The sequence below is a fragment of the Pelmatolapia mariae genome, linkage group LG18, assembly GCF_036321145.2.
Source record: "Pelmatolapia mariae isolate MD_Pm_ZW linkage group LG18, Pm_UMD_F_2, whole genome shotgun sequence".
Lineage (NCBI taxonomy): Eukaryota > Metazoa > Chordata > Actinopteri > Cichliformes > Cichlidae > Pelmatolapia > Pelmatolapia mariae.
In genome coordinates, this window is record NC_086243.1 from 35471475 (window position 1) to 35543563 (window position 72089).

At 42.2% G+C, this 72089-nt stretch overlaps 3 protein-coding genes, 1 long non-coding RNA gene and 1 gene segment (V, D, J or C); 1 reads left to right on the plus strand and 4 right to left on the minus strand.

The window, feature by feature from the left end:
• Positions 1-15282: 15282 nt before the first annotated feature.
• Positions 15283-19302, minus strand: LOC134616408 (uncharacterized). Its single transcript, XM_063461278.1, has 2 exons — positions 18222-19302; positions 15283-15380 (listed from the first exon to the last, which is right to left on the minus strand). Exon 1 carries the CDS (start codon positions 19288-19290, stop codon positions 18412-18414), a length of 879 nt encoding a protein of 292 aa, XP_063317348.1. The 5' UTR covers positions 19291-19302; the 3' UTR covers positions 15283-15380; positions 18222-18411.
• Positions 19303-25420: 6118 nt separating this feature from the next.
• LOC134616462 (T cell receptor alpha variable 1-1-like) lies at positions 25421-25948 on the plus strand. The segment is given in 2 exon segments: positions 25421-25466; positions 25557-25948. Coding segments are annotated over 2 exon segments (438 nt in total).
• A 9427-nt stretch (positions 25949-35375) lies between these two features.
• On the minus strand, positions 35376-38910 carry LOC134616402 (zinc finger protein ZFP2-like). Its single transcript, XM_063461271.1, has 2 exons — positions 38324-38910; positions 35376-37013 (listed from the first exon to the last, which is right to left on the minus strand). The coding sequence occupies exons 1-2, from the start codon at positions 38493-38495 to the stop codon at positions 36229-36231; spliced, it is 957 nt and encodes a 318-aa protein (XP_063317341.1). The 5' UTR covers positions 38496-38910; the 3' UTR covers positions 35376-36228.
• A 19774-nt stretch (positions 38911-58684) lies between these two features.
• LOC134616469 (uncharacterized) lies at positions 58685-61102 on the minus strand. Its single transcript, XR_010091454.2, has 6 exons — positions 60616-61102; positions 60215-60303; positions 59952-60103; positions 59805-59837; positions 59317-59500; positions 58685-58859 (listed from the first exon to the last, which is right to left on the minus strand). It is a non-coding gene; the product is annotated as an uncharacterized LOC134616469 (long non-coding RNA).
• A 7539-nt stretch (positions 61103-68641) lies between these two features.
• LOC134616393 (zinc finger protein ZFP2-like) overlaps positions 68642-72089 on the minus strand; it is a 10021-nt gene continuing 6573 nt past the window's right edge. Inside the window, exon 3 of one of the 2 annotated variants that reach the window (XM_063461260.1) lies at positions 68642-69077. In XM_063461260.1, coding sequence (XP_063317330.1) covers positions 69058-69077 — 20 coding nt within the window. In that variant the 3' untranslated portion in view covers positions 68642-69057. Of the gene's footprint in view, positions 69078-71204 lie in introns of those variants that run through there. The other variant, XM_063461259.1, reaches the window with a different exon arrangement.

Consider the following 72089-nt stretch of genomic DNA (forward strand, 5'->3'; position numbering starts at 1 on the left):
AAAAAGAAATCCTAAGGTTCTCTTTGATACAGTGAATAGCATCGTCTCTCCTCCATCTCCATGTACACCAGTCTTTTCAGATATGGACTGCAATGACTTTTTAAGATTTTTACAAGATAAGATCAGTTCCTAAGAGGAAATCTGTCTCCCTTAGATCCCCCCTTCAACCATGATCTCCCACACCCCATAATTAGGAATCTTTTTACCCAGTTTCTTTAAAAGATCAGAAATGAAACCCTCAACGAGTTCAGCTGATCTGAAGTCAAGTCAGGGCACTTTATTGTCATTCCAACCATGTGCAGTGGTCCAGTACACAGAGAAACATCATTCCTCTGAGACCCTGAGGCGACACATGACAGACAATCAACACGAGACTACATAAAGTGCAAAAAACCCAAAACAAAGACAGAACAGACACAACAGTGCAACAGAAATATGCAAAAGACTGAGTATTGTGCAAAGAGTCACTTGATGTATGAAGATGTGTGTGTGTGTGTGTGTGTGTGTGTGTGTGTGTGTGTGTGTGTGTGTGTGTGTGTGTGTGTGTGTGTGTGTGTGTGTGTGTGTGTGTGTGTGTGTCCAGTCGCTTGAGGGGAAGAAATTGTTCCACAGTCTGGCACTGAGGGCCCGGATGCTCGGGTACCTCTTTCCAGAAGGCAGCAGGGTGAAGAGTGTGTGTGAGGGGTGTGTGGGGTCGTCCACAATGCTGGTGGTTTTGCAGATGCAGTGGGTCCTATAAGTGTCTGTGATGGAGGGAAGAGAAGCTCCAGTGATCTTCTCAGCTGCTCTCACTATCCGTTGTAGAGTATTGTGATCCAGTACAGTGCAGTTACCATACCAGACAGTGATGCAGCTGCTCGGGATGCTAAGGATAACCTGTACTGGGAAGCTAACAAAACAGACCTGAAACCTTAAACGTACGGAGGAAACAGGGAGAGACTCAGGGAGACAACACAGACAGACCAGCGACGAGAGGACACACATTATAAATACATAGAGGGAAACGAGGAAACTACACACAGGAGGGAGACACGGCTGAAGCTAATTAACGTGATGAAACAGGGAGGATGTGAAACTGAACACACTGACATCAGACACGGACCTTCAAAGTAAAACAGGAAATACACAGACTGGACTCAGAGACACGGTACAGACAGAGAACAGAGGGAACATACGGGCAGGACAAAACAGAGGAAGCACAGAACCAAAACCCTAAGAACTAAAAAGTCCAAACCCAAATACATAGAATACACTAGAACACAGGATTATAATAATAAACACAAAACACTGAGTAACATGACCCAGGACCATGACACTTTTGTTTTGTCACATCCAGAGACAGGTTGTTGACTCGACACCAGTCCGTCAGCTGTTGCAACTCTCTGTTTGCTGACTCGTCGTTCTTGCTGATGAGACCCATCACAGTCGTGTCGTCAGCAAACTTGATGATGTGGTTTGAACTGTGCATTGCTGCACAGTCATGAGTCAGCAGAGTGAACAGCAGTGGGCTGAGCACACAGCCCTGAGGGGCTCCAGCGCTCAGTGTGGTGGTGTTGGAGGTGCTGTTACCGACTGTCTGAGGTCTCCCCGTCAGAAGGTCCAGGATCCAGTTGCAGAGGGAGGTGTTCAGGCCCAGCAGGCTCAGTTTTCAATCAGGTGCTGAGGATGATTTTGTTGAATGCTGAACTGAAGTCTATGAACAGCATTCGTACATATGTGTCCTTATTGTCCAGGTGGGTGAGGGCGAGATGTAGGGTGGTGGTGATGGCGTCTTCTTTTGACCAGTTGGGGGCGAACTGCAGTGGGTCCAGTGTGGGTGGCAGCCGGGTCTTAATGTGCCTCATGATGAGCCTCTCGAAGCACTTCATCTTTTAAAAAAAACAGCTAAAAACTCCTCGTTTTAGAGCGACATTTGGGTGATGTTCTTGTGTAATATGTTGTTTATTTTCCCTGTAAAGCACTTTGTCTTAAAAAGTGTTATATAAATACTAGGGGTGCAACAATACTCGTATCGATATTGAACCGTTCGATACAGTGCTTTCGGTTCGGTACGCATATGTATCGAACAATACAAAATTTTTAATTTATTTTATCAACTTTTCTTCTGACGATGCTGTCTGTGTTGAGCGGTCAGCGGATCTGCGTTCGACTACTCCGCCTAGGCTGCACTGTTGAGCGCAGAGCCACTGAGCGCAGCGCAAGCTAGCGAGACAGAAGTTAAGCTCGTTGCAACATGGCAAATTGAACCTCCCCCACCCTCATTCAGATCTGGCGTTTGGAACTATTTTGGTTTTCATGTGAAGTATGACCCTGAAGGCAAGCACGTCATGGACAAAAGTAAAACAGTATGTCGGATGTGCCACGCAATGCTCAATTACATGGGTGGGAACTAGTGCGTTAGCGCAGTTTGCTCGTTAACGTGTTGACGCTGTCCAGCCCCACGCACGGGGCGATCCGCGGTAGCTCGTTAACGGAGATTTGCCGTGTTGTGGCGTTAACGTCATTTCAATGAGATTAACGCTGACAGCACTAGTGGGAACACAACGAATATGACTGCACATTTACTCCGACATCATCCTAGTGCAAAGACAAGTGGAAGCAGACAAAAACAACAAGCACGCATGCTACAAACTTTACCCGAGTCATTTAGACAGCCGTTAGCACATGATTCTCCTTATGGGGACCTGATATGTTTAATATGCTGCTGAGAGTATACCCCAGAAGAAGCGTATAGTATAGCTTTTATTTTGGAAAGAGCCATTTCTCTGTAATAAACTCTCTTTTCCAAAGATGAGGGATTTCTCCATCAGATATTTATTTTTTTATTACTTTGTCGTTTCAGCAACATTAAATTTAAAAACTGTACTTTTGAGTTAATATATATATTTAGAATTTTAATAAATGACAAATTAAAAAGGCATGAACATTTTTTTGTATCGAAAAAATATCGAACCGTGACACCAAAGTATCGAACCGAACCGAACCGTGAATTTTGTGTATCGTTGCACCCCTAATAAATACATTTTACTTCACATCAAACTAACCAAAGAGCCACAAAGTAAAACAAGTGTTGTGTCCAAAAGTGTCAATTGTAACTGGGACTGCTGCTGCACCACAACAATCCTGCATGTCGTGTCCACAGACATGACGTCTGATGGGTCTGTCTAGCACAGGGGTGGGCAATCTCAGTCCACGAGGGCCGGTGTCCCTGCAGGTTTTAGATCTCACCTTGGGTCATCACACCTGAATCACATGATTAGTTCGTTACCAGGCCTCTGGAGAACTTCAGGACATGTTGAGGAGCTAATTTAGCCATTTAAATCAGCTGTGTTGGTTCGAGGACACATCTAAAACCTTCAGGGACACCGGCCCTCGTGGACTGAGATTGCCCACCCCTGTACTAGCACAAACCCACCACTGGAACGAGATAATTCAGCTACACAGCAAAAAGCATTGAACACCAAGCAGTGCTCTTTATGTTTCACGTGTACAAGGAAGACCCAACTGGGCAAACGCCGTTCCTTCGCCTGACCTCAGTTGCTCTCGTCCGCTCCCTCGTAACACTGCTCTTTTATTGAGGTTACATGAATATACATAGGTTCATTAACATATGACGTATACATACAAACAAAGAGTACCTTGTCTGTGCGTTGTGTAAGTGTCTGTGTGTGTCAAGATGTGATCCTGCGAAGACTCCCCAAAGCTGGTGCCAGGAGTCTAGCAGGCCATCTAAACAAAAGGCTCTTATACTTAGCCAGATACAGAGTAGGTGTCCTCCTATACCATAAATCAGTAAGAGAAGACAAAACCCCTTAAGGTGTGTGTGTGCATGCCTGAACACTCTGGAAGGCACTGTTACCGGATTCGACAATGTGGCACAGGACAAACCAACGGAGGCCGAGTAGAGTGCAATCAGATGAAGAGTTTATTAACAACACACGTGGGAAGAAGCTCACAGCATCACATCTGCGGGGTTCTTCTCCAAAAATACACAGGCAGTCACTTTTATAATGTCAGGGTTAAACGCCCCTTCTCGTGTTCTAAGAACATCATTTTGGATTCTAAGAACATAATTTGCAGCTTGTACAGACAATAATCAATATTTTTAGAGCTAATTGCAGACACAGACGTTCCTCTTTCCAGCATCTTTTTCCAAATATGGTGATGATCTCAGACCTTGGATATCCCCGTAAACTTGTCCTCCTGTTGACCCATCACCTATCATCTGTTGTTAAGCAGACTTTAGTAAAGCAAAGTAAAGCAAATTACACCAGAAGCTGATTACATTCAGGCCTTCACTCCAGCCTGTTTCTAAATTATCTGTACTATATGTGTTTTATAAACCTATATGCAGTTTTAACCTTAATATTATATGTGTATACAATGATTATAGCTGCTCCTGTAATAAAAGGTTAATGTAAAATCAACAGATATTAATGGACATCGTAATACAGTATGAATGCTGGAGATTAAATTGTTAATACAGAGTTAATGCAGAGTTATTGTTACAGGTTATATTATAGCAGTAAAATAATTTCCTCAATCCCACAGCACACAGAGTCTTTACAGACTGCTAAGGAGCAAACCTCTATCATTATGCAATTGATTATAAAACTCTAAGCATATATGAGTAAATATTTGTAAGCATAAATGACAATCCAATAATATAAACCTGACAACATCTCTCAGGTTTGTGTTTTAAGATCAAATCAAATAAGATGATGCTTCATTTGAAAAAACAGTTGTGAACAAAAATCCTTCCCAACATACACAAACTATTCTGAGATGTTTCTTGAATTCAGGACTTCTTACACATTTTTCTCCAAATGTCTCAAGTTTCAGACTTTTTAACTGTGTGAGTATCACCGACTCTCTGACTCTGTCTACATCGTTAATGTGACTTCTGCTTGTGTGACGTGTCACACGGCTCCCTTAAATCATTTTGGTTATAAAGTGTGTTAACCACAGGAGGAGGAGTGACTGAGAGCAGAGAGGAGGAGGAGAGATTCAGGGAGGAGCTGAGCTGTTACTGAACTATAGAAGAGAGAAAAACCTCCACATTCAACAGAGTTCAACACAAAACAAACTTTATGTTCCTCAACATGCTGTCATTACATCACTGTGTGTTTCCTCTGATTCTTCTCACTCTCACAGGTATGCTCACCTACACAGGAAACTATGTTCAATTCAAATGATTCATTAATGTCAATTATTTATTGAAAAACGTTTCTCTCTTCCTTCAGGTGTCAGCTGTGATCAGCTCACTCCAGTCAAAGATGAAGAGTCCAGTTTAGAGGGCAGCACAGTTACTCTGACCTACACTTACAAAGTGTCACCTTCTGATTATTTCTTCTGGTATCGACAACATCCAGAAAAACCCCCAGAGTTCCTGATCTCACACTCACCTTCAGGAACAGTAGGAGAGGAAAAAATTCCTGGATTGAAGATTCAAGTGAAGGGAACAGAAATCAAGATGAACATCTCCTCTGCTGCAGTGACAGACTCTGCTGTGTACTACTGTGCTGTGAGGCCCACAGTGACAGGAAACACCAAAACTCTGTACAAAAACCTTTGGAGCAAAGACAACAGAATACTCCACAACATCCACTAGAGGGAGCCACACACTGTTAAACCTCTGATTCTTGTGTCATTGGACTGATGACAAAGACAACAGAGAAATGAAGCAGTAAAGATCAGAGACAGAGGCCGTTTATCAATGCCCAAGTACGCGAGTACGTACTCGCGTTCTCGGTGAGTACGTACCCGCCGAGAACGCACGGGAGTACGTACCCGCCGAGAACGCGAGCACGGACTCGTGGGCCGTTTCTCAATTCTCAAGTACGCGAGCACGGACTCGTGATTTGTACAGTCGGAACACCAGCGTACGTGATGATGTCACAGGTCCGGAGTTTTTACTGCCGTCCCCTCTTAATTTAACTGTAAGTAACATGTTATGAAGCTTAACTTTAATCACAGCCAAACCAGTTTACTCAGGAACAAATAAAACACTGAAATAAACCAAACATTAACATTTAGAAGTGATCTAAGTGACTTATATATCATTGTTAACCTCAGTAGTGAAACCTCTATTAATAAAAATAGTGTACATGTACATACGTGTACATACCTTAATAAAAACAAGCAGGTGAGATGTTAGAACGCTTTTATTTCTATTCTAGTGGACACTCAATACTATAGACAGCTGCTGGGGTTTCTTTAACCTGAGTAGTGAGACGTCCGCGAGCGGTTTGGGGGGGGGGGGTTGGAAACGATGTGCCGGGAGTCTGCTGTTGAGTTTTGGACGAAATGCATTCTGTGATATTTAGCTGTCCCAAGTCTACACCGATGCATGCTCGATAAAACGGGCGGATCGAGAACACATCCGGGACTTTTTCGCGTTCTCGGCGTGATGCGTACTTCGAATTGGAACAGTACTTGGTCTCCGACTGATGTCGTATCACGAGTACACGAGAACGCAAGTACGCACAAGTACGCATATTGATAAACGCCCAATGTTTTTAAATGACACGGTTAGCGCCCAGTTAGCTCCTAGCATTTCTCAACAGCTCTGCATCATTTTCGACTACCGGGACATTTAAACAGTGGATAATCCATTTACAAACAATTTCATGCTTTTCTCCTCAACAGAGAGCGTTCCCCGATTGAATAACAGAGCCGTAAAATAAGAAGAATGGCGCTTAATTACAGAGTTAATAATACAGACTTTGTAATATGTCACGTGAAGATTCATCAGCCAGTTGACGTGTTTACTGACAACTGACAGTGATAGTGGACATCATCATCACTATTCCAATCAATCCTCTCCACACAGACAAGCATAAACACACTGACTATCACTAAATCAAATTTAACACACGTTTGTAATGACGCTAAGTCAGTTTACAATAGGGTTCGTTCCCTCGGTCAGGAGGGGGCGGCATCCTCGTACACTGGGGAGTAAACTGCTACTAAACGAACAGAAGAAGAAGAAAACCCCTGCACATGCGCGGTACGGATCGGGTAGACCCGATTTGTACGGTCCGACTTTGCACATGCGCAGGAAGGATCGGGGAGTCCTGATCCGTAATTATCTTTTTACTTTTTTGTTTTTGTCTACATTATATTAAATGTTTCATAATCGGAAACATTTTAAGAGACACTTATTATTCTTAACATCTTAACAGATATTCTGACCTGTAACTATCGTAAAACGCTTCGACCGGAAGTAGACACCTTTCGCGCATGCGGGGTACCGATCGGGTTTCCGGTACGGATTGGGTAGTGACAATGCGTACTTTGAATTGGAACAGTACTTGGTCTCCGACTGATGACGTATCACGAGTACACGAGAACGCAAGTACGCACAAGTACGCATATTGATAAACGCCCACTGACAGAGCTGCTGTGGAAGCACAAAACTATTTGATTGGCTCAGCTATTAAACTGGCCCCGCCCACTGAACATGAGCTCATCCAATGACATTATTTGTTGGTCACTGTGCTGCAGTGGAAGAACATTGTTCATGTGCTGTCTGTCTGGCTTTAATAACTCCAAAGACATGTTGCTGCACCTCTTTTTGCTTCTATCTCACATTATAGGTGAGTTTAAGAACAGGGATTAAAGTTTAGTTGAAGCTGCTGCATTAAGCAGATATACAGACTGCATTTCACTACTTTTCTTCTTTCTTTTTCCAGGACTAACAGCTGGAGACTCAATCACTCCTCAACAAACTGAAGTCACTAAAACAGAAGGAGAATCTGTCACACTCACATGTAGCTATCAGACAAGTTATACACATCCTCTACTTCACTGGTACAGACATCATTCCTATGGTGGCCCTGAAGTGCAAACCACAAAAACAAATCACAAAACGCACAACAAATTGAAAAGCGCAAAAACAAATTGAAAAGCGCAAAAACAAATTGAAAAGCGCAAAAACAAATTGAAAAGCGCAAAAACAAATCTCTTAACGCAAAAACAAATTGAAAAGCGCAACAGCAAATCACTTAACGCAAAAACAAATTCACTTAACGCAAAAACAAACTGAAAAGCGCAAAAACAAATCACAAAACGCAAAAACAAATTGAAAAGCGCAAAGACAAATTGAAAAGTGCAAAAACAAATTGAAAAGCGCAAAAACAAAAACCAAACCGGAAGAGGTAGGTACCAATCCTGCAACAACAGGCATCACTGATTGGATGATGGATCAGGTAGCCTTTTGAACTGGAAGTTGTTCTATTTGGAAGTTTGGTGACTGCTCTACCAACTTTTTTCCACAACTTGGACAAAACATGTTGGCTGTATCCCAATTCAGGGTCTGCAGCCTTAAAGGCTGCATTTTAAGGCCGATTACGTCACAGCGGCGCGCCGAAGGCTGTCCCAATTCAAAGGCTGCTCGAAATGCGGCCTTCATTTCCCTGAATTTTAAGGCTGTGGCGGTGTAGACTTCGTGGCCCAACATATCCCACAATTTATAGCGCGGCAGTCACTGTGGATAATTTTGCCGCAGACGGCAGAAGCATAGCGGGCGAAGAGTAAACTGTTAAACGTAAGTACTGAATATGATGTCACTTTTTTATGTGCAAATGTTTAATAATGAGGAACATTAAAATATTACTGTTGGCCACATGTCGGCAAAGTTATTTGCCATTAGCGATGTTTGTACTTTCAGCGTTTACTTTGTTTTAAAGCATTTAAAATATAATAATACAATAGTCAACCTTAATCTTACAGAGAATGTGATGATTTCATGGATAATTAAAGTCAGTCATATATCCACAAACACAACAAGCTGAAAGTCAGTGATGCTGCTCGGTTTGCAGTCCTGAATATCACGGCACAAGCAGGATTCACTGCACTGTTAATGTTAGCTATGTTATATTGCTGCCTCTGTTCGGTGGTGTCGAGCCAAACGGACTTTAACGTGTGTTTGAACGAGCTGACGGTTCACTCGTTAAGCTGAAAGAAAGATGCTTTAATCACAGGAGTCACACATGTGTCCACTGTACCATCTGGGAACTCTTCTTGTTTAGCACTCGTAATAACACAAACACTAAATCCTCCTTCTTCCGGCGCCCCCCGTGTGCGGCAGCCTGTTACAGCAGCTCTGCTCATTCTGAGTTTATTTCTTTCTTATCTTTTCTCTCGTAATTTTCTATAACTAACGTATTAGTAATTAGACTCTGCAACCATGTTCTACCGTTTTGTGCTAGTTCTGGTCGTTTTTCTTAGTTTTTTTCTACTTTTTTCACCCGTGTGTGGGGACCCAGAGCAGGGATCCTTTGTTTACAGTAAGGATCAGCTGTTAGCGCTGCGTCCCGCAGCGGTACTGCCGGTGGACAGACCTGACATTCCCAGCGAGCTGAGGAGGAAAAGACGGGGGTGTCGTGCTGGGAAGGAGCGCCGTCGCCCGAGAAGGAGACGTTATCGACCATCTCTTCCTTCTGTAATTATTGGAAATGTACGTTCTTTGCACAATAAACTGGATGAGCTCACGTCGCTAACCTGGTCACAGAGGGAGTACCGGCAATGTAGCATCATGATGCTAACGGAGTCGTGGCTAACACCGCTAACTCCGGACACGAGCGTGACACTACCGGGATTCCAGCTGCTGCGAGCGGACAGGACGAGAGAGAGCGGTAAGAGGAAAGGAGGGGGACTGGCAGTGTTTGTGAATGACAGATGGTGTAACCCTGGGCACATCACTGTGAAAGAACAACTCTGCAGCAGAGACATTGAGCTGTTAGCCGTTAGCATGCGTCCGTACTACCTGCCCCGGGAATTCTCGCATGTTATCGCGATAACAGCGTATGTCCCCCCCTCGGCCAACGCGGATGCAGCCTGTGACACTCTCCACTCAGTGGTCAGCAGACTGCAAACACAATCTCCGAGAGCCCTCCTCATAATATCAGGGGACTTCAATCATGCCTCACTGGACTCCACACTGCCCACCTTCACCCAGTATGTGACCTGCCCAACCAGAGACAATAAAACACTGGACTTACTGTATGCCAATGCTGAAGAGGCATACAGTTCATCACCTCTCCCTCCCCTGGGCAGATCTGATCACAACCTGGTGCACCTTGTCCCTGTGTATGAGCCCTTAGTGCGCAGGGAGCCACCAGCCACCCGCACAGTGCAGAGATGGTTGGAGGAGAGCGAGGAGGCTCTTAAGGACTGTTTTGAGTCGACTGTGTGGGAGGTGATCTGTGACGACCACGGAGAGGACATCGACAGCCTTACTACATGCATTACGGACTATATTAATTTCTGTGTGGATAACACCGTACCTACCAGGACTGTACGGTGTTTCTCCAACAACAAACCTTGGATTACCCCAGAAATTAAAGCCGTCCTCAAGCAGAAGAGGAGGGCCTTCAAATCCAAAGACAAAGAGGAGTTGAAAAGGGTGCAGAGAGAGCTGAGGGGACTGATAAGGAATGGGAAGGACAGCTACAGGCAGAAGATGGAGAACCAGCTTCAGCAAAATAACGTTGGTGAAGTCTGGAGAGGCCTCAGAACCATCTCAGGCCACAAACATCAGAACTCTCTGCCTGGGAGGGATGTGAGGTGGGCAAATGAACTGAATCATTTCTTCAACAGATTTGATTCAGCCATGAGGCAGTCTTCAACATCGGCTGCAGACTCACCCACCCCCACTGCTGCTGTTCCACCTCTGACACCTCAGACACTTCACACCTCCTCTATTCACCCTGCTCACTCCTCCCCACCCCCAACAACAGCATCCAATACACACTCAACACAAGGCTCCAGACTGTCTCTCTCAACCACCCAGGTTAGGAGGGAACTGAGGAGGATTAAAGCCAAGAAGGCAGCGGTTCCAGATGGCATCAGCTCGAGGGTCGTCAGGTCCTGCGCGGACCAACTGTGTGGTGTGATGGAGCACCTCTTCAACCTGAGCCTGAGGCTGGGAAGAGTCCCACAGCTCTGGAAAACCTCCTGCGTTGTACCAGTGCCAAAGACTTCACGCCCCAAGGACCTCAAGAGCTACAGGCCGGTGGCTCTGACATCCCACCTGATGAAGACCCTGGAGCGGCTGGTCCTGGCTCAGCTTCGGCGCCTTGTGAGCTCATCACTGGATCCACTTCAGTTTGCCTACCAGCCTGGCATTGGAGCGGATGATGCCGTCATTCACCTCCTACATCGTTCCCTCGCTCACCTGGAGACCACTGGAAGCACTGTGAGAATCATGTTCTTTGATTTCTCCAGTGCCTTCAACACTATTCTTCCCTCGGTTCTGAAGGACAAGCTGGAGAACTCTGGAGTGGACCATCACCTCACTACCTGGATTTTGGACTACCTCACCGACCGACCACAGTATGTGAGGACTCAGGGCTGTGTGTCGGACAGGGTCGTCTGCAGTACGGGGGCCCCACAAGGAACGGTTCTGGCTCCGTTCCTCTTCACCATCTACACTGCAGACTTCTCCCACAACTCCACCCAGTGCTTCCTGCAGAAGTTCTCTGATGACTCTGCTATAGTCGGCCTCATCACTGATGGGGACGACAAGGAGTACAGAGGACTGACTCAGGACTTTGTGGACTGGTGCCAGCTGAACTACCTCCAGATCAATGCCAGTAAAACAAAGGAGCTGGTGGTAGACTTCCGCAGGCACAAACATCCTCCACTGCAACCACTGAACATCCAAGGTATGGACATTGAGACTGTGGACAGCTACAGGTACCTTGGTGTTCATCTGAACAGCAAACTGGACTGGACTCATAACTCAGACGCCGTCTACAGGAAAGGGCAGAGCAGGCTGTACCTGCTGCGGAGACTCAGGTCGTTTGGAGTGGAGGGCCCACTCCTGAAGACCTTCTATGACTCTGTGGTGGCCTCAGCCATCTTTTATGGTGTGGTCTGCTGGGGCGGCAGCATCTCTTCTGGGGACAGGAAGAGACTGAACAGGCTGATCCGCAGGGCCAGCTCTGTTCTAGGATGCCCTCTGGACCCAGTGGAGGTGGTGAGTGACAGGAGAATGGTGGCTAAGCTGTCATCCCTGTTGGACAACATCTCCCACCCCATGCATGAGACTGTGACAGCACTGAGCAGCTCCTTCAGTGGGAGACTGCGGCACCCACGGTGTGGGACGGAGAGATTTCGCAGGTCTTTCCTCCCCACTGCTGTCAGACTGCACAACAAAGACTCCAACTGATCAACACACACATTCACACATGTGCAATAACACTAATGTGCAATAATCTTTTCTGGCATCGTTGTATTTTTACTGAGTTGTATATAGCATTTGTATTCTATTTTTATCTTATTGCATATTTTATTCTATTTTATTCTACTGTATATAGTATTTTATTTTATTCTATTCTGTACAGTTGTGTACTGTATTTATTCTTATTTTATTTTATTCTAATTTTTGCTTCATAACTTTTGCACTGTCCACTTCCTGCTGTGACAAAACAAATTTCCCACGTGTGGGACTAATAAAGGTTATCTTATCTTATCTTATCTCTTGTGCTGTTTTGTAGCAGTGTATACACCTGAGACTGTCACCTGTCTGTCTGTCCTGCACTCTCTCTCTGTTTCTTTCTCTCTGATTGTGGAATAAAAGTATGAACATGTATTTATAAGTTACACTTGTGTTTGAATCCTGCAGCTTATCACACATTTGATTTCCATGTGTGACAACTGCAAGTGTCCAGAGTGAGGACAGACTGAGGGACCCACTGCTGCACATCATCTGTGAGGCTTTGCACCCCTGATGATCCACCAGGACAAACTCAGCAGTGTGTGAGGAAGAGGAGGAGGAAGAGCCAGCAGCAGCTGACAGATGGAGAGAATAGACAGACTGTTCCCTGTTTGTGAAGGACTGCTAGGAAAGTTTAAAAGAACTAATTGTCTGTCCTGAATCAGTCTTATTAGGTAATGTTCAAATAATGTTATCATTCCAGTGTTTTCAGTGTGGGAGAAAGTACTCAGGGCCTTCAAGTTACACACTATGAAAGGCAGCAACAAGTTTAATATTCAGAAACCTAAAGTATGTATCAGCAGCAGAATGGAGCTAAAAATAAATGTTTGTTTCAGTTCTATGAAGCTTTGAGTATTTTGGATTAGTAGCACTGCTGTGTTTGTTGCATCATATTGCTGTAATTGTTTATATGCTTTATATATTCTGAGCTAAGTTGATCTATAGTGTTACATCATATTCTATAAGGATGTTATGTGTTTGTATACTTTCTGCCCAGTTTGACCCATTTAGCAGAAGTCAGCCTGTTTAAGGCTCTGATATCTATTCTGTATGACTTAAAGCAGTTATGACATGGTCTGATTTTCTCACCCAATAAAGGGATATTTAATATATCAGTCTACTCTTCATTCTATCAGAAACAGTTATCACAGCTCGTACATTTTCTTTTTACACATATATGTAAGCATTGAGCCAAATTTAGTAATGCCAACATATTACACGGACAATATTTGTCTCTTATGTATAATAAATCTATAGATACACTGTCAAAGGTACTTGTCTTTGAGTGAAGATTTAAGGTGATAGGAAATATAAATAACTGCAACTTGAATCTTTACTGAAGCTCAGTATTAGACACAGAGTTCACTCACATGTGCTGTACCAGTGTACCTGCACATGTGATGTGACAATAGAAGTGATTTGATTTGAGAGTTCAAACTCACTGCTGTAATAACTTATAATGATTAATATAATAACTATAATATTGGTCATATCATATTTACACTGACTTTAGTCTCATGAACAACATTAGCTAATTGTTATTTACTAGCTAATCTTAAATGACTGTTCAGTACAGATATGAAGGCCAGCAATCATATTTTACAGTCCTGTGGTCTCAGCCTCAGATACTTATCAAATCATACAAAGCTCGTGTAGAAACACACACACGAACAAAATATGTTCTCCTTCATTTCCGTCAAAGCTGTATGAAACGTTTCCAGCGGTTGGTGTTATGGTTGCTAGGCAACCTGGGCAGCGCGACGGAGGCTAGACCGTCCCATTTCACAAGCCTCGCACTTCCGGCCTTAGCGGTCTTTGAGTACGCGGCCCTTGAGGATCGTTGAGGCTGCGTACTTTAAGGCTGCAGACCCTGAATTGGGATACAACCGTTGACTGCTCTTTCTCATAACCACGTTCGGATAGAACAACTTCCGGTTCAAAAGGCTACCGGATCCATCATCCAATCAGTGATGCCTGTTGTTGCAGCATTGGTACCTACCTCTTCCGGTTTGGTTTTTGTTGTTGCGCTTTTCAATTTGTTTTTGCGCTTTTCAATTTGTTGTGCGTTGTGTGATTTGTTTTTGCGTTTAGTGAATTTGTTTTTGCGCTTTTCAATTTGTTTTTGCGTTAAGTGAATTTGTTTTTGCGGTAAGTGAATTTGTTTTTGCGCTTTTCAATTTGTTTTTGCGTTAAGTGATTTGTTGTTGCGCTTTTCAATTTGTTTTTGCGTTAAGAGATTTGTTTTTGCGCTTTTCAATTTGTTTTTGCGCTTTTCAATTTGTTTTTGCGCTTTTCAATTTGTTGTGCGTTTTGTGATTTGTTTTTGTGGTTTGCACTTCAGGGCCACCGTATCATTCTGACCTTCAGGCTCCTCAGTTTATACTATGGAAAGGAGGGAAACGGGAAACAGCTCAATATATTCCTGATAATCGATATCAGTCCACAACATCAGATACATCAACTAATCTGACCATAACAGCCCTAACCCTGGCAGACACAGCTCTCTACTACTGTGCTCTAGAAACACAGTGATACAAAGTGTAGAAGAGGCTGTACAAAAACCTGAACACAGATATCTGACTACTCTTCAAAGAGGAGGGAAGTGGTATTCAAAGCACAGCTTCATATCAGATGGATTCTGCTAATTCCTGTTTTATCAGAGTCACTGTGGTTACAGCTGCTAATGAAACACTGTGGGAGGATTCACATGAGCAGCAAATCCACATCAACCACAAACCAACTGTAGGAACGTTCAGACATGAAGACATTTTATTCCTTATTTAGTGATGATATGTGTAAAAAAGCATCAGAAGTCAAATAAAGTAATGTGGAGGTAAGCATCAACGACACAGTGCTCTCAGTTCTCACTCCTTCTTTATTCGTCTCCAACATCAACTGCACATATCGCGCCACAAAACAGAGGAACACACTTCCTCAACACTGGGTGTGAGTGGAGCCCTCTAGTGGTCCACCACACATGCCCCCCCCGAACACCCAGCAGAACTAGTCCAGGACCCGGGGCTTAAGCAAACGGCCGGAACGGCTGAACCGGGGGGGTGGGGAACTGACAGAGGGCAACCCAGCCCGGAAGCGAGGCTGGCACTGGCGGTCAGAAAAAGCTGCAGGCGACTCGGACTCCGTTGATTGCGCGTCGCTCCTGGGGGAAAAAACAGAATCCATCAGCCCGGTGGCAGGTGGGCGGCCGCGGCGAGGGGCCTGGGCCGGGACCACCTGATCCTCTTGCATAACATGTGCAGGCTTAAGTCTGTCAACAGAGACAACCTCCTGCCGACCGCCAAAGTCCAAAATGAAATGTTTGCTGCCTGGTTTAAGAACCCTGTATGGCCCGTCATATGGTGGACGCAGCGGAGTCCTATGGGCATCGTGCCTGACGAAAACGAAACGAGCAGAGTCCAACGAACTCGGAACAAAAGTGTCAGGCAGGCAGTGGTGCACAGGACCGGGAACAGGAAATGAGTCTCTCGGGGGGCGAAAAGGCAACAAAGAGGCATCAAAACATGGGGGAGGGCTCTCAGGCAAGAATTCCCCGGGGACCCGGAGGGGCTGGCCGAGGACCAGTTCAGCCGGGGAAACCCCGAGGTCTTCTTTAACCGCGCTACGCAATCCCAGCAAAACCCACGGAAGACGGTCGACCCAGTCGCCACCTGTTAAGGAAGCCCGGAGCGCGGCCTTAAGAGACCGGTGAAACCGTTCGCACATCCCGTTAGCTTGCGGGTGGTATGCTGTGGTGCGGTGGACCTTGACCCCCAGGCCGTCAGCCATAGCAGACCAAAGCTCAGAAACAAACTGGGGGCCCCTGTCTGAGGTAATGTCAGCAGGGGGACCGAAACGGGAAACCCACGTCGACAAAAATGCTCTGGCCACCGTCGCCGCTGTCGTGGACGCCAGGGGTACCGCCTCCGGCCACCTGGTCGTGCGGTCCACCACAGTCAAAAGGTGCGTGAAACCCTGTGACTGCGGCAAGGGACCAACTAGGTCCACATGAACGTGATCGAAACGCCTACCGGGGATACGGAAAGGTTCGAGGGGTGCCTGCGTGTGCCGGTGGATTTTCGAGCGTTGGCATGGGATACAAACCGCCGCCCATTCTTTCACAGTCTTGCGAAGGCCCGGCCAAACGAACCTGGCGCTGACCAGCTTGACCGAGGCCCGGACGCCGGGATGAGAGAGGGCATGCACCGAGTCAAAAACACGACGACGCCACGAAAGGGGAACCACCGGGCGGGGGCGGCCGGTGGAAACGTCGCAAAGAAGGCGCGGACCGCCGTCCCACACCGGGGTGTCCTCCAGCACGAGGCCCGTTTTCGTTGACTGAAGGGCCAGGATGTCCGGGTCAGCACGTTGCTCGGCGGCCATAGCAGCGTAGTCGACACCGACATACACCGGAGAAACCAACACACGTGACAGACAGTCAGCGACGTGATTGGACTTACCAGCCACGTGCTGAATGTCTGTGGTAAACTCCGAAATGGCCGCCAACTGGCGCTGCTGGCGTGCGCTCCATGGGTCAGAGACCTTGGACATCGCAAACGTTAAAGGTTTGTGGTCAACGTATGCAGTAAAGTTGCGACCCTCGAGGAAAAAACGAAAATGTCGTGTCGCGAGGTGCAGGGCCAGCAACTCCCTGTCAAAAACACTGTACTTGCGTTCGGCATCCCGTAGCGTACGACTGAAAAAGGCGAGCGGTTGCCAGAGACCTGAAACCCGCTGTTCCAACACCCCACCCACTGCCACGTCGGACGCGTCGGTGGTCAACGCGATCTCCGCCGACGGAAGCGGGTGTGCCAGCAGGGCGGCGTCAGCCAGCGCAGACTTGGCTGCGGAAAACGCATGGAGGCGTTCTGGCAGCCAGTCAACCGGATCTTTGGCTGTCTTACCTTTTAAGGCAGCATAGAGTGGCTGTAACAGGTGGGCAGCTCTGGGGAGAAAGCGGTTGTAAAAATTTATCATCCCCAAGAACTCCTGCAACGCTTTAACCGACGTGGGGCGCGGAAAAGCTGAAACGGCCTGGACTCTGTCGGGCAACGGAACCACACCTTCAGCGGAAATGCGGTGCCCGAGGAAATCCAGAACAGGCAACCCAAACTGGCACTTGGAAGGGTTGATGATCAGGCCGTGCGCTGCCAAACGCTGGAAAACCTGGCGCAGATGGGACTCGTGCTGGCTCGCCGAGCAGCTGGCCACCAATATATCGTCCAGATAAACAAAAACGAACGGCAGCCCACGCAAAACTGAGTCCATCAGCCGCTGAAAGGTCTGGGCGGCACCTTTCAGGCCAAACGGCATGCGCAAAAACTCGAACAAGCCGAACGGGGTAATGACAGCGGTCTTAGGAACGTCTTCGGCGCGCACGGGAACTTGGTGATACCCCCGCACCAAGTCAATTTTAGAAAAAATCGACGTTCCGGCGAGATTGGCAGAAAAATCCTGAATGTGGGGGATGGGGTAACGGTCATTCTCCGTGGCATTATTTAAACGGCGGAAATCTCCGCACGGCCGCCACCGACCGTCCGATTTGGGCACCATGTGAAGCGGAGAGGCCCATGCACTGTTCGAACGCTGTACAATGCCAAGGCGCTCCATGGCAGCAAACTCTTCCCGAGCGACGGACAGTTTCGCAGGGTCGAGGCGACGCGCGCGCGCGAACACCGGGGGCCCGACCGTGGGAATATAATGCTCAACCCCGTGCTTCGTTACCGTGCCAGAGAAATCAGGGACAGACAGCGATGGAAACTCTGAAAGCAAACGCTGAAAAGCATCCCCGGAGGTCACTACATTAGCCCGAATTACGGGTTCGGCGGCCCGAGTAAAACACGGTAGGGAAGAAAACGAGAGAGCATCAATTAAACATCTGTTAGCAACATCGACAAGCAGTCCATGAGCGCACAGAAAATCAGCACCTAAAATAGGTACAGAGCTAGCGGCAACAACAAAGTTCCACTGGAAATCCCGGCCGTGAAAACAAACAGTCACCAACCTTTCCCCAAACGTTGTGATGGGAGAGCCATTAGCTGCCATGAGCTGCGGCCCACAGTTCGCTGCTAGTCCGTCGGCAGCGGTAGGGGGAAGGAGGCTCTTCTGGGAGCCGGAGTCCACGAGAAAACGTCTCCCGGAGCGCGAGTCCTCTATGAAGAGCAGCCTTTCTGTGTCGCCAGCGGTCGCGGCTGCTACGGCGCGCTGGCGGGTCCGTTTCCCTGGGCCGTGAAAGCGCAAGGCGGCAGGCAGCGACGCGCTCTGTCGCCAAAACGCTGATGGTAGAAACAGATGTTCTTTCCGCGGTGCCGGCGTGTAGCAATCCCTGCCGTCAGCAAGGGGGCGGATGCTCCGGGGGAGGCAGGTGGAGCAGTGGAAGGCGCCGCCGGCGAGTCCGTAGCCAGGGCGTGAACGTTGAAAGTGCGGCTAGCCAGGAGAATGCGATCCGCTTCTTCAGCCAGGGAGCGATAATCCTTCGCCGGCAGAAGTGGGGAGTTTGCGAGGACAGCTCTCACGGCGGCCGGTAGCTGGCGGAGGAAGAGGTGGGCGAAGAGGAATCCCCCGTCATCCGGCCCGAGCAACGATAGCATGTTCTCCATGAGCTCGAGCGCGGTACCGCCACCCAAGCCTGACAAGTTGAGGAGCTTTTCGGCTCGTTCAGCGTCGGAGAGGGCATAGCGCCGAAGAAGCAGCTCTTTAAGGGCGGCGTATTTCCCTTGGGCGGGTGGGTCCCGGAGGAGCGCCATCGCGCGACGGGTGGCCAGCGGGTCGAGCGAGGCCACCACATGGTGATACTTCGTGTCGTCAGCCGAGATGCCGCGAAGGGCGAACTGAGCCTCCACGTGTACGAACCACGACGGGGGGTCATGGAGCCAAAAGTCCGGCAGTTTCAGCGCCACAGCGAACGTAGCTGCAACAGGAGGCGGAGGTCCGGCGGCCGCTGATGCCTCCATAGCGGAGTCTGCGTCATCTGCGGCCCGTTGCATGCTCGAGTCAGGGGTCACCAATGTGGAGGTAAGCATCAACGACACAGTGCTCTCAGTTCTCACTCCTTCTTTATTCGTCTCCAACATCAACTGCACATATCGCGCCACAAAACAGAGGAACACACTTCCTCAACACTGGGTGTGAGTGGAGCCCTCTAGTGGTCCACCACAGTAACTAGTAATAAACTCCCAACATTGTTGGTGCATTAATGATGTTTTACAGCTGAAAGATTTACTTGTTGATGTTTCTTTCTTGTCTCTTTGTCGATGTAGGTTTGCCTTTGTGTTTCGCCCCTCTATGTCTCTCCAGTCTCTACTTATATGTGTGCGAGTGTGTGTTTTACAGGCCTTGTCCCCCGTATCTGTTTCCATGTTCTTCTCCCTTTGTTCCTTTCTGTTCCTCGAGTCTATCATGTAATTTATGCCTGTGTGTTCTTTGTCCTGTTGTCAAGTTTGGTTGTCATGCCTGTGTATCCATATGTCTGTGAAGGTTCTCAGTCATCCAGGTCATCGTAGTCAAAGGAGTTTGCAAAGACAAGCGTCTGGACTTCTTTAAGTTGCTTGAAGACGTTTCACCTCTCATCCGAGAAGCTTCTTCAGTTCTAAGGTCAAATGGTGGAGATTCCCAGATCTGGGACTCTCCACCATTAACTTAAAGAAGTCCAGACGCTTGTCTTTGCAAACTCCTTTGACTGTGTATCCATGTTTCCTGTTTTATTTTGAAAGGTCTAGTGTCGTCATGTTTAGCATGTTCAGTTATATTTCCCCCTGTAGTGTTCAGGTTCATTTGTGTCAGCTGTGTTTCCCCAGGTGTTTCTACTTCCCTCATTATAATCCCCTCAGGAAAAGAGACACCCCCCCCCCCCCCCCCTTTCAAAACGGTGAAAACTTGGCCTGAAGGTGCCTCCGAACATCTGCAGGACTGTTTTGAGCTAACAGACTGAAGCATTTTTGAATCTCTGGACCTGGAGGAATACACTACATCTGTACTCTCCTACATCAAGCACAAAAACTCTGGATGAGAAGAGAATTCAGGATCCTGCTGAAGGGAAGAAACACTGCCTATCGGTCTCAAGACCTGGAACATACAGTGCAGCTAGGGCAAATCTGAAAAGGGGCATCAGACGGGTTAAGTTGGACTACAAAAATAAAATTTAGGCCCACCTTCACAGTGACATTTCAAGGCAGGTGTGGAGGGCAGTCCATAACATCACCAACTACAAACCTAGATCCAACGCTGTGGATGTTGATGCTGCACTCGTAGAGAAGCTGAACTGCTTCTACGCCCGCTTCGAACAGAAAACACCAGAAGTGGCTGCATCACATCCACCAGCCAATATCAGCCACATCTTCACTGTTGAAGAGCATGATGTGAGGTATGTACTAAGGGCAGTAAAAACCCCAAGAAAGCAGCAGGACCGGACAGCATCTCTGGAAGTGTGCTAAAGGATGTGCAGATCAGTTAATAGGGGTCTTTATCAGGGGTTCTGATTAAATTTAAATGTACAATAATTGATTACACCGCAGTGGAGAGTAGACTTTATCACAGTAGATGTCTTTCTGAAAGCACTGTAACTAAGTTTAAGAATATAATCCACCCACTGTTATCATCTTCAATGCCCTGTACCAACATAGAGCAGAGCAGCTATCTGAACGCTACTCCAACAGAGGTCGATTATCTTGTTAAAAATTTTACCTCCTCACTACGTACGACTCTGGATACTGTAGCTCCTGTGAAAAATAAGCCCTCAAATCAGAAGTACCTGACTCCGTGGTATAATTCTCAAACACGTAGCCTAAAGCAGATAACTCGTAAGCTGGAGAGGAAATGGCGTGTCACAAATTTAGAGGATCATCATTTAGCCTGGAGAAATAGTTTGTTGCTTTATAAGAAAGCCCTCCGCAAAGCCAGAACATCTTACTATTCATCACTGATTGAAGAAAATAAGAACAACCCCAGGTTTCTCTTCAGCACTGTAGCCAGGCTGACAAACAGTCAGAGCTCTGTTGAGCCAACCATCCCTTTAACGTTAACTAGTAATGACTTCATGAACTTCTTCACGAATAAAATTTTAATCATTAGAGAAAAAATTACCAATAATCATCTCACAGATGTAATATTATCTACAGCTACTTTCAGTACCATTGATATTCATTTAGACTCTTTTTCTCCAATTGATCTTTCTGAGTTAACTTCAATAATTACTTCCTCCAAACCATCAACGTGTCTTTTAGACCCCATTCTGTTAGGATGCCTGGGTCGTTGACCCAGGGTTTTGAGTTTATTATATTATTTATCATTTCTGGTCGTTGGTTTCTTTCTTTGAGTTCTGTCTTATGGTTTATGTCTCTGTGTAATCCCTAGTTGCTGTCTCCCCTGTCTGCTATTTCCCCGTGTCCAGTCAGTGTCTGTGTCTGCCCTGGTCCCACGTCTCTGTTCCCTCTGTTGTGCCTGCCTGTGAGTCTGTGTCTGTAAGTTCAGTCTGTGTTATGTTTCCTGTTTTACTTTGAAAGTCCATGTCTTATGTTAATATATCTGGTTTTGCTTTCTTTGTCTCGTCAGGCCTGATTTGCCCCAGCTGTGTTTCCCTCCTGTTACTCATTCCCTGATTGCTCCCTTTGTGTATTTAAGCCCTGTGTTTCTCTGTGTCCGTGTTGCGATCTACCGTTTATTATGCTGTGTGTTCTGTCTGCTTGCCTGAGTTCATGTTTGAAGTCTCAGTTCTGGTACCTTTTTTGAGTTCAGCATTAAAGCTGTTTTTGAGTTTACTTTGTGCCTCTGAGCGTCTGCACTTCTGGGTCCACGATTCCTGTCTGCACACAGCCCACACATAACACATTCCTACAAAACTGCTCAAAGAAGTCCTGCCATTAATTAATTCTTCGATCTCAAATATGATCAACCTATCTCTAATAATCAGCTATGTACCACAGGCCTTCAAGCTGGCTGTAGTTAAACCTTTACTCAAAAAGCATCTCTAGACCCAGCAGTCTTAGCTAATTATAGGCCAATCTCCAACCTTCCTTTCATATCAAACATCCTTGAAAGAGTAGTTGTCAAAGAGCTAACAGATCATCTGCAGAGGAATGGCTTATTTGAAGAGTTTCAGTCAGGTTTCAGAGCTCATCACAGCACAGAAACAGCTTTAGTGAAGGTTACAAATGATCTTCTTATGGCCTCTGACAGTGGACTCATCTCTGTGCTTGTCCTGCTAGACCTCAGTGCAGCGTTCGATACTGTTGATCATAATATCCTATTAGAGCGATTAGAACATGCTGTAGGTATTACAGGTACTGCACTGCAGTGGTTTGTATCATATCTATCTAATATACTCCAATTTGTGCATGTAAATGGAGAGTCCTCTTCACACACTAAGGTCAATTATGGTGTTCCACAGGGTTCAGTGCTAGGACCAATTCTGTTTACATTATACATGCTTCCCCTAGGCCAGGGGTGTCAAACTCCAGGCCTCAAGGGCCGGTGTCCTGCAGGCTTTAGATCTCACCCCGGGTCAACACACCTGAATCACATGATTAGTTCATTACCAGGCCTATGGAGAACTTAAAACATGTTGAGGAGGTCTTTTAGCCATTTAAATCAGCTGTGTTGGATTAGGACACATCTAAAACCTGCAGGACACCGGCTCTCGAGGCCTGGAGTTCGACACCTGTGCCCTAGGCAGCATCATTAGAAGACATAGCATACATTTTCACTGCTATGCAGATGACACCCAGCTCTATCTGTCCATGAAGCCAGGTAACACACACCAATGAGTTAAACTGCAGGAATGTCTTAAAGACATAAAGACCTGGATGGCCGCTAACTTTCTGCTTCTTAATTCAGATCAAACTGAGGTTATTGTACTCGGCCCTGAAAATCTTAGAAATATGGTATCTAACCAGATTCTTACTCTGGATGGCATTACCTTGGCCTCCAGTAACACTGTGAGGAACCTTGGAGTCATTTTTGACCAGGACATGTCCTTCAATGCACATATTAAACAAATATGTAAGACTGCTTTCTTCCATTTGCGCAACATCTCTAAAGTTAGAAATATCCTGTCTCAGAGTGACGCTGAAAAACTAGTTCATGCATTTATTACTTCCAGGCTGGACTACTGTAATTCATTATTATCAGGAAGTCCTAAAAACTCCCTGAAAAGCCTTCAGTTAATCCAAAATGCTGCAGCAAGAGTCCTGACAGAGACTAGAAAGAGAGAGCAGATTTCTCCTGTTTTGGCTTCCCTTCATTGGCTTCCTGTTAAATCCAGAATTGAATTCAAAATCCTGCTCCTCACATCAGGGGTGATTCTAGGACCAGAAACCTGCTTCGACCCAACCAGTCGCAGCAGATGGCCCTGCCCCTCCCTGAGCCTCGTTCTGTTGGAGGTTTCTTCCTGTTAAAAGGGAGTTTTTCCTTCCCACTGTCGCCAAAGTGCTTGCTCATAGGGGGTCATATGATTGTTGGGTTTTTCTCTGTATTTATTATTGTACTATCTACCGTACAATATAAAGCGCCTTGAGGCGACTATTTTTGTGATTTGGCGCTGTATAAATAAAATTAAATTGAATTAAATTTACCAAAATATTCAACCTGTCTTTAACACAGGCCACCGTTCCACCCTGCCTGAAGTCCTCTACCATCATCCCCAGTCTAAAGAAAGCTACCACCCAGTGCCTAAACAATTTCCGGCCAGTGGCTCTTGCTCCACTCATTTCAAAGTGTCTTGAGAAATTGGTCAAAACTCACATCATTCGAAGACTCACAACCACATTCGATCCCCAACAGTTTGCATACAGGAAGAACATTTCAAAAGGCCATGCCCATAGCCCTCCCCAACTGTCCTCAGCACTCAGCCCCAACACCGACTCCCCTTAGGGATGTGTGCTGAGTTCCCTGCTGTACACTCTATACCAGGGGTCTCAAACTCCAGTCCTCGAGGGCCGCTGTCCTGAAACTTTCCATGTGTCCCTGCTGCAACACACCTGAATACAATTAGTAGGTCATTATCAAGACTCTATAGACTTGACTGCATGCTGCATCCACCCGTACAACACTATTGTGAAGTTTGCAGATGATAAAACTGTGGTCAGGCTCATCATGGGCAGAGATGAGTCTGCATACAGGGACGAAGTGGAAAAACCGTCACCATGGTGAAGCCAGAACAACCTGGTTCTCAACACCACAAAAACCAAAGAAATAACTGCTGACTTCAGAAAGAACAAATGTGACCCTCAGCCCATACGCATTAATGGGGACTGTGTGGAGAAGGTCTCTGACTTCAAGTTCCTGGGCCTGCACCTGGGTGGTGACTTACCCTGGAAAATAAACACCACAGCTATGATCAAGAAGGTGCTCAATTGAAAGCACCCTGACATACTGCGTCTCAGTGTGGTTTGCCAGCAGAATGCTCAGGAAAGAGCATCACTCCAGAGGATTATCGACTGTCCTTTCCACTCCCCAGAGGACCTGTACAGGTCCCACTGCCACAGGAAAGCCTGCAGCATCCTGAAGGACACATCTGACCCCACATATCACCTGTTCCAGCCGTTACCCTCAGGAAGGCGGTACAGGACAATTAAGGTCAAAACAAACAGACTGAGAAACAGTACATACACCAGGGCTGTTGCATTAATAAATACACTCAGGGGATAAATCACTGCGAAATACAAAAACTTTTAACTGTGCAATACTTCTGGGGGCAAAATCACTGTGACACAAAAATCTTTTTAATTTTCTACTAACATGTTATACTCTGTGGATTAATCACTGTGTATACAAACAAAAACCTCTTAACTTTCAGGATAACCATAGTTTCACTTATTCATTCATATATATAGTAGTTTTTCTTGTCTTCTACATACCATACATTATATTTATTTATTTTTCTCTTAAAATTGCACTCTTTTTACTTGCACTGAAGGGTTTGCACACAATTTCATTGTTCTTAAAGCACAATGACAATAAAGAGTCTAATTCTATTTCTAAACCTGCTTCCTGCAATAGGAGCAAATATCCAATGAAAGCAGAGCAGCAGAAAGACGTGCTGAGTGTAAAGCTGTCAGCAGGGGGAATAACACAGGGCTGTGAATGAGTCCTGTCACTGTGATCAGGCTCCTCCTTCTAATCCACCAACTTAGTGTTGATGAAGACTAAACAGAGAGATCACAGCTTCTTTATACTTGCTGTAGCTCACAGTTACTCTACACTGCAGATATGACGCCTCTGTTCATCTCAGTGCTGCTGGCTGCTATGTGCCTCGGTATGAACACAACTCTGTTTCTTTGATATCAATCCAACATTGACATGATTCTTTAACAGCACACTGATACTGTTTGTTGGTGTTTTACAGAATGCAGAGCACAAAAAGACAACGTGCTGCAAGCAAAAGGAGAAGAGACTGCTGCTGAAGGAGGCACAGTAACACTTCACTGTCTCTATAACACCAGTGGTTTAACAGGCACTTCTCTCTTCTGGTACAAACAGGATGGAAACAACAGCCCCAAATTCATCCTGAGCCGTGTTAGTGGGGACCAAGGAAACACAGCAGACGAGTTCAAGGAGAGATTTTCATCCACACTGGATTCCAGCATCAGATCAGTTCCTCTGAAGATCCAGAAGCTTCAGTTGTCTGACTCTGCTGTGTACTACTGTGCTCTGCAGCCCACAGTGACAGGAAACACCAAAACTCTGTACAAAAACCTTTGGCGCAAAGACAACAGAATACTCCACAACATCCACTAGAGGGAGCCACACACTGTTAAACCTCTCTAGTTTGTTTCATTCAGTTTCATTTGGCAACAGTGGGAAGGAAAAACTCCCTTTTTTACATGAAGAAACCTCCAGCAGAACCAGGCTAATCTGTGTGACCAGTTTGGGTGATGGGAGGAAGACAGGACAGAGAAACACTGTGGAGGAGAGCCAGAGATTAATAATAACTAATGATTCAATGCAGAGAGGTGTATAAACACATAGTGGGTGAAGAAGAAACACTGAGTGCATCATGGGAATCCTCCAGCAGCCTACAGCTATTGTAGAGTTGTTATTTATGAGGGGAGTAGATGAAGAGCAAATTATGGATGTAGTTACACCCTTTAACTCCACGAAATCAACTGACTGTGATGGCACTGATATGCACTTAAAGATATTTTTACATGTATTGTGAAACCATTTATCTACATTTGTAATCTGTCATTACAAAGTGGTTTATTTCCTGATAAGATGAAAATTGCAAATGTAGTTCCAATATATAAAGCTGGAGACAAACATCTTCTCACAAACTATCGGCCCATCTCTTTGCTACCGCAGTTCTCTAAGATACTGGAAAAAATATTTTACAATAGATTATATGACTTTATCAGAAAAAAACCCCCCAATGTAATATATGAACAGCAATATGGATTTAGACCCAAAAGGACCACAACGCATGTCTTAATGGAGTTTATAGATACAGTAACGACTGCTATTGAAAACAAAGAATATGCTGTCGTAGTTTTTTTAGATTTAAAGAAAGCATTCGATACAGTTGATCACAACCTTTACCCAGTCATAACCAATTTACCCAAATAAATGTCATAAAGTCAGAACTGAAACCTGTTGTGTGTGGGGTTCCCCAAAGATCAGTTTTGGGGCCGCTACTTTTCATATTGTATATTAACCCTTTAAAGCCGGTCGGAGCGGGCACGCTCCGTTTTGCGTAACTATCTTTAAATCCCTGTAGAACCGGTCCGGTGTTCCAGATTAACTGGCCCTTAGATTAACTGGATTTGGTCGAACAGATGTGTGGCAGACTTGCGTTTCAGGAGCTGCTACCGACAAACCAGCAAAAAACCGCCAAATGTGTCATCTGTGACACTTGTGAGGTTATCTCAAATACACTCCGTCAGTCTTGATGCTGTTGAACAACAAAATGTTTAAAAATGTCGCGAGTTTACCTGGTGATATCCTCATGCGCCACGCGATCGCGAAAACAGCAAACAATTAACACCACGCCGATGTTGTTCACAGGACAGCAAGAGTAAACGATCGGGAGACTCCAGTCGTCGTTATCGTTCCCCTCGCACGTTTTATTACTCTGATTTCAGCGTTTTTGCTTCACAACTAAAGCGTGCAGTTTACTTTGTGTGCACTAACATGGACTCGAGTCAACCTTGGCCATCTCTGGCCAAGTGCCATAGCCTACAGCAGGTGTGGGCAATCTCAGTCCACGAGGGCCGGTGTCCCTGCAGATTTTAGATCTCACCTTGGGTCAACACACCTGAATCACATGATTAGTTTGTTACCAGGCCTCTGGAGAACTTCAGGACATGTTGAGGAGCTAATTTAGCCATTTAAATCAGCTGTGTTGGTTCGAGGACACATCTAAAACCTTCAGGGACACCGGCCTTCGTGGACTGAGATTGCCCACCCCTGGCCTACAGCCAGATCAACTTGTGACACACCTACACCACGTTTGAATTCGTTTCATGCACAATACATTTGTACCTTTCAATTGTGTCTGTTTGTGCGTCATGCAAATAAACCTTTGAAATGAATGAAATGATATCATGTATTTATTATTGGCCAACTACATGTAAAATAATCACACCGTGACGTCTCTGCCTTTCTAAATATTCTTCCCAGCTATACCAGGTGAGATCTTTTTCTTGTAAAACAAAGGGGAGCCTAGCAAAAAAAGTTTGGGAACCACTGGGTTAATGTGAGACAATCAGTACTGTATAAAATGATCGAGGTACATGTTTTTCTAATTCAGCTTCCAAGCAGCTGGACATCCTCCTAATTTTTAAAGTGGTCATGGACAAAGATTCCTCAGAGTCATCCGATGGAACACAAAACACTGCTCAGTAGACCATTTAACACTTTATTACTTCTAAAAGGCAGATGCGTCTTGCATGACACTTTGCCACGGATCTCAAAATTGTGGTGTGCCCCTGACAGTTTTATTACAGAAGCTCTCTCATTCTAAACAACAGTGTCTCAGTAACTTTCCACTAGAGATGGTCACCTCTTTTCTACATTTTCCCAGGCAAGCATGACCGAGAGTCTGCAGCTTTCTACTACCCAAGGACACATGGTCTCATGCTTTTATTTTTCAGGGCTGTGTCCACTTAATACTATACTATATGACTTTATAACACTTATTAATAAAAAGCATAGCATTATTGATGCACTGCAAATTATTTAAGATAAGATAAGATAAGATAACCTTTATTAGTCCCACACGTGGGAAATTTGTTTTGTCACAGCAGGAAGTGGACAGTGCAAAAGTTATGAAGCAAAAATTAGAATAAAATAAAATAAGAATAAATACAGTACACAACTGTACAGAATAGAATAAAATAAAATACTATATACAGTAGAATAAAATAGAATAAAATATACAATAAGATAAAAATAGAATACAAATGCTATATACAACTGAGTAAAAATACAATGATGCCAGAAAAGATTATTGCACATTAGTGTTATTGCACATTTGTGGATGTGTGTGTTTGATCAGCTAAAGTCTTTGTTGTGGAGTCTGACAGCAGTGGGGAGGAAAGACCTGTGAAATCTCTCCGTCCCACACCGTGGGTGCTGCAGCCACTGAAGGAGCTGCTCAGTGCTGTCACAGTCTCATGCATGGGGTGGGAGATGTTGTCCAACAGTGATGACAGCTTAGCCACCATTCTCCTGTCACTCACCACCTCCACTGGGTCCAGAGGGCATCCTAGAACAGAGCTGGCCCTTCGGATCAGCCTGTTCAGTCTCTTCCTGTCCCCAGCAGAGATGCTGCCGCCCCAGCAGACCACACCATAAAAGATGGCTGAGGCCACCACAGAGTCATAGAAGGTCTTCAGGAGTGGGCCCTCCACTCCAAACGACCTGAGTCTCCGCAGCAGGTACAGTCTGCTCTGCCCTTTCCTGTAGAGGGCGTCTGAGTTATGAGTCCAGTCCAGTTTGCTGTTCAGATGAACATCAAGGTACCTGTAGCTGTCCACAGCCTCAATTTGATCCCAACAGCTCCCACCTGAAAGTGAAAAAGCTGCTACTAGTGTGTAAAGCAGGAGGAAGTGAGAGAAGTTCAAATCCAGATCAGAGAGGAGGAGGAGAGATTCAGGGTGGAGCTGAGCTGTTACTGAACTAGAAGAGAGAGAAACCTCCACATTCAACAGAGTTCAGCACACAAACCATAAACTTTACCTTCATTCAACATGTTGTCTTTGGACTATTATGCACTTTCTTTACTGATTCTCACCATTCTAACAGGTACGTTACAATCTGTGTGTTTAAAGAAATACATTTCAATTGTGATGATTTATAAAAGTATCAAATATGTTTCTGTTCCTTTAGGTGTCAGCTGTGAAGATCTCACTCCAACCAACAAAGAAGTGTTCAGTGTAGAAGGCAGCACTGTTACTCTGTCCTATAGATACTCCAAAACTGCTGATGGGAATGATTATTTCTTTTGGTATCGACAATATCCTGGAAAGCCACCAAAGTTCCTGATCTCTCACTTGGGAACAGGAGTGAAACTGTCAGATCCAGTCCCTGGAATAACTTTTAATGTGAGTAAAGATAAAACACTGATGACTCTTCAGATCTCCTCTGCTGCAGTGACAGACTCTGCTGTGTACTACTGTGCTGTGAGGCCCACAGTGACAGGAAACACCAAAACTCTGTACAAAAACCTTTGGAGCAAAGACAACAGAATACTCCACAACATCCACTAGAGGGAGCCACACACTGTTAAACCTCTGATTCAAGTCGAGACAAGTGAACTTTATTTGTATGTCCTGAAACTTTTGCGTGTGTCCCTGCTGCAACAGACCTGAATAAAATTAGTAGGTCATTTACAACACTATAGGCTTGAGGAGATCTGCGAAGGAGATCTGCGAAGGAGATCTGAAGTGTAACCTTGCACCAACCTTGGCTCAAGGTTACATTTCATTATTCATTATTTGTTTAAACAAATAATAGAACCTCGAGGTAGATTCTGTATTTAGCTGGCAGCCAAGTATCAAAGTAATACTCTCTTTCAGATCTTTAGATCACAAGAAAGTTTTGCGTTTAGAAATGCTCCTGAGCTTTAAAAAACTGCCACGAACAACTGAGTTTATTTGTTTGTTCAAGGTTCTTTACTTGTCACATGCATAGTTATACAAGTATAACACACAGTGAAATGTAACCTGACACGCTCCTCAACTTGTGCAAAAAAAAAAAGGGGGGGGGGGGGGGGTAGAGGAAGAACATTCTAAGGAGCTTGGAAAGAAAAGCGTCTGGACTTGTTTAAGTTGCTTGAAGACGTTTCACCTCTCATCCGAGAAGCTTCTTCAATTCTAGGGTCAAATGGCCGAGAGTCCCAGATTTAAACCCAGTGGGAGTATCCCCCCAAAGAGGGACAAAGGACCCCCTGATGATCCTCTAATCACATGAGCCGAGGTGTGAAAATGGGTGTGGGTCACAATCAAGTTTCGGGTAAGCTCATTGTGAAACCTGGCCCCACCCTATCATGTGATTTCCTGAGGTCAGATGGCCCAGGGTGTGAGTGGGCGTTCAGGCGTCTGGGAAGGATCTCAAAACTGGATTATAGATGGCAGACAGTTGGTGTCGTAAACCACCACCTCTGTTCAAAGATGGTTGCTCACAGCGGATGTAAATGGCTTCTTTCACTGAGGATCAAGGCCCGGATGGCTTGGGGATAGAAGCTCCTCTTGACTCTCTCTGTCCTTGCCCAGATAATGCGGAACCTTCTGCCGGATTGCAGAAGTTGGAACAGTTTGTTGCCAGGATGGGACGGGTCCTTCAGTATCTGCGCTGCTCTAGTCCGGCATCTCCTGGTGTAGCTGTCTTGAAGCGGGGGGAGAGCAATCCAGCTTCAATCCAGCAGCGTTCTGCTGCAGGATTGGTCACAGGTCACAGATATCGGACTACTCTTCAAAGAGGAGGGAAGTGGGATTCATAGTACGTGCAAAGAAAAAACAAATGAATACAGCTAAAATGCAAAACCAGCTTATTTAAATAGAAGTATTCTATCTAAATCTATCTGTTTAAAAACAACATCCCATGTGATCATCACAGATTCGGTTTGAAAATTCCAGCGGAAAGCTTCCATTATTAGGAATTATTCAAGACTTCTTGTCGTTTTCAGGTATTTTCTCTCGTTCATTTTTACAGCAAAAAATGCTTTGAGTATGTCGCTTATGTGTAAGTTTGTTTGGGAAGGTCTGTAATCGCTAATCTGCATTTCAGATATTACTGCCACTTTCCCACACGGTCAGTCTCTTTGCTGACATCATCACGTTAGTCCAGTCAGCTTCTCGCCCACCTTCTTTGAGCCAATCAGGTTCCACTCTGCGTAGTCCTGAGGGTCCTGAAACGAGGGTTACGGCTGTTTTTAGTGCAGTTTATGGGGGTATCTTTTTAAAATCTGGTTATCTTTAAAACTACTTGAGGTAGATCAGTTATTTCTAAAAATTCAACAAGGAAAATGAGACAGGCCACCATCATTTTAAGAATATTAAAAGAAACTCCACAGAGAATTTCAGAGTGACAGATGGAAAAAAAAAGTTTGTTTTTTTCACATTCAAACTTTAGTAAATGTGGAAACATCGATGTGATTTGGACTGTTTTACAGATTATTATGAGCCTTGTACACAATAATCTTCACCACTTCCCAGATAACCCCGCCCATTCAGGCCTTTGCCCTTTTTGGGCTTGTGTAGGATTAGGTAGGTTGTGAGGCAGGTGATGAGAGGAGGCACACCTGTTACCACTGTGGATTGTTGAAAAAGACCTGGTAACAAATGTTCAGTCTTCTTTTCGTTCTTTTTCAGACCTCCACTACATACAGACATCCACACACTCACCACATGAATGTCAGCCTTTCCACATTTCTTTTAATTTACAATAATAAAATGGTTGATTAAACAGTTTATGAGGGCTGAACTTCATGATATATATGAGCAACTGGAACTCAAATGTCGGCCTTTGTATCAGAGATTTGACAACCAAATATTATAGGGACTTTCATCCATCATTCCATAAGTTCCACTTCTGAGAGTCCATATTTACGGAGCTATAGTGCCAGATATTCATTCTGAATTAGGACTGGGCGATATATCGAGTTTTCTAATATATCGAGATATGAGATGTGACAATATCGTTTATATCAACATAGTCTATGTTACGTTATAAATATACTTGTGGAGCCTCCTTCGTTCACTTTTGTCTCTACACAACGTCACTCTGCCTCGCCTCTCTCCTTCACTGAACACAACTCCCCCATCGCTTCACCTGCAGGTAATGACAAGATGGACATGGCAGCTATCACGGAGGAGCTGGTCGGTAAAAAGAAAACATTTGGAGAGTACTATTTTAGTGCTGGCAGCGTAAATCTCGTTAAAATGACATTAACGCCATAACTGCATTAACGCGGCAAATATCTCAGTTAACAAGTTAACTGAGATATTTGCGGTGCGTAGGGCTGAACAGCGTGAACGCGTTATCAAGCTAACCGGGGTAACGCGTTTTGACTCCTTTCATTTTCTCAAACATTGACAGTGTGCCTTATGTATGAATTCTGGTTGTGCTTACTGACTGCGAACCCTTTTTATGTGGTACACAGCGCTCAGAAACCATTCAAAAAATGTTACAGTTCAAGTTTGGGAAGCTACGAAGCTGCACCGGTGCATGGATTGTGGGAGCATTACGGCTACTGTAGCCAGAAGCCTCGCAGAGTAATACATACTGTGCTTCAACATAATATTACCGTATTGTGTGTGTATAAGGACCACAAATTGCACCTGTAACAGACATGGTTACAAAGAGGATTTCAAACACAAGGCTGTCAGTCATGCAGTAGAACTTGGAAACAGAACAGCTACGAAATATGTCTGTCTTTGTTATTATGCTCAGAGTCTTTTAGTTTACAATTTGACTGCACAATTGTGAGTAGGGATGCACCGATACCACTTTTTGGAAAACGAGTACGAGTACGAGTACTTGCATTTCAGTACTCGCCGATACCGAGTACTTACTCATTGACAAATGCCAGCCATTTGACTTTCTGGTAGCAATAAGGGAAATGTATTTCATATTATATATATATTGCATACATTTGTATTTGTGTATTTTAGTTAGAAATATATAATATTTCAGATGGAAAATAATCTTACATTTAGTACTGTAGTTTATCATTGAATACCTATAGCACACAGACTTTAGCTTGGGTCTAGTATGGTGGAGATGAAGTACAGTGGGTTGGTCTCGACGTCACTGATGCGCTTCTTGACAGCTGCCAGTAAGGTTGCTTTCATTGTCTTGACGGCGTGGTCCTCGTCTGTTTCTCTGTTTAGAAGTCTCACTAGCACAGTCACAGCTGGGATGGCATCAGAGGCTAGTGCGTCGTAGCTGCTCACTTTTTTAGTTAGTTCCTCAAAGGGGGCGAGGATGGCAACAGTCGTCTCCATAAGAGCCCATTGGTGAGCGGTGAGATAGTCAGGGAGTTCATGCTCGGACACATACACCCCCAGCACTCGCTTTTGCTCAGTGAGGGACTGGAGCATGTAATACGTGCTGTTCCAGCGCGTCTGTATGTCCTGCTGCAGTCTCTTTATTGGCTGGTTGAGCTGTCCCTGAATGTCCTCGAGGCAGGAGTAGGCTAAGGCGGAATGTTTAAAATGCCCAACTATTTTCCGTCCCACTGCTATAGCATCAGCTATGCTCCTCTGTGCTAATAAGCATGGGTAAATAAGCGTGGCTAAACTCTTTGTACTTGTTGTCGTGTTGGGATTTTAAGTGCTTGATTAAATTACTTGTGTTAAATGCGCTACCTTTTGAGCCTCCTCTGGACAATTTTCGCTGAGCACAATTTGCAGTTCGGCTTTGTTTCCGCGTCTTCGTTCACTTTGAAATAGTTCCACACGGCTGACATGTCTCGCCTTGCCTTCTCCCCGCTCTGAGCTGCAGCCGGGGCCTGGGGGCGGGCACTCTGTGCCTGTGATTAACCCCTTACATGCCGCTCAAACATAGACAGGTCTCAGACCGTGGTATCGGTTCCCGGTATCGGGGGACTTTTAACGAGTACGAGTACTTTAGAAAATGTGGTATCGAGGCCGATACCAGATACCGGTATCGGTGCATCCCTAATTGTGAGCTTTTTGTTATGCACAAAAACAACATTGTTTTATTTTCTTTATGGAGCATTTTTATTTAATAAATGATGATAATTTAATTCTGAATAATTTTTTCATGTACATCTACGCTGTATGTTAATAAAAGTGCCTGTGTGAGATCTGGGACACAGCTTTGACTAAGAACTCTTTCTGTTCTTACTTTATGGCTTTAAAATAATTTCGAGATATATATCGTATATCGCCATCCAGCTAAAGAATATCGAGATATGAACTTTGGCCATATCGCCCATCCCTAATCTGAAACATCTTAAGGACCGAGCTCAAGTGGCTTTATAATGACAGCATTCAGGTGGGAGGAGTCCGAGTAATGAAATAAAGTAATGGCAGGTGGGCTTTAATCACAGATTCAATTGAATGCATGCAGAAGCTAACAGAAACAACCTATAAAAATCTATTCAACGGTTAGAAAGGATACAAGTACAACGTAAGTAAACCATTATCTTCATTTAACCCTAGTCTATTTTAGTCCATTTTTTTTTTTTTTTTTAAACCCTCTCTTGCAAAGTGGTGCTGGATGAAAGATGAGCTCTGGAAGGTCCCCATGATGCAGGAAAAACACCTTTTCCTCACACTGTGCTGACGAGCAGAGAAACACCTGTGCAGCTACAGGAACGAGGTCTTTGAGCAAGGCTGGAGGAGTCCAAGGGACACAATCATCCCCTCGAAACTTTCTGCTTTACTACTGTCGAAATATTCATCCATTAGTTACTGCAGTGTACATAAAACACAACAAAACAAAGACCCTCCCCCATGCTGGTCCTGCCTACCCGACCTGATGATCCCATTAGCACAACACGCCTACATTCTTACAAAACTCAAAAGTTAAAAAACAAAAATGAAGACATATGTCATCCTTAATGAATGGAATAACCAAAAGTGATACAGTGAGATGCAAAAGTTTGGGCAACCTTGTTAATAGTCATTATTTTCCTGTATAAATCGTTGGTTGTTACAATAAAAAATGTCAGTTAAATATATCATATAGGAGACACACACAGTGATATTTGAGAAGTGAAATGAAGTTTACTGGATTTACAGAAAGTGTGCAATAATTGTTTTAACAAAATCAGGCAGGTGCATAAATTTGGGCACCACAAAAAAGAAATGAAATCAATATTTAGTAGATCCGCCTTTTGCAGAAATTACAGCCTCTAAACGCTTCCTGTAGGTTCCAATGAGAGTCTGGATTGTGGTTAAAGGTATTTTGGACCATTCCTCTTTACAGAACATCTCTAGTTCATTCAGGTTTGATGGCTTCCAAGCATGGACAGCTCTCTTTAACTCATGCCACACATTTCAATAATATTCAGGTCTGGGGACTGAGATGGCCATTCCAGAACATTGTACTTCAAATTGAGTTTCAACTTTGCCACAGAGAAATATATCAATAAATAAAACAGCTAAAATTCAGTTTTTGACAGTCACCATATTTTCATTGACGAATTTGATGAGAACAGATTAACCCTATAATAACCTTTGTATCATATTTGCTACATTAGTTTCTAAGACCTCTATCTCATCAAAACAAAAACATCAAATGTATCAAAAGTGAAACAAAAAGTATATTTCTATTATATATGATAAACAACATGACATTAAAAATGTGGATTTTGTTATAAGGGTTATTAAACATCTCAGCCCCCCCCCCCCCCAAAAAAATATTTCTTTTTAGAATTTTCTGGTTATTTTTGATGGATTGGGTCTTACAGGGTTAAATTTGCCTTATACATAATAAACATGGTATTTAAAGGTATCTAAACTCTGAAAGCACTCCTGTGAACCTGTATAAATTCTCAGATCGTCTTTCAAGCTTGGCTTCTCGGACATTGTTCTCTAAATGTTTCAAGACTACGACTTCTCACCTGTGTGAGTTTTCATGTGGCGCCATAAATGACTGCTAGATGTGAACATTTTCCCACATGTTTCGCAATGATACGGTCTCTCACCTGTGTGCGTTTTCATGTGGCGCCATATATGACTGCTAGATTTGAACATTTTCCCACATGTTTTACAATGATACGGTCTCTCACCTGTGTGCGTTTTTCTGTGTGCCGATAAATGACTGCTACTTGAGAACACTTTCCTGCATGTTTTACAATGGTACGGTCTCTCACCTGTATGCATTCTCATGTGTATGGTCATTCCACTGCTTCGCGTGTAACTTTTCCCACATATTTTACAAGAATATGGTTTCTCACCTGTATGGATTCTCTGATGTCGAGTCATTCTGTACTTATTCTTAAAGGATTTTCCACAAAGATTACATGTTAAAGACTCTTTTCCTGTGTCACAATTACTCTGACTTTCTAAGTTACTATTTGTCCCTGAGTCGAAATTCCTGCTTCCTCTGTGATTTTGGCTCTCATCTATAGGAGAAGTTTGAGAAGGGAGCTGGTTACTGCTTGCTTCTGGTTCATCGTGGTCTCTTTCCTCAGCAGCAGTCACCATAAAGGTATCACACTCCTCCTTCAGTCCAACCTGCTCAACCTCCTGACTGGTGCAGAGTTCCTCCTGTTCCTCTTTAATATGTGGAAGTTCTGGTTCCTCCTGGTGCAGAGAGTTCCTCTCCTGGCTCCAGAGCTGCGGCTCAGGGAGAACCTCCTCGTCCTTACAGACAGGCTGCTGTGGGAGTTCTGGTGGGACAAAAAGGAAATGAGGAAAAGGTAATGATGATAGACTGAGAGCTCTTTTTTTTTTTTTTTTTTTTTTTTTAGAATCGGCTTTTCTTTACAGAATCTCAAGAGATTGTGAGAAAAACAGCGACCCAGAGTTGGATGTAACTTATAGCTGATTTTGTTTTTATTAGTGCATTTACAACTGTTGAAGTATTGCAGATAAGGTGGGTCCAAGTTATTGTCAGAGTCTGCGCAGTAGTTACTTGAGGTGGAGCGTCTACATTACTCTCCCGCCCACACACCTGCTGGACGTGACCGTGAACTCGCCGCCCTTTAGTTTTTATGTAGCCCGGCTGCTCCCACTGATGACTCATTAAATTAAGGTAAATATAACCACATTGCTCCTATTTATAAAAACAAAAAAAAACAAAAACCCAGACCCACCAAACAAACAAAAAATGTTATATTTCTACAACATCTAACAGCACTATGTTGGTAATTTGTTAGCTACATTAGCCGCTAGCATAGACATTGTGATGTGAGAGATTTATGATATTTGGAGTGTGTAGTTAGTGTGTAGTGTAGTCAGTGTGTAGTGTAGTCAATAGCTCTGTTGTGCGTGTCGAAACAATGATGCAACTGCTGAATGTCACAGTTGCTGCCAAAAAGCCACCAAAGGCAGATTACAGAGCAAACGCTGTCTCCAGGTGGAGTGATACACCTCCTGCTGTCAGGCCTGAGGCTAAAAAAAGATACCAAACAAGCAAAGTAAAAGTTTTTTTTAACGGTGAAATGTAGAGGAAAAATCAAAAGTAGTTAAAATGGCCAATTATGCCGTGGACCCAGAGGGTTAAATATACATCCTCTCTGGTTACTCTGGTATGAATGACTCTCAAGTACTTTATGGTAAATAATACAATATTGGAGATGTTGGAGAAATTCTAGATTGAAGCCTTTAGTTCAACATATAAATGATTACCTTTGACCTTAATCGGGTTTAATTTAATGCTGTCAGAGAAAATCTCATGTACTCTTCATGCAGCTGAAGCTGTGCAGGTCTGAGATGGCAGCCTCGCTTCTGTCAGTCTGCCCCAGGGCAGCTGTGGCTACAACTGTAGCTTGCCTCCACCAGTGTGTGAATGAATAGTGGAATTGTACGAAAAATTTTATTTTTCTTTTCTCTCTAAATGAACCCAACATTGATCGTCACCAGTTAATCTGTAACACCAGCAGGGATGCAAAAGATGCAGTCGAGTTTTTATTAACCCTCACAATCATAAATGTCCCGCAGAGCTGTGATCAGGATCCTCCCTCAGAGGGACACTCACCTGTCCTGTGCAGCTTGATTTGGGGTTTCCAGGTGATATCCAGCAGTCTGCGCTGACGGTCGATCTCTTCCTCGTACTGGACGATCGTTTTTTCAAACTCCAAGAATATTTGTTCAGCAGCAGCAGTTAGTCGCTCGTTGATAAACTCTCTCAGAGACTGAACTGAAGGCATTGTTACTGCCACAGCTCACACACAACACAACACAACACAACACAACACAACAGAAGAGTCTCTCTGCTCAGGCACACAAGAGGAAAGCTAACAGTATTAGCGCCTTTCTTTTGTTTAGTTCCGCCTAGTGTCACGTGATAAAGTTTCGACAGAGCGAGACTGTTAACGCACCTCCCTCTCTCTCTTATTAATAATGTATTAATGAATGTAAAGTATTACAGAGAGCTCGGGGAGTCAGTGTAAAGCCGCTACCACCACAGTGATGAGCTGACTCTTTCGGTCCCACACTCTCGGCTCTGTTCACACACGCGCCTTTCCTTTCTTTACTTCCGCTTGGTGTCACACGGTTGTTATTCCGGCAGAGGGCATTTACCTTTAACTGTTCCGCTGCCGAAGATTTCTCAAGAGCACCTTTTTTTTTTAACTGAACTTTATTTAGAACAAAAACAATGACAATCTCAATCTCAAACAGACAATCGACTTATTGAATCATCCAGAACAGTATCACACCTCCTTTTTCTTTTCTCCCAATCAGAGGAATACACATCATCGCAACGGTGTAGTTGGTACACCACTATGAAATCGACAATAACCACACATACACACACACACACACAAATAATAATAATAATAATAATAATAATAATAATAATAATAATAATAATAATAATAATAATAATAAAAATAAAAAAAAAATAAAAATAAAAATGAAAATAATAATACAAATGGATGAATAACCAATACAAAAATAAAAAACAATAAATAAATTAAATTTAAAAATAAATAAAAATGAATGAAAAACAAGGAACAGAAAGGAGACAAGGGGGGTCATAAATTCGCTAAAATGAGGTTCTATAATTAAGACACATAACTTAAATAAGGGGCTAAGAAAAATCAAACTCTTCTAAAAATCTATGCAATTTGATTGCTTGGGGCTTTTTTTTAGCTTCAGAGATTTACGGAACAGGGAGAGTTCGTTTTTAAGCGCAGGCCATGAAGGGGGGATTTAGCATATCGGCATTTATGAATGTAATATTTTGTTGTAATAATGAGATTATTAACCAAAAACACCCTATTTTGTCCTTAAGAATTACTCCAATTTGAACATTTTGAAAAGACCAAAAATCAATATTGCCATACTGGGACAATATTAGGACATGGAGGGATTTCCATAAATTCTGATCTGTCACACACCCATAAAACATGTGCTCTGTTGTTTCCAAAGTTGTTTTACAAATATAACAGTTGTCTGACACAAATTTAAAACTTTCTCTCATAAATTCAATGGAGGGGTAAATATTTTTTGTAGTTTTAAAATGGACTTCTTTAAATTTGGGGAGGGATTGGAAATTTTAAATATTTGGTTCTCATCAAAGAGATTTCAGATTTGTTATAATATTTAAAGATGAGTGAATGTTTTGCCCTGCCTGGATATAAGGTGTTAACCAAATACCTCCTCAAAAACTCATTATTGCATTTTTCATTAACCAAGTCAAGACCATCAAGTTTAATTTTATGTAAATTTGGAGTCTGTGTATTTGAAAAATTGTTCTTTATCGTGTTGACAAGGACTATTGAGATATTCTGTGAAAACTTTTTATAGAGCTCGAACTGTCATATTTCTCATTAAACCTGTTTAATTCGAGTATATCTCCATTTTCATCCATTACATGTGTCACAGACCAAATTTGTGTTGTCATCCATTCTTCCACAAACATAGATTTCCCCCAATTCAATATCACCCTATTATTCCACAGTGGAACGTTGTGGGGACTAAAGTTATGTTTAAACATTTATTTCCAATTTAACAAAACTTGTTGATGAAATTTGGAGAGTTTTATGGGCAGTTTAGAAATGTCAAAATCACATACTAAAAGGAATTGGATCCCCCCAACTTTGTTGAAAATAAGAGATGGCATCACAAACCAAATCTCATTATCACTTTTTTAAGAAAGATCAGAGCCGATTAAACTTTAACATGCCATTCATTATTTATAAAACTATTGCTCTTAAACCCCCCTCTTCATAGTCTTTTATCAAGTCCCTGTTACTGATATAGTGATGTTTATTTTTCCATATGAAATTAAAATTCACCTTATTGATGTCTTTTATAATCCTTGGTGGGATGGTTAGGGAATAAGCTGGATACATTAATCTGGACAAAGATTCAACCTTGGTTAACATTATCCTGCCGAACAACGTTAAATCTCTGTAGCCAATGGTTTAGAGGGGTTTTTTTTGCATTTGTCAATTGTATTCTGAATATTCTTTTCTTCACTATCAGCCATGCATTTAGTTATCCAAATTCCAAGACATTTGATTTCATTTTTGACAGGTATATCGTACAAAGAAGAGTGAGAACAATTATGGCTACTCATGAGTTCACATTTGTCCAGGTTCAGGCGTAGTCCAGAAGCATCAGAAAAGATCTTTACTGTATCTAAGGCCAATGGAATTTGTTCTTTATTTTTTAGAAATATTGTTGTATCATCGGCAAGCTGACTTATTATTAATTTGTGTTTATTTATGTCTAATCCTATGATGTTTGAGTTTATGACAGTAATAGAAAGTAGTTGAGTGGCTACAATGAATAAAAGAGGTGAGATACTGCAGCCCTGCCTGATACCTCTCTCCACTTTGAACCTGGGACATGTGCCTTCTGAAAGAGAAACACAAGTATTAATATCAGTGTATAACATAATGATCATATTCAGAAATGCATTTCCAAACCCAAAATGTTTAAATGTCTTAATAATAAAAGTGTGTTCGATAGAATCAAATGCTTCATGGAAGTCCAAGAACAACATAAAACCATCATCCTGAATTAGGTAATTGTAATTGATAAGGTCCAAAACCAAACAGATATTATTTTGGATCAACCGTCCTTTGAGAAATCCTGATTGTGTCACGCTAATTATTTCAGAAATATTTTTATTCTTGATGCTAAAACTTTTGTAAAAATTTTGTAGTCCGTATTTAAGAGTGTTATAGGTCTTAGATTACTTAGTTTTTTCTTATCTTTTCCCGGTTTTGGAATTAATTTTATAACTCCTTGTTTCATTGTTGGCATAAGCTCCTTTTGATAAATACATTCATTTAACGCACTGAATAATAGTAATTTTAGATCTTCCCAAAAGTGCTTATAGAAATTAGTTGTTATCCCATCTGGTCCCGGTGAGCGATCAGATGCCACACTCCTAATAACATTATCAAATTCTTCTATAGTTAAGTCTTCATCACAAATTTCTCTAAAATTATCATCAATTACTGGAATCCAATTACTGATTTTGTCAAAGGAGGTGACATTTTGTTCTGAGTATGAAGACTTATAAAGGTTACTGTAAAAAGTAAATACTTCATTTGAAATGCATTTAGGCTCTGTACATTCCTCTCCGTTGATTATTAGGTTACATATTCAATTATATTCTTGTCTACGTTTTTCTAGATTGCAAAAATAGGCAGTGTTCTTTTCACCCTCTTCTATCCACTTGGCTTTGGATCGCAAATAAGCGCCGTTGGCTCTATAAAGGTACAGTTTGTCCAGTTTATATTGTAAGTTGTTAATTTTTCCTTTTTCTTCCTTTCAATTTGCCATAAAGATTCATAAGTTCTTTTACTACGTTTGATTCCTCTTCTTTCCTTTGTCTGTTTAACTTTTTACTGAATGTGATTGAGGTTTTTCTGATTCTAAATTTAAGATATTCCCATTTGAGTATCGGTGTATTGATGTCTTCATCATTCTGGATATCTAAAATTAATTTCTTAATAGAATTACAATACTCCTCATTTCTCAGCATCTGAGAGTTAAATTTCCAATAATCCTTAAGTGTGTTGTTTTGGTCTTTGCTTTGTAGTCTTAGAATAATGGCACAATGGTCACTTAAGGGAGTGTGTGTTGGTCTCTCTCATTCTGCTTATCCACTGCAAAGCTCAATGATCTGTTTCAAGCACAAATTCACTTCCCAGTAGATAATATTTCAGTGTCCAAAGCCCATTTTATTGCCAAAGCTTCTTTTTCAATTGTAGAATACTTCATTTCTCTGGTGAAGAGCTTACAGCTTATGTACTGGAACTAGCTTTGCTGGAACTCTGGAGGTGGTATCCCTGATGGGTGGTTGATTTGAACAACGCAGGCGTATGTCATGCTGAGTGAGATGGCCTGGCTTTGTGCTGAAAAGCTCCTGTGGCATTATGGCCGTGAGCTCCTCCTGCTGTTCTGGAGATAGATGGCTCAAATCTGGAAATAGCTTTTCTTCAGTACTGGTGGGAAAGAATTGCTCTTGAGGCTCTTCTTCCTGCAGCACAACACGAGCCCACAACTGAAGTGATTGCTCCGGCTTATCAATCCACTCCCTCAACATGTTGACATGAAACACCTGGTGCTTTTTACGACAACCTGGCATGTTGAGCTCGTAAGTGACAGGGCCTACCTTCCTGTTTATCACAAATGGCCCCTGCCATTTGGCCAATAGACTGCTTTCAGTGGTTGGCAAAAGGAGCAACACGTTTTGTCCTTCTTTAAAGGTCCTACTGCGAGCTGTCTTATCATAGTTCTGTTTTTGACGTCGCTGGGCACTTACTAGGTGACAATGAGAAGGTTCCTAAAACTGTTCAAGCTTGTCCCTCATTTTCAACACATAAGAGAGGGAAGAGCACTGTTTTTCAGGTCTAGCTTCCTCCCAAGCCTCCTTTAGTACATCAAGCGGACCTCTGACATTATGGCCGTACAAGAGCTGAAATGGAGAGAATCCAGTTGATGCTTGTGGCACCTCTCTATAGGCGAAAAGCAAAAATGGAAGCCATTGGTCCCAGTCTTTTTCTGGTTCTCTTACGAACCTCCTCAGCATTGATTTCAGGGTTTTATTAAACCTCTCAACAAGTCCATTAGTTGGTGGATGGTAGGGGCTCGTTTTGATTCCAGTAATTCCCAGAAGTTTGTAGACTTCCTTCAACAGGTTGGAAGTGAAGTTTGATCCTTGATCTGTCAAGATTTCTTTGGGAATACCCACCCTTGAAAACATCTGTATCAGACAATTCGCTATTTGGCGGGCTTTGAACCTTCTCAATGGGAAAGCTTCCTGCATACCTTGTTGCATAATCACAAACCACTAGAATGTACCTACGCCCTGAACTACTTCTCTCCAATGTCCATGGAAACACGAGAAAAGGGGATGTCTATCACAGGCATAGGAATGAGAGGGGCTCTGTCTCCTTTCCTACTCAGGGCTGTCAACTGACATTGTGGACATGATTTGCAAAACTGGGCAGTGTCTGAAAATTGCTCTGGCCAAAAAAACCCACGAGTTACCATTCTGGAAAAGGTTTTAAGCTGCCCTAAATGGCCTGCCCAAGGAACTGAATGAGCCAACTGCAAGACTACAGACCTAAAAATTTTGGGAACAACCAACTGGTCACCAACTTTGCTACGACGATACAGTCGTTTGTTCTTTACAGTGAATACTTCCCGTACTCTGTCTGTAATCTGTGCCGATTCTTGTGTGCTCTTAGCAAACAGGGGTGCTAAAGAGGGGTCCTTCCTTTGGAGTTGGACAATATTGCTCGGGACAACCAGGAGCTCATCAACCTCTGGTTCAGGAAGTGACTCAGCAATTTCTGTCCCCCTCACTTTTTCCTGTCTTCTCTGCATTTTACTTTTCTTTAAATACGGCCTACTTAGTCTGTCAATATCAGGAATTTCACTGTCTGCAAAGGGCAACTCACTCAAATCTGGCTCTGAGATGAGCATGCAACATGCAGATTCTTCTCTTCCCTGTGCTTCTCTTTCTTTGCCAATAACTCCCTAAGAATTGGCATGTCCCGGCCCAACATAATCTGGTAGGGAAGTTTATTCATTACTCCAACTGTAAGTACGTACTCCTTTTCATGAACTTGAAGGCAAACATTGGCAAATGGATAATCCACGTTATCACCGTGAACACACCAGACTTTCACTTTACTACAAAATGTGGTGTCACTAGAGAGACAATCTTGCCTGACAAGTGTGCGGCTACTGCCTGAATCCAAGAGTGCAACACACGGCTTTCCCTCAATGAAAACACAGATAGTGTGCTCCTGATCACTGGAGGGTACTAGAGACTCAGTTTCTTCCTCTAGCAGGTCAAAACACTGTGGTGAAAGACATGTGTAAGTCTTACTGACTTGCTGACCTGGGCAATCTGCCTTAAAGTGACCTTGACCACAGGAATGACATAACAAGGGGCCTCTCTGCTTCACTTCTCTACCACGACTACTGCTAGTGATTGGAGAATTTGATTAGGGCCTTTAGCTCTGTACCCATTCCCGCTCCCTGACTTACCCACAAATACAAGGGCTGAACTGGGTTTTCCTACCATGTACCCTTTTTGTGGGCATCGGGCTGCGAGGAAAGCCTCTGCCATCTCTGCAGCTTCTTGTGAAGTGGTGGGGTTGCGCTCTTTCACCCAGGTCCTTAGCTCTGGGTTAAGAACTCTGAGAAACTGCTCCATCACTATGACATCTCCTATTTGGTCCTTTGTCTTTTCCCTTGGAAGCATCCACTTTTCATACAGGTCTTTGGGTGTCTCATTGTCCTTCACCGTCATGTCGCGGAATCTCATTCGGTAAGTCTCAACACTTATTTACCACTAAGAAGTGGAGCTAGATGCAGTGCCCATTCTTCTTGTGGCCACTGACATCCTGTTGCAGTCCTCTCAAAAGTGGTTAAATAATGTACAATATCTTCACCCTCATCATAGGGCTGCATCTTCGGGCCTTTCCAACCACCTACTCTGCCCAGATTGGATGACTGTGGTGCTGTGGAAGATTTAGGGGGGTTCCCTCTCTGTTGAAAAGGTTGCTGCAACTTTTGCCGCACTGAGGGGCTCAGAGGTGTTCCGGAATCAGCTACTGCACCTTCCAACATCATCTGATGCTCCCGGCGCTCCGACTGGACCTCCTGCTGCAGTTGGCTGAACTGGTGTTGCATTCTCTGCCACCGTTCATCCTGGCGTTGTCTGTCCTGCTCCCATTTTGCTTGACGGTCAACATGCTGCTGCATCAAACCTTTAAATAAAGTTGAGAGCTCAGAGAGACTTTGTGCTTCGGTTCCGTGCTCACCCGTAGCTTCTGGCAGGTTGCCATCATCTTGGGCCTCCCCTGGGGGAAAATCTGATGGCCCTTGAAGTTTCCTTGACTTGGTTGATTTCTGCATTGCTATCACCTATTGGCCTGGAACCACAGCTGCCACCATTTGTGAGGTAACATAACATAAGCAGCATGGAAAGTGATGGGAAAACTTCATCTGCAGACTGTTCAAGCTTCTTTTAAGTGTTCTTTATTTGCTGGCGTCGCCTTTCAACAATTGTTTCACAAAACATGAGAACCTGGCAGTCAAAAATCTCACCTGCTTTATACATAATTCCACTCACACCTGAACCTCATTAACCTCTACCATTGGGAAAACAGGGCAGACTAAATAACACAGTCTAGACAAAGAAACAGGAATGAAATCATTTTTCCACTTAACACACTCATTCACCCAACTAAACGGTTTGAAAAGTCAATCTCTTCACCTAATCTGACTCATGAGGTTATTTTAAATGAAATAAACAATTTTACACAAAAGAAACACCCCTTCATTTGGTTAAACCCAATTGACATGATCAGTGACATCATATCCTATAAAATCAGGAAGTACTGGGGTGGCCCTTCCCACATACCTGTTTTACACATAGGACCTGCTCAAAGAAACACACAATGGTAAGGATAACCAAACTACATAAACAAATGAAGGATTCAAATCAACTAGTGATGAAGAGATATTTAGCTTTAAGAACATTTGCACAGATGTAATGAATATAACCAATGCTACCACAAACAGACCCGGGATAGTATGTAGAGCCAAGGTTACGTGTGCTGTGTCTACATCAAAGCATTATGATAGACTATAAGATAACAAAACACAAAATAACAATATATGCAAGTGACAAATGGTAAATTAATTCAGTCCAAGCCACTTTGTCACAAACATATTGTAAAATTGAGTTGGATACCAACCAATAATCAATATGTGACCTGCTTGAACCATTAGGTTTGTGCCAGGTGAATTGTTTGACATCCTTGTTTAAGAATCTCCATACATCTATTAATTTAGTATCATTAGCGAAATTTTCAAATATTGGGTTTTTATGTTCTCTTGAAAATTTTGAAGGCCACCTATCCAACCATTCATCGGGAGTCACAATGAAATCACCTCCAACTACTATATAATCAGTGGGGAATTTGGTATTAAGTTCCTTTATAACTGTAGAAATTTGATACAGCATGTTCTTATTTTCTTGATCATTGTTTTATCCATAAACATTAATCAAATAATCAGAGTATTATCAGTATTTAACACACAGGCAACCCAATGTCCATCTTTGTCTGCCATATATCACAAAAACCTACCAGGTCATCTGTTGAAACAAAACAACCTGTTTGTACCATGACTTAAAGATTTTTATCTCCCCATTGTTGTGACCAAAACTTCACATCAGATTCCTCAGAATGAGTTTCCTGGAGAAAAAAAAAAATTGCCTGTTGCCCCTTGCAGAACAGAAAAACAGCTTTTCGCTTAATTGAGTCTTTATGTCCCCTTGTGTTAAAGGGAAAAAAAGAAATGTTAGTTTTCAATTGGAACACGGAACACATGATCAGCTTTAAAGAGGAGGTTTAGGAGGTGGAGTAGGAAAATCTTGAGGTAAAAGTCCCATCATCCGAAATGTTCCACTGTATATTCCTTTCTTAGTCAGATGTCATCCCGTACGTGGGGTTTCTTCCCTGATGCGTTTCCCTTCTATGAAACCAAAAGGGCCCCTGAAACCCGCAGCCTTGCCTTCCTTCCGAGGCTGGTCGATTTTTGGCCACAATGCTTGTCTGGATCTTCAATCCTCCGGGGTCAGGTCTTCAGCAACGCGGATGCCTTCTTCTTTGCACACAGGAGAAGCCTTTGTTCGCCTCCAGATGTCATCTCTCACGGCACGTAATGATTTGTCGATGCTTATTCTCCACCGCTCTTCCCACTCTGTGGACAACACCAGCCGCTTCTTCCATCTTCATCTTTAGGTCCGGAGCAATCCTTCCTAGAGGTTCCACCACTTCTTCTCTGATATTTTCATTTATTTTCTCCTTTTTCCCTTTGATACGGAGACACCATCTTCTTTTGTACCTTTCCTGGTTCAATACACGATCTTTAATGTCGTTATTATCTTTTTTGAGTGATTCAATCTCTTTTTCTAGGTGTTGTATTTTCTTTTTGCATTCTTGTAGCTCCTCTGAATTAAACTGCACCGATTTAGCGATGGAAGCCAGCATGGCGCTATGTTGTTGAATTTGTTTGCTAACTTTGTCCATGCGGTCATCAACACGTTTTCAAAGACTCTCAATAGCTTTTCGTATAGTGTCAATGGATGTGTTGGAGTTGTTATCATTACCTGTGCCTTTTGCTTTTTTCTCCATATGTGGTTTTTCAGGAGTATTATCAGGGGTTGTTAACAGTCTGTTCCTCTTCTTGCTGCTGGAATTAGCCGTTTCCATCGGGGCTGAGTAGTCATGCTCACTGTTTCTCTGGGTTGTGAAAGGGAGGTTTTTCACTGCCTGAGGTTTCGTGTTGTTGTTTTTCTTCATGTTCGGGCTGAAACGTCATCAAAATACCTCAAAGGAGTGGATTATATAGCTTCAAGATTATAACATCGGGACTTCAGTGAGGAGTTCAGAAGGATTCAACTGCTCAGTCCGCCATCTTGCGAGCCCCCCTTCTCAGATTTCTCTCTGTTTCAAATCAGTTTCTAGCTGAAAACAATCTTTTTTTTACATCCATGAAAAACAAGAAAAGCACAAATATTATCATTTGAATTTTAAGTTTTCTGTTTTGAAATTATCTAAATGGTTTTCTTACATTGAAATTTACCATGATTCCTATCTTGAATCCAGTGCCTCCTTAAACCGATCAGCACCACAGACTCAGATGTTGCCAAGCTTCTAGAAAAGGTTGTGGCTAAGCAACTTATAGCGGCTCTGGACAAACATAGCATTTTTGATGAGTTTCAGTCCGGCTTTCGTAGAGCTCACTCCACAGAAACAGCCCTTCTTAGGGTCTCAAGTGACATTTTGATGAATAATGATGCAGGAAAATGCTCGGTCATACTTATGTTGGACCTAACATCGGCTTTTGACACTGTTGACCACCACATCCTCCTCGAAAGGCCTTAAACAATGGGTTGGTGTATCGGGTTCTGCCTTGGAGTGGTTCTCCTCATATCTACATAACCGATCTTTTTCTGTGGTGGTGCCCGATTTTAGGTCATCTTCTACCTCCCTTACTTGTGGTGTCCCTCAGGGTTCAGTTTTGAGGCCTTTATTGTTCTTAATATATCTTCTCCCCCTCCAGCATATAATGGGCTCTTTTGAGGACATTTCTTATCACTTTTATGCTGATGATATTCAGTTGTACATCTCTTTTAAACCCCAGGATTTATCTAAGCTTCAGCTTTTAAATGACTGCTTAGATTCTATCAAACGTTGGATGGCTGTAAATTTCCTCCAACTCAACGAGGGGAAAACTGAAGTCCTCATATGCGCTACAGACAGATTTGTATCCCAGATAGTGAAAACCCTTGGTCCATTTTCTGTGTATGTTAAATCCTCTATCAGGACTTTAGGTGTCACTTTTGACTCAACTCTTACATTGGATGGGCATGTGAAATCTCTGGTTCGGTCTTGTTTTTATCATTTAAGAAATGTGGCTAAGTTAAGCTCTATTTTATCTCGCCCTGAACTGGAGATAGCTATACATGCATTTATTTTCTCACGCTTGGACTATTGTAACTCTTTGTTTATGTGTCTTAGCAACGGTTCTCTGGATCGTCTGCAGGTTGTTCAAAATGCTGCAGCTAGACTTTTGACAAAATCCTCCAAGTATTCACATGTGACACCATTGCTATTTCAGCTAAACTGGTTTCCTGTTGAATTTAGAATACAATTTAAGATCCTGGTCCTGACATTTAGAGCCTTGAATGGACTGTCACCTCCCTACATCTCCGATCTGCTAAAGCCCTATTTACTGTTAACTTTGTTCTTTTCAATTTTAGTTTGTTTTTAATTCATTGTTCGACTTTTTTGTCTCTACTCATAACCAAGAGAAATTCTGTTTTGTTAAAAACTCTGTTCATGTCAAACATAACTCTTAATATACTTAAGAAGTTCAGTGATGGGGAACATTTGGGTCCTTGTGATTGCACACAGTGAAAAGTGCTGCATCCTCCCTCCTCACAGTGATGTGCATTTATCCATGTATCTTGCAAAAGATGTAAAATATGTAAGATACAGCAGTCGTCATTTCACTGAAAACCTTGGAAGCCTTGACATGACTGGAAAGACTGAAGCAGTTCACATATGTTTTTATCATTGGACTGATGACAAAGATGACAGAGAAACGAAGCAGAAAACATCAGAGACAGAGCTGCTGTAGAAGCACAAAACTATTTGATTGGCTGAGAGGAACTGAAACTATGATGTCAAAATGTAATTGGCCCCGCCCACTGAACCTTGGTCATTGTGCTGCAGTGGAAGAACATTGTTCATGTGCTGTCTGTCTGGCTTTAATAACTCCAAAGACATGTTGCTGCACCTCTTTTTGCTTCTATCTCACATTATAGGTGAGTTTAAGAACAGGGATTAAAGTTTAGTTGAAGCTGCTGCATTACGCAGATATACAGACTGCATTTCACTACTTTTCTTCTTTCTTTTTCCAGGACTAACAGCTGGAGACTCAATCACTCCTCAACAAACTGAAGTCACTAAAACAGAAGGAGAATCTGTCACACTCACATGTAACTATCAGACAAGTGCAAGTGGTGCTGACCTTCACTGGTACAGACATCATTCTGACCTTCAGGCTCCTCAGTTTATACTCTGGAAAAGAGGAAAGGGGGGCACATCTGAGTATATTCCTGATAAACGTTATAAATCATAAACATCTTCTACATCAACTACTCTGACCATAACAGCCCTAACCCTGGCAGACACAGCTCTCTACTACTGTGCTCTAGAAACACAGTGATACAAAGTGTAGAAGAGGCTGTACAAAAACCTGAACACAGATATCTGACTACTCTTCAAAGAGGAGGGAAGTGGTATTCAAAGCACAGCTTCATATCAGATGGATTCTGCTAATTCCTGTTTTATCAGAGTCACTGTGGTTACAGCTGCTAATGAAACACTGTGGGAGGATTCACATGAGCAGCAAATCCACATCAACCACAAACCAACTGTAGGAACGTTCAGACACAATAAAAACTGTCAAACATCAAAAGCTGCTCATTTACACTATTTTATATTTAGTGGATGAGGACATGCAAAAATGCAGCAGAAGCAAAATAAACAGAGTAACAGAGGTTTATCTCTTTAAGTTAAAATCTCTCACATGAAGCTAAAAGTCTTCAGCTCAGTTTTTATTCCTTTGCAGAATTTATGTTGTATAAAATCAAAACAATAAAAACTCTTTGTTCTCATATTTAAATAAAATTCAAAATTTCAAGCTAACAGCTGTTTGAGAATCACCTTACTGATGCAGAAATATTTTATTATCTCAAACTGTTATCTTTTCATTTTTCATGATTTAACCAACAAAATGTGAATATTTGTGGGTATTTTTGTAACAGACTCGAGTAAATAAGAGTCCAAATATAAAACACAAATCTGGTTATTTGCCAGTTTTATGTTCTGTGTAGAAAACACTGGTTCATGTGTTGAGTTGGGAGCATTTTATGCTTGAAGGATTCATTACTCAAAAACATTCCTCTGAAAATGATCAGGTACAAGGACTTCACTGAAAATGAGTGAACAAGCAGCCAATGTCCAAAGAAAACTGGAGAATGATTTCTACAAAGTAATGCACATCCCTCAATAACTTCATCATTACTGAGTCTAAAGGAACGCCTGTGATATCTAATAGAGCTGATACTGAACTCTGTATTTATTTTTTCACTCCTACAGATTTATAACTGGCCAAGTATGAGAAATTTAGGAAGAGCTAACAACAGCTGATGCTTTACATCCAAAGCTTGAATTTGTGCAGGAAACATTGGAAAATGTTTTTTCTAATCAGTCTTTGATTTGATAAACTTGTGTTAGGTTGTTGAAACCAATCAGCTACAAATGAATCTTTAAAATCCAGTATTGATGCTGGCTGGTTTACACGTGTACTTCTGCTGTTTAATACATGAGTGAGATTATTCTACATTCTGCTAAATATTTCAAATATTCAAAGCTCTCTTTATTTACAGGCTCCACAGAAACCAGGGCCGAGCCTATCCAGAAGAAGCAGCCTTTGGAGGAGGAGCTACACCAGTGAATATGAAAGGCTTCATTTAGGAGCTGAAGAGCTGCTGTGTTCTCTCTATTGTTCATTCAGTCCAAGAGAAAATCATGTTCCTGCTTTTCATTTGGATGATGATAGTCTCCTTTCAGACTGGTGAGTCATCAAAAGATGGAGTGAGATGTAAAAGGAGATGATAGACATGAAAATATTTGGATGTTGTTTGAATTGATTCACTTTTTATAAACTAAGTTTAAAGATACAGAAACATGATGGTGAAATATGTCTTTGTTGTTTTCAGGATCCTCTGAGGATTTACTGACACCATCTAAAGATGTAGTGATGAGTTTGGAAGGAGACACTGTGACTCTCTCCTGCAACTATTCAGGCTCTGTCAGTTACTTCTTCTGGTACAAACAAAAGTCCAGTTTACCTCCACAGTTTCTCATCAATGAATATTCAGCGCAAACAGAAAATCTGAAGTTTAGAAAAGATCAAGACAAAAGCGAGTTTTATCTGGAGATCTCCTCTGCTGCAGTGACAGACTCTGCTGTGTACTACTGTGCTCTGCAGCCCACAGTGACAGTAAACACCAAAACTCTGTACAAAAACCTTTGGAGCAAAGACAACAGAATACTCCACAACATCCACTAGAGGGAGCCACACACTGTTAAACTTCTCTGGTTTGTTAGAATGCAGACTGGGTCCTTTTACAATCATGAGACAGTTATGAATTAAAACCTTTAGAGAAAACAATAATGTGGCATTGAAGTGCATCTACTGAGGCCATATGGTGATGTGTTGGTATTACTATTTACAACTCACAGAGAAAAAAATCACAATCAGTCAAGCATGAAGGCTTAACATTTAACCCTACTTACATAAAGTCAGTAAATGTATTAAATATTTAAAATGTGTGAAAATGATTAAACTGTTAACAATATTGTTACACACTGATAAGAAGACTGCATTTGTTCTGGTGCTGCACATTGAGGTTCAAATACAGCAAAACAGCAGTTCTGTGTTACTGTCAGCTTCCATAGCCATCACTGGCCTCGGTTACGTTTTTACTTGTAATGGCCATTTAGTAATAAATTTAATAACCAGGGTAACTTAGACAATAGAACAATGAAAACTTTACAACTTAAGATGTGCAGGGTGGACTCTACCAAAACATTTCTTTTTCTTTCAATGAATTTCATTTTTGATGGAATTACACAGTATGTGTGGTTGTGAGAGTAGCAGTAACATTAAAGACAAGTGTCTTGTAGGTAACAGAAATGTAATTTTAGTCTGCAGTAGTAGACATCTACCTTGTGTGGAACTAACAGTGTCAAAAAGGTGAAAAACTATATCCTGAAACCTTATACAGCTTAAGCTGCTGCACATACTGATCTCACGCATGGAGGTAAAGCACAAGTAACTAGAGCTAATCTTTTAGGATAGTAAGTTACTGGCTTCACTTGTGGGAAAAAGTGCTGTTAGTTATTTCACAGTCACCTGGCATTTGTGCTGTTCACAGAACCACAAGTCCATCGCTGGACCTCCTCTGCGCTGTCACTTATGGAGCTTGGCACGCTCCCTTCATCCCTCAGGTTCTCATGTTCCAACGTTGCTGAAGATTTTTAAGGCAGAGCACGTCGTACACCTTAGTTGTCTTCCTCAACGTCAACGTCGAAACTCTTTCATCTTATTTAAGATTTTGCTGTGCAGAGTCTCCTCATGACGATCTCCTGGAAGCCCAGTAGCACAGCTCTCTGTGCTGAAGGTGATCTCCGATCCTCCTGAAGACTCTCTCCAGGCCTCAGCTTCCATCTTGTGGACGATCCTCTCAGTCACTCCTTCTCGTCATGGCACCTCACGACATCTGCAAATTAAAATGACACTCTTCTCGCCACATGGCTTCCGCCATGTGTCAACTCCCCAATGAGACATGTACAAAAATGTTGCACAGTCTCCCTAAAACATTCTCCAGGGTTTGTCCCTTGGAGCAGCTTCACTCCAAGCTGTAACCCTGTGTAAAAACATTAATCAGCAATTAAATGTTTAGCTTGTCTAACTCTCAGCTCCACCTGGAGCCTGTATCCTTGAAGACAAAGTCTTAAAGTTAAAACAACTTCACACTTGTAACCAACTGCAGCTCATAAGTGTAATAAAGTATTCAGCATCACCGAGACAAGGATCATTGCAGGTTTATTCTAAACTCATTAAACTCCTACTTTTTTCCATAATTTGTTCCAAATCATTTAACATCTCAATTTATTCCACAATTTAATCGGTGACTTTCCTTAAGCAATGTCACTCCACTCATTTTATCACTGTGAGCTCAATAGTGGCCAGCTAATGAGCCCCATTTTCAACTATTCTGTAACCACTGCACATTTGTTCAATTGTCACTTGTCTGTCTGTGCTGAATCCTTTACAAGCACTCTTAAAGAAAAAACAAACATTAGCCAAACACACGGTTCATCCTGGTGGTCAGGCGGCAGCCATCCAGATTCCAGAGGTGCTGTAAAAAGGTCATAAAGTTAACACTCTGCTGTAAAAAGAAGTAAATGTTAGTGCTGCGCAGGTGTATACACTCTTTCTCACAGTAATCTCTGTGAGCAACACAAAGTAGTTAATAACACACTCATGGTGAATTCACAGACACAGGAAAAATTTAAACTAAAAAAGGTTAAATTTGCAGAGTTCACATAGTCATGTGACCCAAGTTTCCTCTTGTGGTCTCTTTCTGTTCCTGCAATAGAGACACACACAGAGATACATCCACACCTTTGTCAGGTGGGGGTTAACTTCACACAATGGTGTTAAGTCAATCAGTTCCCAGGGACTTGTTTTCTGATTGTCCCAAATAAGTGGCTTTCTTCTGAGCCCATTTTAATTTTTGGAGAAACTCACTTTGCAACAGTTTTCTCGACGACGAGTCGTATAGCGTTTCTGTTCTAATCGTGTATATCTGCTCAAACAGAGATCATCAAGCGAAACTTTCAGTGCACCATGAAAGTAACAAAATAAAAAGAAAGGAAAGCAAAGGAAAGAAAGGCCTTGTTTAAATCATGACACGTGTTTTTCATGCCAGGGGGATAAATCATACCAACCCAATTGGCAGGCTCAACTTAGTAACAAAAGACAAATCAACAGCTTCGTGTTATCATTCACCCACACAACTATTTTATCTCTTTTTGTCCACTGGGCAGGTGACCTGCAGAATCACGTCTGCCCCAGCTGGATACCTTTTCACACACACCGTGACGTCAGACACACTCACTCGCTTCTGCTTTAGAGCGCAATTTCACTTCATTCGTCAACGATCCACACACCACGTGCTGCCCAATAAAAACTTTGCAGTGTATTTCATCCTCTTTCAAGGCAGACTTACACAGTTTAGTCTCCATTACAAGACAACAATCAGTCACACTCACGCAGACCACGTCTGGCCCGCACACACACAACATAGGCCTATCGCTTGCGTCTACACTCACAGCTAGCGCTTCTCTGTTGAAAACTCTCAAACGCCCCATATGGCGGAGAATTCAACCGTCGGACACTCTCCAAATGCCCCAAATGGCGGAGATTCCGAACACTCCTCACGGCGGAGTTACCGAACCTAGGTTGTCTCTACGCCCCACACGGCGGAGAAGCCTGCGTCTGTCTCACGCGGCTAGCGCGCTCCCGTACCTGCGTTCAACGCAGGGTCACGTAGCCGCTCTCTAAGGCCTTCTGTACTCACTGTTCGTGTTCTTTCCGTTCATGGGAAGAGTCTCTGTATCCCGTCAATCGCCATCCATCCCGAGGGGAGTTCAGACGCAAACTTCCCGGCCTGGTGACAAAGTAGCACCGGGGCTTTCCGTCAATCATCCCAGACGTTGCGGTGGCGTCCTCTCCCTCTCCTCGCGGTGGAAGCGATGTGTTGGGCTCCGGCTCGGAGGACCAAATAAATGTTGGGTCTGTTCCCACAAACCCCGCTAGTTCTAGAGACTTATTCATCATGAAAGAAAACAAGGCAACAGCGTTGATCGATTACTTGCGCAAGGGAGGCCTCATCTGTGTCCAGCACGAAAATGACCCCAAATCCGGCCTCCTCTTGCTGCCTTTTATTGAGAGACAGTTCACACAAAACACAGCAAAGCAACGCCCACATAGTTCTAAGGCATTGTATGTATATGTGTGAACTTCTGTATGTAAGTAAGAATGTGTGTGTATGTGTGTGTGTGTGTGTGTGTGTGTGTGTGTGTGTGTGTGTGTGTGTGTGTGTGTGTGTGTGTGTGTGAGAGAGACCTCATGCTGGGCAGGAAGCTTACATCAAAAAAGACCTTCACAAGGATGTTGCCTGTAATAAAAGCCCCCCACCCAGAACCTCGAGAATCTGGGGAGGGGGACAGTGAAATTCCTTTCGTAGGGATGGTAAGCATAAAAATGACAAACATTTAACAACTCACTCTAACAATGGAGGCTCTGCTCTTTGAGCTCCATGAATGATTTCTTTCTTTCTCGACTCACATTTAAGTCTGTTAAAGCTGCTTCCTGGAATACTCTCAGAAAAATTATGGTTCTTAAATGGTTCTTCAGATGTCTTCATGGTTCTTTAAAGAACCATCATATGTCAAAGAACCTTTTTATTTTGTAGATGGTTCTTTAGCTATTACAAATGGTTCTTTAAAGAACAAAAGGTTCTTCATCCTTAGCTATCTAAGTTTGATGGTGTAAAATGGCATAAATATTTATTCACTATAATGAGGGTGTGAATTATACTGTGTGTTTTGTTTGTGTGCATGTGTGTGCAAAGGGGAAGGGCGGGTTACCTGGCAATTACCCTTTAAGAGCAGATGGTAGGAAACTGAATATTCAAATAAAAGTTAGAAATACTTGCTTAAAAATATACTGGTGGCAGGAATGGGGGCCAAAGCCTAAAGACCCCAAAAAACAGTAGACACAATACACACATTCAAATACTGTACTTTAGTTTTAAGTTTTAATAAAGTATTACTATGTTCTGCTTCAAGGCATTACTTTTGAGAAATATAGCATAATGATAATAATAGTTGTTGTGAACTTTACATACTGCTAGGTGGTTTGTAAAGTCAAGTTATAAAATAAAATAAAATAAAATAAGTAAATAACAATTGCACAACAGAATGTCAATATAATGAACACACTTATGCATCAATAATTACTATTAAATATGTTCATTCAATACTTATAATAATGTAACATTTTGTATGTATAATGTTTAGTTTTGACAAAGCACACTGCTCAGGTAAATGATCGGAGTACTTTATCACTGAGCAATTTATTAATATGTGTGTTGAGCCAAATAAATGACAGGGAGAGAGAAAGTGACGTTAGAACACGTCGTATGTTGGGATGCGCATGCGCAGAGAGATCGCGCGAGCTGCGGGCCTTGACCTTTCTAAGGGAAAAAATACTCTTTCTCACGGACGGTGACAGCGAAGCGGATTACAGTCTTCAGTACCTGCTGGTCTTTGAAGCTCTGGATTCTGGGACTGTTGGAAAACATTTTATTTAAAACCTTTTTACTGTTTTGTTTTTGTTCCTCGTCATTGTAGCTTGCTGTTAATGTGTGCTAACAGTAACGGTTAGCTATGCTAGGTACGTTAGCCGCTGACATTAACGCAATTTAGTATCGGTTACAGAACTGTTTTCCCAACAAAACCACTGTTATAATTGAGTGAAGGTGCTCCCAACTATTTTGAACCTTTGGCTTCTAAAATATGTAGTTCTGTTGCGTGCTGCGTACATAGCGTAATGTCAGCTAGACTGATATTAAAATTTGTAATATTGTTAAAGACATCTGAAGCCTGACGTGAGCTCTGTGTCTGCTCTAGAAACTCAGAAATTCAGTAGAGCTGAGCCTTACGTTAAATACTCACATGAGCCTGTACTGAATTCTGTAAGTGCTGTATAAAACACAGCAATGCATAAGTGTTTTGAATGAATAAAAATGTGACACATGAGAAGGTGTGTCTTTGACTGTTCCTGTATAACTTATTTTCGGACTAGTTGACAAGTTATGATCCGGTCATTTGATGTTACCAAGATAGATGTCATTTTGTAATATAGTTAAATTTTCTTTGTACATTTCATTTATCCACCATCGTACATTAAGCCAAGAAGAGGCCAGTATACTAACAAGACGTATCAACGCTGGGCCAAAGTTCAGCACGTGGTTAAAGTTTGTAATCCAGCCAGGGTGTAAATATCACTCAGCAGCCAGTCGTAGAGCTGAAGCAGGTCACATCAACACGTACATCTACCCGGCTTAAATCACAAGAGCACCTCTGACCAAAAAGCTGATTTTTCTCATTTGCACAAATTAATTCAGATTCACACTAATTCTGTTCACAGCTCCAACAAAATGAGGAAGAGGAGGGGGATAAACAAAATTAGGCTGAATTACAATTGGATGGAAGTCGAGGACAAGGAGAAGGAAGCTTAGGATGAGGAGGAAGAAAAGCAGAAGGAGCATCTTTACCCAGATAGCAAGGAAACATTGAAACAATGTTGAGTCAATATCAGGCGACGTCATTGAAGCAACGTTGAAGTGTGACGTTGACCCAACATCACTCTTGCACCCATTTTTAACGTTGAAACAACGTCAGGTTTTGATGTTGAATCAATGTTGAAACCTGACATTGATTCGACGTTATATTTTCTAACACTGTTGACATTGAAACAATGTCAGATTCTGATATTGAAACACTGTTGAGATATGGTATTGATTTTCCACCTCTTTCGCACAGTTGCTTTTTATTAAAAAAAACATAAAAACAAAAAAGGTCAATAGACATGTATCATTTGCAAAATACTTTATTAAAAGACAAAGTTTCCTATTTACATTTCTATGTTTCACGTCACTTTTTATTATTTACTCCGGGATGGGGATGGATGATGGGCGTCCTGCGCACCACCCGTACGATCTGGAGCATATCTGAGCCATTTCTGGACTGCTTGAGCAAAGACCAACTCAGACATAGAGTTTGCCCCTACCTGCTGCGCCAGGCCATCTAGGACAAAAAATAGACACACACACAAAAAAAGGGAATTAGAGCACATGAATAAGCTCTTGTTAATTGTCTTCAGCAGGGAGAAAGTATGTAAACTCCTAGGCTGATAAACATGAAAGTCACCAGGCGGAAATCAGCAAACTGCCGCATTTGATTCCCAAAGAGCTATAAGCTGAAAATGCGATATGTCTTAGCATGGTGTGCCGTGTATCCTTTAAAAAAAAAAAGAAAACATGGGTCCTCGGGCTGTACAAAGTGTACAACCCGAGGACAAAACAAGCCAAAGACCAAAGACTCCATCTCCAGATTAACCGGACATGAAAGTCTTGTTATTAAGAAAGACAAAGTAATATAGCAAAAAACAGACATAGGAAATGTGAAACACACCCAGCACATCAATTGATCCCTTTATTGTTCACTTTAGGCTCATAAAACTACAATAAATGTTAAAACTTACCAAATATGCATCTGCACAGCGCTGTCTCTTTAAATGCCCTTTTTTGCTTTGTCTGGTCCTTGTTTTTTTTTCCCTGCCCAGTTGAGTACAGACGCCAGCTCCTTTGTAATGGCATAAACCATTACACAGCGGACTCGCACCTCCAGTGTGGTCCAGCAGCACCAATCAACGCAAAGCGTCTCACCTATAGACACATTTTATGAGATGGAATTAGCGAGTCTCATGTCTTAAATGTGTATGCAAGTGCCTGTGTGTTTACTTCATGTAATTGATGATAGAAACATGTCATTTAGTTTTCCCTAAAGCCTGATTTTCAAGTCATACAAAGAATAAACCAAAGTATTGGCAGTGCAATGTATTTCTATTCCCTTTTGTTGGATATTCATTTGTTAGTTCTTGTAACTGCTAAAAGTGTTTACTAGTTTTTGCCTGTCACATATATTTGTTATACCATGTAAACTGTGAAATTCCAAGATTTTCAAACTTGCCTTGTAATAGTGGCCTCACAGAGTCTCTGGAATCTACAGAAAAAAAATCACAACAAGATGACATTCAGGAGTATAAATTAGGTTTTTTTTTTAGATAAGAGTACAATGACATTGTGATGCAGCTTTAAAGCTTTTTTAAAAGCATACCATCTATAGGGAAGACATCAGACTCTGCATGCTGGCGAGATCGCAAAGCTGTGTCGGTTTGTGCCGGAGTGGCGAAAGGTGCCGGAAGCTGGGTGGGGCATTATGATGGTTGCTATCAGTGGGCTGGGGGGCAGACTGCGGAGTGATGAGGGCTGTTTAGAAAAAGATAATTTTTTAAGTATTTAAGAATACAGACAACTCGTCAAAAAAGTTTCCTCGTGTCAGACACATATGTACAAAGACACTAGACAGTATTTTATTACCTGGTATTTTCACTCGAGGGGCCTGGGGAAACCGTTTTTTTGTAGGCTGCTCATCCTCTGAGTCCGTATATGTGTACAGGGGATTTGGTCTAAAGAAAATAAATTAAAAACGGTCTTAAGTAATTGTAAATATGCTTTTGGCATATTGTTTCCTAAAGTTAGTTTGATTTCTAACAACACACACAGGAAACAGAGACGTGCAAGAAGGTACAGTATACAATGAATTTTTGAAGTGCACAAGTGTACACGGCTTTGCATTTTTTAAAAAGTTTACAAACTTCCACTTTTTGGACTATATTATGTGGTGATATTGCAGTATGCAAGCACCACAGATATGTATAAAAGACAAGATCATAAATTCTTAAAAATCAAAGATATGTTTGTGAATAAAAAGGTTTTACTTGTGCTTTCTTTTAAGACTGGTCTGGGTTTCTTCTTCGGACTGAAGGTCAGACGTATCACAGCGTTCACGTGGATATCTCTGAAGACTGCGTTCTGCTTCGTGAAATGTGCCTGGAAATACAAACACAATGTACGGCCAGACATACATTACGTGTGGACAAAAGGTGCAAACGCATAGAAAAATCAGCGGTTTCAAAAATACGCTGGTACGTGTGGACGTAGCCTTATTCATTATTCAAGGCACAAACGGAAAGTCATGTACGCGTGCAACTTAAAGTTAGGTGAGCGTGCAACGTACAGTCACGCATGCTGCGTGAGCATTCAAACTGAGTCTAAAGTTTTCGTGTGCGCATTGAAGCGAGTGCTCTCCAATCATCAAAAGTAACAAAGTCATTGAACACGTTTATACAGTTAACTTTATGTTTATCAATCATATATCACAGATTTAGAATTTTTTGTAGTACTAAGCAACTACAGAGCGAAAGTCTGGGTCAAGCGCCGAGGCGACGGCAAGAACAAAGGAAACCTCGAAGCGTTAAAGCTAGCTTTGTAAGGGAATATAACGAAGAAATTATGAAACGAAAATGTTTTCTTTGTTGATATACTGTGTTCGCAGTGCAATTTATTTGTTGCCAGATTGTAAGAAGTAGACACAATTTAAAAAACTTGTTAATGTACAACATTAACAAGTTTTTTTTTACTGTTATTCAAATGCAAACATGGAAATACCGAGTAGGAAAAAAAAATCATTCATTCTTACCTTATACTAATCGTGGTGCGGGCCAGTGCAGTGCATGGACTGATGCCTTCTCCGGTCAATTCCGCTGAGAGTAAATTAAATGTCCCGCTCTACTGTAGAAGACAATGAATACCGGGGGAGGGGGGGGGGGGGGGGGGGTGTGTACCAATGTGAGAGGGGTGCTGCGGAATAGTCCAAGTGATCGCTGCTTTAATTTCCCGGTCAACTATACATAAATTGCACGTAGACACGATTTTTTAAAGCTGGTGAACTAGACCAAGTCATTGATAACAAATGAACAATAAATCTACTTTCTCTGGTACTTTATACCCGATCAGTTGCAATGCAATTTAATGCTCAACTACAAATCGATGGTTTTTGATGGTGACCGGAGCCGAATGATCGTCAACTATAAATAGACGTTTTCTCGATGTTGTTGTTGTCACCTGGTCGACTATAAATAGATCAAATATCAATGACAAAAAAACAACGGTGAATCAACATCGTTACAACGTCCCTATAGTAAGACCGTCGGTTTACCACAGTATTTCAATGTTGTTACAACATTGGCATTTCAACCCCGACCATATACGACGGTTCGGATGAAAAATCAACATAGATTCAATGTCGTCTTGCTATCTGGGTAGGGATCTCTATGATGTCATTGAGGTTCGTTTCATTAATATGGTCCTCTCACAAAGAAAGATGACCTTGTTGTAGTTCGCCTACTTCTTGTATTAAATAGTTATTTGCAAAACGTTGTGCAAGACCACGGAGCAGGCACGTATAGTGCATCTGCAGGTAAATTAACATCAAATCTCTAAGACGGACTAAAATCTGTATTATACTTTTAGTCTTAAGACCATGTGTTGTATATTTATCACCCTTGTGATAAAACCCTTGTCAGCCTTTGGTTTATGGACTTTGTATTTTGAAGCCTCAACATTTGCTTTATTGCTATGTTGGTTTTTGTGAACCTTTTGGGACACTATTAGGATGAGGGATCAGAATCTGGAGTAGTGCACACTATTGTTTTAGTGTGTATCCATAAAATTCATACAGCAGAACCAAGTTGTGCCTTGAAAACAGTTAAGTCATCTGCATAGAGGAGAACTTTAATAGCAGGCTTGTACAAAGTGAGGCTTTGTGCTCACATTTGCTGCAAACACTCGTTTTAATTCTGTCACCCTGTTTTATATTATTAATCCTCAGATTGTCATGGCACTGGGTTTGTGAGCCAGTGTTTGTGTTTTTCTGGTTTAAATTATACTCAATGATTTATGATTATTCTTGGTTCTTAGTTGTTTTCTGCTTATGTTATATTTATAGTTTCTGTGTTCCACGTTTAGTCACTCTTGTTCCATGTTCCCCATCTGTCATGTGCATCAATGTTCCTTTCCCCAGCCCATCTTATCTCTCTCTCACTCCTTCACCCTCTCTTGCTGCCCTCGCTCTCTTGTGCTCTCTCGCCTCTGTTCCTTGTTCCCTTGCTCCTCTTTCGTCCCCTCTCTCTCATGTCCCCCTGCTCCCTCTCTCGTCTGCCTTTCCTCCACTCCTGTGTCAAGCTCATCTGTCCGTCTGTTTCACACTGTTTCCTGTCTTATTGTGACAGTCTTGTGTTCCATGTTCAGTGTGTTTAGTTTTGCTTCTTCTGTCTCGTTTTGTCAGATGAGTCTGAGCTGTGTTTCCCTCCTGTGTTTCATTCCCTCGTTACTCTTTGTGTTTTTAAGCCCTGTGTTTTTCTCTGCCTATTGTCATGATGTCCCATGTTGCTGTGCATTCTCCTGTGGTCCTCGTGTCCCTCATGTTGCTTTGTAAATTTCCTCTGTGCTCCTCGTTTGCCTTGTCAATCTCTGTTCCCAGTCTTAGTTTGTTTCCAGTTTCTTAGTTCCTAGTTTCAAGTCTCACAGTTTCGGTTTGTTTTCTTATTTTTAGTGTATGAGATTTTACAGGAAAAAAGAGCTGCCTCTTTTTATTGCTTCTGTGGCAGGAATTTCAGAGCCTGCTCAGTGAGGCTAAAAAAAACGAAATGACAGAAGATCGGAGAGAATGGAGGGATGATGATGGCGGCTTTGGACCCTGTCCTGACAATAATCAGGCCTTGGATGGACAGCACTCTAATCAATACATTAATTTTTAATAAAGTTTAACAACACATTTTTCCCCACGTATAACATTTTAACTTGAGTTCAATCAAACTTTATTTCACCAATAAATATTTAATCTACTCAAATTAAATAGTTGTATTTTCAGAACCTTGGACAGCTCATAAGCTAGGCTTTGACACGTGACCGTTTTTAGTGATGGAGCTACACAAATTCACCTGAATGCACTTTGACAGTAGGTGACACGAAGCTCACACACACACGCACACACACACACACCATCATCATCACTTGTTTTTTCTCTTGAAGTGACGAGAGCTGTCTGAATATAAGAATCCTACAGTGCACGATGGCAAATATTGTTTACAGCAGTGGTTCTTAAACTGTGGTACGAATTCCACTGGTGGTACGTGAACTCCCTCTAATGGTACGCAGGAAGTCTCCAAATTATTTTTAAGATTTGATAACATGCCATGGTCTGACTGAGGGATTTCTGAAAAATTCAAATGTACAGCTCTGCTATAACTTCCAACATAAATAAAGACAGAAAACTAAACAGCAGTGACGTTTGTAGGGTTACTGAGGTTGAGCTAGCTGGTATATAATGATGTGCTATGTGATAGCTAGTGACACAGCTATGTTAGCATAACATAAACAAACTGAAGCTGGAGGATGAAAACTAACTTTTTTTCCACTCGATAAAAGTTAGCGCGAGGGTTCCCGATGGTTAGGGACAAATGCAATCACACGGCAGCATCCTGTAAACTGACCAAACTTCAGTCAGCTGCTTAAATCTTTTCCAACAAGCTCCGCCTCTTTGTAGGAGATGACTTTGAACCTTTTCCCACTTTTTTTTAGTAACACAGCTTCTCTCCTGTGGATTTGGTAAATGGCAAATGGACTGATTCTTATATAGTGCTTTTCTACTCTCCCGGAGTACTCAAAGCGCTGTAAACAACATGCCTCATTCACCCATTCACACCCACTCATACAAGCACTTCTAAACTCAAGTGCAAACTAACCAACATTCACACACATTCAAAGCCTGGTGGAAACACTCCGATGAACACAACAGTGTTTCCACCAGGCTTTGAAAAATAGAGGTTTTGCCACATGTGGTACATTGGTACAGTTTCTCACATTTCAGTGTTTTAATGCAGACCTTAAGTGACATCACTGAAATGTTCTCATGTTTTGCTTAAATGGTCTCACTTCTGTGGATTCTATGTTATTTCTTCATTTTAGAATTTTTCTTGAAGGCTGTTCCACAAATATCACATTTTACAGACTTTGACCTGCATCAGTGTTACACTGACTGTCTGGCACGGGAGAGCCTTCTTCATCATTACAGTGATTTCTGTTTCTTCTGTTTGTATCACCTGAGTCCGAGCACCAACCTTTGTTTCAGCTCCTAGTTCATTGTTTAGGTTTGATAACATGTGGTTCAGGTGGAGGACTAAGCACTGCTACAAAGTTCTCCTTTTCCTCCATTTGTGTCCTGAAATAAATGTTTTAATAGAGGCATTAAATTTTTTATTTTAAAAAGTGTGAGGGTGAGGACTTGTTTTTTCTACATTACTATGAAATGTTATAAAAAATAAGATTTCATCACGTGACATTTTTGAGCCTCTACTAGAAAAAAATATTTAGCTTTTGCATCTCGATAGCTTTAAAAAAAAAAAAAAACTCAGAATAAACAGTTTTGTTTGATGCCATTAATGTTCACATATAGTCTGTATACTTGTTCATATTTTTTGTGACACACACATTTTCATGTAGAGATTCAAACCTGTAGGAGCCAAACTAATGCTTCTTTTTGTTGAAGGCAATATGATCACAAACAGATGAAGATGAAGATGTTGAACATGTTGTTGATCCACGCCTGACACAGATATCCGTTCACTGTGATGAATGGATAAACCAGACTGTGAAGTTTCAGCGAGTCCATTAATTAGTGGTTATTTCCTCAAGAACAAAGGCTGTCAGGGACCTGGGTCCTCCTCCCCCACTTCCCCACGGTCTGCCACACAGTCTGTGACCAAGGCTGGCTTGTTCTTCTTTCTATATTAAAAAGCAAACTCAAAGAGCCACTGCTGCACCATGGGGACGTAATGTGGCAAAAAGGGTCAAATTTCCAAAGAAAATCTGTTCACTTGTTTATTTCATCTTCAAACAACCACAAGAAACAAAACAAAAAAAAATATTTTTTTATATAAATGAGGTTGCTGTGTTGCAGAGTTGGAACCAACATAGTAGAAAATACTTCTTAACAGCACTTAAGTAGAATTTTCAGTTGTCTGTACTCGAGTATTTATTTAACATTTTATTTTTACTCCCTATATTTTAACACAAATATATGGACTTTGTACTTTTTACATTTTGAAAACTGATTTGTTTCTTTAGTTTCAGCTGCATCATTTTCAGGGCTTAAAGTGGGCCGAGTGCAGGTGTGTGGTACTGCAGCATCTAGCTAAAGCTACAGAAGAGCATAAAATGTTTTTACTCACAGCAATTTTGAACGCAACATTTCTATCAGCTAAGAAAAACCCATCAGAAAACACAAGAACTGGCTTTGTGCAGTTTGTCCCATATCAGAAGCTCAGCAACCTTTGATAGATTACAGATTTCATGTAATGTTGTTGTTACGACTGTTGTTGTAATTTTGTGTAATACGTAAATCTGAGTGTGCAGGTGCCTCTCCGTGATTGGTGCATCCAGGGGACGGATCGTACGGATTGGCTAATGACCGGGAAACAACATACTGTATAAGAAGACACTGCCATGGACGGCCGTTCATTCATCCTCGGCCCTTCCCAACTGGCAGACTTTGAGTTCCCTGTGTAGCTATGTTTGTTTAATGCAGGAGCATGTAGGGGTGGACTGCCTTTTTGTTTGATTACAGTTTTCTCCTGTTTTTGTTACTTAGGGAGGTAAGTCGCTGTCATTTGGTTTAATTCTATTGAGTAGGTAAGTTTGATTTATCTATGAGATAGGCTCTCTTTGTTTGTTATTTTGGCCTTAGGTCCACCCCAGAGTTATAATTTGCTCCCTTTCTTTGTTTTTAAATTCACTCATTGTAAATAAATCACCATCAAAACGTATTAATTGTGTGATGTGCTGCTTGGGGTCGGATGGGGATGGATCACCCTTATGTTATGGCCTGGCCACCCTTAGACGGGCCATAACAGTTGTCATTTTTAAATACAGACTGGATCTGTATATGATGTGTTGTGAAATGTCCACTAAATGTGTGCTAATCAAATGTTGATTGAAAATACTGGGTAGTTTAGTGAAGGATAAAAAGGTTAGTTTGTCCTACTGTGGTGAATTTACAGCAAAGCTCTGTGTTGGACTGATACACAGTGGCTGTGGTCTTCATGGTCACAGTCGGGTTACATTAAGTAGATGAATTTGTGTTTAAGCTGCTTAAAATTCATGAATTATCCGTGGACTGAAGCAGCACAGAGCTGAAATATGAGCTCCCACCTGAAAGTGAAAATGCTGCTACTAGTGTGTAAAGCAGGAGGAAGTGAGAGAAGTTCAAATCCAGATCAGAGAGGAGGAGGAGAGATTCAGGGAGGAGCTGAGCTGTTACTGAACTAGAAGAGAGAGAAACCTTCACATTCAACAGAGTTCAGCACACAAACCATAAACTTTACCTTCATTCAACATGTTGTCTGTGGACTATTATGCACTTTCTTTACTGATTCTCACCATTCTAACAGGTACGTTACAATCTGTGTGTTTAAAGAAATACATTTGAATTGTGATGATTTATAAAAGAATAAAACATGTTTCTGTTCCTTTAGGTGTCAGCTGTGAAGATCTCACTCCAACCAACAAAGAAGTGTTCAGTGTAGAAGTCAGCACTGTTACTCTGTCCTATAGATACTCCAAAGCTGCAGTTTATGGTGATTATTTCTTCTGGTATCAACAATATCCTGGAAAACCACCAAAGTTCCTGATCTCTCACTCAGGGACAGGAGAGAAAATGTCAGATCCAGTCCCTGGAATAACTTTTAATGTGAGTGAAGATAAAACACTGATGACTCTTCAGATCTCCTCTGCTGCAGTGACAGACTCTGCTGTGTACTACTGTGCTTTGAGGCACACAGTGACAGGAAACACCAAAACTCTGTACAAAAACCTTTGGAGCAAAGACAACAGAATACTCCACAACATCCACTAGAGGGAGCCACACACTGTTAAACCACTGATTCAAGTCGAGACAAGTGAGCTTTATTTGTATAGTGCAGGGGTGTCAAACTCAATTCTCGAGGGTCGGTGTCCTGAAACTTTTGTGTGTGTCCCTGCTGCAACACACCTGAATAAAATTAGTAGGTCATTTACAACACTATAGACTTGAGGAGATCTGCGAAGGAGATGTGAAATGTAACCAAACCCTGGAGTGCTTTAAAACAAATAATAGAACCTTGAGGTCAATTCTGTCTTTAGCTGGCAGCCAAGTATCGGAGTAATACTTTCTTTCAGATCTTTAGATCACAAGAAATTTTTGCGTCTAGAAATGTTCCTGAGCTGGAAAAAACTGCCACAAACAACTGAGTTTATTTGTTTGTCACAGATATCTGACTACTCTTCAAAGAGTGGGATTCATAGTACGTGCAAAGAAAAAACAAAAATGACCCCAAGGGTTGTTTTTCGTCAAAAAAAGTTGTAACATATTCATATTCCAGGTATTCCTCATAAAATATGTTTGTAATATGAGGCCATTTGCATTTTTATTTATTTTTTCATTAATTTTTTAAAAATGCAGTTTTTGTATCACTACCCCACTCTTCCACAAGTGGGGTCAAAAATGACCCCAAGCAGTTCCTATGGAATCTTCTATGAACCTTTACTTCTTAGCAACTCTGACTGTCCCACTTACACTTCTGATGGATCAGGAATTCATTTTTACACAGTAACATACATGATTTATAGTTTTCTGTGCATTTCAAATACTGTCCTTTCTGATGTTTTTTTTAATATCTAACGTAACATGGCTGCTATGAGGCCAGCTAGGATCCTTGTGGACCTTGCCCTAAAAAATGATCCAGGACGGATGGGATGAAGAGCCCATGACTATTGTCCCCCCCCCCACCACCACCACCACCACCACCACCCCCCACTGAACAAGGCCAGTCAGATACAGAGGACTCCTCTGATGAGGAAATGGATATTGTGTCTAACAGAATGAGCCCCTTTTACTGCTCTACCCACAATATTCTGAATAGTCGGCCAGGACTTGCACCTGGGTTCAGTACTGTCTCCCTAATAGATGCATGGAAGATGTTCATGTCTGACAATATAATAGAAGAGGTGCTGACATGCACAAACATGGAGGCACGAAGAGTAGCCACGGACAGGGGAAAAGAGTGGAAAAATGTAATCAAACATGACCATGGCCTTCATCTGATTGACCATTCTTGCAGGAAGTGAGAACTGGGATGTACCAGTTTGTGTGTCTGTGAAGGTCCTCAGTCATCCAGGTCATCGTAGTCTAAGGAGCTTGGAAAGAAAAGCGTCTGGACGTCTTTAAGTTGCTTGAAGACGTTTCACCTCTCATCCGAGAAGCTTCTTCAGTTCTGAAGAACTTTTCAGAGGGAAGACCCAGCTTCTGCAGTATTTGACAAGCAAGCATACAAAAGTGATACAAGGGACACAAAAACTGCAATTTCTTAAAATTAATGAAAAAATAAATAAAAATGCAAATGGCCTCATGTCACAGTCATGTTTTATGAGGAATACCTGGAATATGAAAATATTACAACTCTTCGTTTTAAAGATTTTGAAGAATAACAACAGAGTTTGTTGCAAAATGCATTGATTTTATTTGGGGTCATTTTTGACCCCACTTGTGGAAGAGTGTAGGTATTGGTAGTTTGTGCATCCAAGGGTTAAATACATGTATTCCATCTAAATTTATCTGTTTAAAAACAACATCCCATGTGATCATCACAGATTCGGTTTGAAAATTCCTGCATAAAGCTTCCATTATTAGGAATTATGCAAAACTTTATGTAGTTTTCAGGTATTTTCTCTTTTACAGCGAAAAAATGCTTTGAGTATGACGCTTATGTGTAAGTTTGCTAGGAAGGTCTGTAATCACTAATCTGCCTTCTTTCTCGGGTTTTAGGCTGCTTGTCTTTTCCTACATTACTGCCACTTTCCCACACGGTCAGTCTCTTTGCTGACATCATCACGTTAGTCTAGTCAGCTTCTCACCCATCTTCTTTGAGCCAATCAGGTCCCACTCTGCGTAGTCCTGAGGGTCCTGAAATGAGGGTTACGGCTGTTTTTAGCGCAGTTTATGGGGGTATCTTTTTAAAATCTGATTATCTTTAAGACTACTTGACGTCGATCAGTTATTTCTAAAAATTCAACAAGGAAAATGAGACAGGCCACCATCATTTTAAGAATATTAAAAGAAACTCCACAGAGAATTTCAAAGTGACAGATGAAAAAAAAGTTAGTTCTTTTCACATTCAAACCTTAGTAACTGTGAAAACATCGATGTGATTTGGACTGTTTTACAGATTATTATATGTCTTGTACATAAAAATCTTCACTGCTTCCCAGATAACCCCGCCCACTCAGGCCTTTGCCCTTTCTGGGTTTGTGTAGGATTAGATAGGTTGTGTGGCAGGTGATGAGAGGAGGCACACCTGTTACCATTGTGGTATTGTTCAAAAAGACCTAGTAAGAAATGTTCAGTCTTCTCTCCAGCAGGCGGGGATGTGGTTTCTCTGGCATTGGTTTAATTTTCATTCTTTTTCAGACCTCCACTACATACAGACATCCACACACTCACCAGATACTGTCAACCTTTCCACATTTCTTTTAATTCACTATAATAAAATGGTTGATTAAATATTTACGGAGCTATAGGGCCACCTATTTAATGTGAAAAAGGACTGGGCAATATCTCGAGTTTTTAAATATATCGATATATTTTTAAATGAGATATGAGATGTGACAATACCTTTTATATCGATATAGTCTATCTTACGTTCTAATTATATTTGTGGAGCTGCTAGTTTGCCTCTCTTTCGTCCACCTTTGTCTCTACGCAACGTTAGTCTGCCTCGCCTCTCTCCTTCATTGAACACAACTCTCCTTCCACCATCGCTTCACCTGCAGGCAACTATAAGATGGACACGGCAGCTATCAAAGAGGAGCTGGTCAGTAAAAAGAAAACATTTGGAGATTACTATTTTAGTTCTGGTAGCGTAAATCTCGTTAAAATTACGTTAACGCCATAACTGCATTAACGTTAATGCAGTTAACAAGTTAACTGAGATTTTCCGTGCGTGGGGCTGAACGGCGTCAACGCGTTAACGAGCTAACCGGGCTAACGCGTTGACGCCGCCTAAAATCCTTTCATTTTCTCAAAAATCGATAGTGCGCCTTATATATGAATTCTGGTTGTGCTTACTGATCGCGAACCCTTTTTATGTGGTACACGGCGCTCAGCAATCTGTCAAAAAATGTTTTAGTATGACTTTGGTAAGCTACAAAGTTGCACCGCTTGATGGATTGTTGGAGCATTACAGCTACTGCAGCCAGGAGCCTTGCAGAGTGATACGTACTGTGCTTCAACGTAATATTTCCGTATTGTGTGTGTATAAGGACCACAAATTGCACCTGTTCTGAAACATCTTAAGGACCGAGCTCAAGTGGCTTTATAATGACAGCATTCAGGTGGGAGGAGTCCGAGGAATGAAATAAAGTAATGACAGGTGAGCTTTAATCACAGATTCAATTTAATTCATGCAGAAGCTAACAGCAATAACCTATAAAAACCTATTTAATGGATATAGGGGATACAAGTACAACTGAAGTAAACTGTTATCTTCATTTAACCCTAGTCCATTTTATTCAGTTTTTTTTAAACCCTCTTTGATCTTGTAAAGCGGTGCTGGATGAAAGATGAGCTCTGGCAGGTCCCCATTACGCAGGAAAAACATCTTTGCCTCACACTGTGAGGCAAATCAAGCAGAGAAACACCTGTGCAGCTACAGGAACAGCACTTTGATGCATGTTGGAGGAGTCCAAGCAACACAGTCATCCCCTCAAAACTTTCTGCTTTACTACTGTCAAAATATTCATCCATTAGTTACTGCTGTGTAGATAAAACACAACAAAACAAAGACCCTCCCCCATGGTGGACCTGCCTACCCAACCTGATGATCCCATCAGCACAACACGTCTACATTCTTACAAAACTCAAAAGTAAAAAAAACAAACAAACAAAAAAAAAAACTTATGTCAGTCTTAATGAACGAAATAACCAAAAGTGATATGAACCAAATAAACTAAACAGCTACCAATGTAACAAAAACCTTCAATTTTTTCTGTTTATTAAAAAACAAATAGCTCAAATGCTGTTTTACATCAAAAGACACTGACTCCAAATCAGCAACAGCCATCAGCTATCCTCTAATGCACAGCAAAAACAAAAATTAATATTCAAATTGAGTTTCAACTTCGCAACAGAAAAATATATCAATAAATAAAACCAAAACTAAAATCCATCTTTTGAGAGTCACCATATTTTCATTGACGAATTTGATGAGAACAAATTAACCCTATAATGCCCTTTGTATCATATTTGCTACATGAGTTTCTG

Coding starts and splice junctions, on each gene's coding strand:
- LOC134616402 (XM_063461271.1), bottom strand. CDS start 38,495: ATGCCTTCAGTTCAGTCTCTGAGAGAGTTTATCAACGAGCGACTAACT. Junction 37,014..38,323: donor AATCAAGCTGCACAGGACAG/GTGAGTGTCCCT, acceptor TTGTCCCACCAG/AACTCCCACAGCAGCCTGTC.
- LOC134616408 (XM_063461278.1), bottom strand. CDS start 19,290: ATGTTGGAGACGAATAAAGAAGGAGTGAGAACTGAGAGCACTGTGTCG.